The sequence below is a fragment of the Taudactylus pleione genome, unplaced genomic scaffold, assembly GCF_031769625.1.
Source record: "Taudactylus pleione unplaced genomic scaffold, aTauple2 ptg000457l, whole genome shotgun sequence".
Classification (NCBI taxonomy): domain Eukaryota; kingdom Metazoa; phylum Chordata; class Amphibia; order Anura; family Myobatrachidae; genus Taudactylus; species Taudactylus pleione.
The window spans coordinates 3,004,102-3,076,190 of NW_028284859.1; the positions used below are offsets into that span (position 1 = coordinate 3,004,102).

The 72,089-nt window shown below is 44.6% G+C and overlaps 1 protein-coding gene across 1 annotated transcript; it reads right to left on the minus strand.

Moving 5' to 3' along the window:
- Window positions 1–4,887: 4,887 nt before the first annotated feature.
- On the minus strand, window positions 4,888–41,045 carry LOC148504758 (carotenoid-cleaving dioxygenase, mitochondrial-like). The gene is made up of 12 exons (XM_088448532.1): window positions 40,942–41,045; window positions 39,264–39,459; window positions 35,579–35,787; window positions 32,954–33,069; window positions 24,074–24,176; window positions 23,183–23,311; window positions 21,110–21,270; window positions 20,549–20,716; window positions 19,491–19,622; window positions 17,603–17,782; window positions 15,164–15,274; window positions 4,888–5,220 (listed from the first exon to the last, which is right to left on the minus strand). The coding sequence occupies exons 1-12, from the start codon at window positions 40,979–40,981 to the stop codon at window positions 5,101–5,103; spliced, it is 1,665 nt and encodes a 554-aa protein (XP_088304658.1). The 5' UTR covers window positions 40,982–41,045; the 3' UTR covers window positions 4,888–5,100.
- Between the last annotated feature and the right edge of the window lie 31,044 nt (window positions 41,046–72,089).

Consider the following 72,089-nt stretch of genomic DNA (forward strand, 5'->3'; position numbering starts at 1 on the left):
CTGGACACACATCATGGCAAACACATCTCTCTGAGCTCCTGGGCCCAAGCTGACACCTAGACCCGGCGATCTGACGAGGTGTTTCAGCAGTCTCTGACTGGTGGGAGACAGTTCTTGGATCACGCCGGGGAAATTTGCGGACTTGCGTTTTGGTTCCCTACTGCTGCAAACAGATGTGCATTCCTGGAGGGTGGTGACCACTGGTGGATTGGTGGGGCTGATATGCCCTGAAGTGCCCATACTTGATCCGGGGATCAGAGTCTGAATCTGGGCTGCGGAGAGTGACTCTGAAGTTGTGATGTGCCCTGTATTGGACTGACATAGAGTACCTTCACACAAGTAGTCCCTGTCTGGATCCCTGCTTTTACTGCTCAGGTGGACAACAGGCTCTTTGTCTCCCTCCAAATATTGCCACACTGCCTGGGTGTGCAGCTTCCATGTGGCTTCCTTGTCTTATTATTTGATTATGCCTTTGTGAAGTCTCCTGATATGTCTTCTGGATAAATTGACATTGACTTCTCCTATATTTCATTCATGTCCTGATAATCTATCAGCCAGTTGGACCCATTGCTTATTGAACTCACCTGGTTTTCTTACTTTACCCTTGTACTGTTTTTTTTTGCCAGCACTGCCATGTTACTAAAAAAAAAACAGGAGGCGTCTGTCCCTCTGCTTAGTTTTTTTAAGCCTTCCCCAGTCTGCCAATGTGTCAAGGGGGTTTGGAGCATGCCTATCATCTGCCTGATTCTGCGTCACAAGATATGGGAAATGCGGAACCTCTCAGAGTGGGGAAAACAAAGCAGCTTTTCTCTTTCTTCAAGGAGATGACAGTGTAAATTCAGGCTGTATTGTGGACCACTTGTATAAGGACCACTTAGAGACCAAGATGGGCGAGATGGCTAGTTCCAATAATGACCTAATTACTCTTCACAAGTCGCTGCATGCTGAAGTGGTCACACTGCGAGACAAGGTCAGTGATTTGGAGGATAGATCCCACAAGAACAACCTTAATATATGGGGAATCCCTAAATCTGTTCCCTTAGCTGGGCTTCAACATGATGCATCAAACTTTTCCAGAATCTTCTTCCGACCACTCATGACTTGCTTAGTGATTGTATATACAGCATTCTGAAAGCTAAGATTGCACTAGAAGGTGCACCCAAGGGCACGATAATGCGGGTGCACTACTTTCAGAATCAATACTGGGTGGTCTACAGATTTTCAGTTATCTCTTTCAAGTCACTTTAGCTAAACATCAGTCCTTTCACTTTGTCATGGGAGCACTGCAAAAGGGCAACATACCCTATTGGTGAGGCTTTCGGACTAAGTTGATTATTTCTTACAAGTTCATTGCTATTGATACCAAACCTGAGGATGGCACCAAGTTGCTCTCTTCCTGGAACATTCACAATGCTTTACCACCGGTTCGTCCCAGCCCTGTGGTTCAGCAAGACTGTTCCATGATGGGGCTGATTGGATGACTCTGCATTGTTCTATAAAGTTTCTGTTCTACTGTAATTCAAAGTTTTAGTATAAATATGCCCATTAAAGCCTTTTTGTAGCATTTTGGACAGTTTATTCATTTGTTCAGCCTTGAGGACCACCTTGTTCAGCCAGGGGAGTCTTGAGAGCCGCGATTGGGAAATTCTGGTCTAAACCTAACCCCCCCTTAGTGACTAACTCTGGTGGTGCTTAGCTCTAACCCCCCCCCCCTTGGTGGTGCCTTAACCCCCCCACTGGTGGTGCCTAAAAGTTACCTCCCACCCCCGCAGCCTAACCCTAACCCCCCTCCCCTATGGTGGGCACCGGATCATTATATGTGTGGAGACCGCCCGATATGTCGGCCATCGGATCGCATCGCTGGGTACACATTGTGTGTACCCAGCTTTAAGCTATATAACATACAAAACCTATAATACAATTATACAAGGATCTTCGATTATCTACTGGAGCCACCAGTGCTCGTTTCTCCAAATTCAGGGGGAATACAGTTGTGGGAAGCCCCTAATGAAATCAGGGTAACCAGCACTAGGCATTACATGCTTGTAATGGTGGGGTCAAAGAGGGTTCCCACACCATGCCTCCAACCAGCCCCAGGGCCAATAGCACCAGGGCTCTTTCCCATAAACCTAGGGGTTTTGGTAGGGGTGATAGGCGCTTCAAAATAATTAAACAAAACAAATTGTGTGGAGTACCCCACACTTTTAAACCAGCACTGGTTACAGTATCTCAAGAAGTGGGTGGAGTACCCCACACTTTTAAACCAGCACTGGTTACCTCAAGAAGTGGGGTCCCCCTAATTATGCTTTAGAGGAAGTACCCGCAGTGTGGAGGTCCCCTATGTATAATATGTTCTGGAAGATATACACCAAAACAAAGTTGTGTTTATTTATTTATTTATTTTTTACTGTCTATTGCTTTTGATTAATAAATGTAACTTTATTAAAAATACTACACCATGACGATTCTCATTTACCTTTGCATTACAGTGTTTGAAAGCTTCCAATTCCTATGGTAGAGGGGAAAGCTGTGATAAGGAGATTCAACAACAGAAAAGCATGAATGAGCTTTCATTTGGTATGCCGAAATGTCTTCTACTCAAGCACTATGCGCTTTATTATTTCTGGCACTTTAACCCACCTTTCTTCCCGCAATTATATAAGACATAACACTATTATGACTTTATTTAATTTCTCTACCATCACATAATTACCAGGGATTTGTGATGACATCACCCATACTTATTGGTGGATAAAGTGTTCTTGTCAAAACGGCTACATTAGCAGCCATTTGAAATTTGTGTGCAATGGTATGCATTTCGCTTGCGTTGGGGTGTCCAATCACTTTTGTCTACATATTGTATATTACATATACACGTGTGTGGGTGTACATATTGTACACACTATCCTGTTTTTAAGGGACTGCGGCCAGGAGTCCACCATTAGCGGCGCCATGGTCTGGCTGAAGCATCATGGAGCCCTGTGCGTAATACCTTGTAATTTGCAGTGGTGAACGCCATGGATATCCCTTCTCTCTTATGAAAGCATTTGACCTGCATGTTAAAGTGCATTATAAAAAAAAGTTGGAGCAAGTTCAATATCCAAAGATTTAATTTCCCATTCATTCATTCTGCATATACTGTACATCTCAATATGTGTACATCGTCTGCCATCAATGTTGATCGATGCCCATTGCAAACGCTGTTAGGGCCCTATTTATCTTTTTTTTTGTTTTACTAATAAAATGTGAAAAAAGGTGTTTTCATATTATTTTAGTATCAGATAAATGTACTAGAGGGCCGAGGTTTCGCTAAAACTACTCCAAGCCATTTCATTTGCATATTTTTAGTAAACAGATCATATTTCCCATACTTGTAAAGTAAATTGTGAAAAAATACAGAGGAGAAACCCTATAATAATAACACCTCCTAAAGATGGTGTTAAGCAGGGTTTCCCCCAGCCTTTCCTGCCAGCAGAAAGCAGAGGCCCAGTAGGTGTCTGTGATCAGCCTGCGTGTCTGATAGACTACAACATTGATCATAGTTAAAAATAAAAGTTATAATAATAATAATAATTAAAAAAAAAAACACTTACCTGCAACCAGACCAGTGATCGGTGCTCCTTTGGGATTCCAGTCAGCTGGTCTCCGGGATCTTGCTCTGTGACTCCGGTCAGCTGCCCTTAGAGGTCACAGAGCACGATCCCGGAGACCAGCTGACCGGAGTCACAGAGGACCTCACTAGAGCATCAATCACTGGGCACCCGGAGGAAGACTCCTTATCTAGAGTCGAAACGCGTTGGTGATCAGCATAAGGGCTTGGTACCAGAGATTGGAGTGTTTGGTATTTATCTAGGAACACCAGCAGACCCATCTGTCTATCCCATGAGACTTTGGTGGTTTACTGCACATGCTGTTCTGGGTGTCTAGGAAACTACACCCCAACCATACGGTACGAGGCCTCACATGTATATGTTTTGGTGACAGAAATTTTACTGTATTAGTCTGGATACAATTTGTCTATTAAAAACAATATTATGCTATATGGAGCATCTTTTTTGCTCTTTTCCCTGGTGGAACTAAGTTATTGTGAGTGAGAGGATTCTCTGGAGGTCCAGAAGGAATTATCACGATTGTTCATCTTTCTGAAGAAAATTATGAACATCTATATGGACAACTGTTTGGACTGTTAAATGTGATTTTTATTTACATTAAGTGGAGAAAGTTTATATATCCCATAAGAGGGAGCAGGAACATACATTTTGCCTTATGTTTAAGTGTAAGTTTAGCCGTGGTGTCGGTAGGGTTGGTTCGAGGTGGGCGGGTAGCCAGTGGCGCATGCACGGTCACACAGTCCGAGTATTTTTTGCAAAAAAAACCCTCAATACCCTGAAAAGTGTGCAAGAGGATTTGCAGGGACAGAGCTATCTCGCAAGCTTTGTCCTGATTCAGAAACTTTGTTAGTGCCCCAGACGCCGGCTTCTCTCATCGTTCAAGTGACCTTAACTTTGGAATTCCTGATTACACTTTAGCCTGACAATTCTGTTCCACACTGATATCTTATTCCAACATTGACATTTCCAGGGGGCAGTTAGAGGGCCACCACCCGTGGACTCTCTCCAGAGGGCAGTTAGAGGGCCGCCACCCGTGGACTCTCTCCAGAGGGCAGTTAGAGGGCCGCCACCCGTGGACTCCCGGCAACAAATTCCATCCCATCTTGTAGCGTTTTTGGGTGAAACTGAGGGATTAGTTAGACTCCGTGCATTAATGCTGCCAGCGAAAATCCTTGTCTGGCAACATTCAATCCGCCCAGAGTTGTGATACTACAGTAGATGATAGGGACACTAAAGGAGCAAAGATTACACTACATTATAGAGTAGAAAGACTTACACAATACAGTATGTAAAAGTTATTTGTATATTTGAAAAGAAAGTTCTGTTTTTATTTTGGTTTAAAAAAAATAAACGTATATAGTTATTTTATCTCACTGAAATTATAAAAGACAATCACAGTATCAGGTTTATCACATTACTATTGAGTATTATGCAGTTTTAAACATTTTGCGCAGTGTTCAAAATTCATCATATACTCTTGACATCTGCATTAGGTCCTCTGAGGTACAAACATACCATGAAAACCATAAGGCATTTGTACAGGGACTTCAGCTCTTGCGATTTCTGTAAAATCTTTAGCATCCAGGATTACAAGGAAAGTACTTTTATTCTACAAAAAAAAAGAAAACAAAATGAAAAACTTTTTTTTTTATTCACCCAAATGAAAAACAATTTAATTCTAAAGTCATGGATATGAATAATTTTTCTATCGTCTTGTGGTGAAATAATGTGAAGCTTTCTGCTAACAGGAGAAGAACATCCTAAGATACTGTGACATGATCCCTCTCTAATTTACTAAAACTTGAGCCAAGTATATGGTACTGTATTTAGACATTCCTATGTTTCTTGCCTTAAGCTGTGCACTTTAAACAAATGCTAATATAGGGATCATTCCATGGAAGGAAACCAATAGGGCAAAAGCAGTTCATGATCGATCATCTGTTTAAAGCTAGTCAGATCTAGAACCATCGCAGAGATAACATGACATGTTCACATCCATTACAGGAGTCTAACTGTACATTACTACTCTGTGCTGCTACAGGGCCAGGACCGTATCTATAACGGGTACAGGGTGTGCGAGGCACACGAGCCCCTGGATCCAGGGGTGCCCACATTGTACACTCTGCACCCATATTTTTAATACTGACCGCCGACGTGGGACTCCAGAGAGGTAGAAGCTATTTTCCAGGCGTTTTGCACATGTGCAGTAGGGAAATCGCCTGTAAAATGTCTGCCACGCCATTTTCCCGGTGACCTGTACATGCGCAGTAGACTCTGGGCCCTTCTACTATTATCGTATATTTGTAAGGTTCCATAATAAACCAGCGCTTGCATCTGCACATGATCTGATAAGTTATAAAACATTATTCCTGTCCAGTTCAACTACGCACACATAAAGAAAGCGATGAAGACAGGTTTCAAAAAGGTGCTCTTACTCCAGGCATACTGTAAATCTAGAGGTCATTACAATACCGTTACTGTACTACAGGATTCAATGATCCCCATATTAAAAATTTTCGAATTTCCCAGTTGAAGTGATGGGAAGTAATCAAAGGTTTACATGGTCTTACACCAGAGTGTTCTAAGTCTACGCAGTCTGGGTGACTGAAATCTGACATCCTACTGACATAAACCTGAATTATGGAAACCAAAGACAATCCACAAGCACATCAGGGCTAAGGACACAATGTAGTATTTTCCAGGGCTCCCTGCAACCACAGTATGGCATGTTTGGTAGAATGTGGTCACCAAGAGGCTAACAACTGAACACAAAGACTTGGCATGGAAAGTCATGTACTCTCGTAACCTATGCAGATACAGACATGACTCACGTAAGTTGCACCTGTTACGGTACACTAGGACTGCACAATCACTGTTGGATGAAATGTATGGGCTATTTCCTGGCGCCCATACTTATAGGGCAAACCAGGGGGCCTCACGCCATATATACTGTGTTTAACCACTTAACTGACGATTTTTCCATCAAAACCGGTAAGAAATTGCCTGGTCCACAGGAAAGTCCGGGTACTAAAAAAAGATCCGTTCTGCACATGTGTAGAACAAATTTTCTCTTCAAAAACACAGCCAAAGGGTGCAGTCGCACCTTGTCAGCTGAAGTACAGCTGGCTGCATTTGCATCAAAACCGACCACGTCAGTTAAGTGGTTAAAGGGCACACTGTGGCTTGCCAGGAATCATCTCATGCTGAAAAGGGAGAAGATGTATATCCAGGACTGTTGCAGGCTGATCCACAGCCTGCTAAGACAAAATTACGTCAAAGACATTACAACGGGGAAGATGAAGATTAAACCCCTCTCCTTCTCTCATTAAGTGTCCATTTCCAATAAAGCTTGATATTTGGTTAATATGGCTTTACTGTGAGGTTCTGGTTTTGTTGTGGACCCGGGGTGGTTATAGGAGCAGATACTGAAGCAGATTTAAAAATAAACATGGAGTTTTTAATGAGTGGCTTACAGACATGAATGTGGCAAAACAGAAAGTCCGGGTTTAGCACTAAAGTGCACTTGGGAAACTATAGTGATGCAATGGGAGACAGTCCAGGTAGTGACAACAGAAGGCAGTCCAGTATTCCAGGTTTTGTGAAGCGGAAATGAATTGCAGTCTGAAGTGAATGTCCAGAGGAAATGTAAGTGGAGGCAGGGTGCAGGGTAACAGCTGACACAGGTACTCAGGCAAGGGAGAGGCAATGGCAGGAGGCAGGGGATTCCAGCAGGGTAAGGAGCAGGTCAGGTGAAGCAGGCTTAGGCAGAGATCCAACAGGCAGGCGGACAAACTCAGGAACTCTCTCTCACCTTGCGCGGGATTCAATCGGGAAGCCGGCTGACATTATACCAACAGCCGGCTTCCCGACTGTCATATCCTGGCGAGGGTGAAATGACCGGCGTCTAGATGTAGACGCCGCTCATTTCACCGACGCCGGGAGACCGGCGCCCGGCATCCCGATCGAAGGGATGCCGGGCGCCGCGAGCGAACAGCCGTTTCGGAGGGTTAGGTTTAGGGCTCCCGGGGTTGGACTTAGGGTTAGGCACCCCCCCGGGAGGTTAGGCACCCCCCCGGGGGACTTAGGTTTAGGCAGCGGGGAAGAGGTTAGGTTTAGGCACTTAGAGGGGGGAATAGGGTTAGGCAATTTGGGGTGAGGTTAGGGTTAGGCACCCCTAAGGGAGGGGGTTAGGGGGGTAGGTTAGGTTAGTTAATACTTACCTAGGGATGATCAGGATTTCCAGCGATGTCGGGCTGCCGCTGCCGGGATCTGTTCCACTGTCGGCCTGACGCTGCCAGGAATCGAACTGCCGGCCATGCGGCCAGCAGTATTATATACCGATTCCGCTGAGAAACACGTTGCACTGGCAATGAAAGGAAGCTCTGCACTTCCTTAAATATCCAGTGCTGCACTGTGACAGGTCAGAGAGTGAGCATGTGACACGCCAGGATTGGCCGACTAGGTCACATTGCTGAAAGCAAGATGGCGGCGCCCATGCCAGAACGGAAAGGAAGCACCGCCAGGCCTACCCAGCAAAGAGTGACAATATGCCCAAACAGGACCACGCACAGCCAATGTTCCCCACCAGGCGCCAGCACCACCGCCAGACGCCCCCCCGCCACAGCATCCTGACAGGTATCACCCGCCGACCACCATGCCAAGAAACCCTGGTCATGGCAGTACCCCCCCTTATGGGTGGCCTCAGGACACTCAACAGGCTTTTCAGGATGAGCAGTATGAAACTTCCTGACGAGTGCGGGAGCATGGATGTCTCGGGCATCGGTCCAGCAGCGTTCTACCGGGCCGTAACCCCTCCAATCCAGGAGATACTCTAAACGACCCTGCGGACACGGGAATCCAGGACCTGGGAGACTTCAAATTCCATGCCTCTTTCTGTCTGAACATGAGGAGGAACAGGAAGAACCTTGCGGAATTTGTTCAGGATCAGAGGTTTGAGTAGGGAGATGTGGAAGGAGTTTGGGACTTTCAAATATGAAGGTAGCTGAAGGAGATATACCACAGGATTAATTATTTCGATGATGGAGAAGGATCCAATAAAACGTGGAGCAAACTTCATTGAGGGTACTCTGAGCCGTAGGTTCTGGGTAAACAACCAAACCTGATCTCCAACTTGCATGCAGGGCACCTTCCTCCGTTTCTTATCTGCCTGAAGTTTGTAGCGACAGGACGCCTTCTCCAAATCAGCTCGTACCTGAGCCCAATTTGATTCAAACCTCCGTACAGTATTGTCTACAGCTGGAACATCAAAGGCAGGAAGGCTTTGGAATTCGGGGATGGAGACCATATACATTCTGGAATGGAGTTTGATTTGTGGAGGAATGGTATGAAGCATTATGTGATAATTCAGCCCAGGGCAATAACTCAGACCAATTGTCTTGAGAGGAAGACATGAAGATCCTTAGGAAGGTTTCAAGGTCTTGGTTAACACTCTCTGTGGACCCATTACTTTGTGGATGGTAAGCTGTAGAGAAGTTTAATTTTACTTGCAGAACGGAACACAGAGCCCTCCAAAACCTTGCCACGAATTGAGCTCCACGATCAGAGACTATTTCTGTAGGTAGTCCATGGAGACTAAATATATGTTGGACGAACAGAAGAGCCAAATCCGAATCAGTAGGAAGTTTCATCAGGGGAACGTAATGGACCATCTTCGAAAATTGGTCTACTACGACCCAAATGGTAGTATAACCCTGGGAACTTGGCAAATCAGTCACAAAGTCCATGGAGAGATGCGTCCACGGACGCAATGGGATAGGCAGGGGCAACAACTCACCAGCTGGGGCTTGATGCGAGGATTTGTGCTGGGCACATGAGGTACATGACAAGATGAATTCCAAGACATCAGCTTTTATCGATGGCCACCAATAGGCTCTCTTCAAGAGCTCCAGAGTCTTCAGAGTACCAGAATGGCCAGCAAAGCGTGAGGAGTGAGCCCAGGTGAGAAGCTGCTTCCTTAACTCCGGGCCCACAAAGGTTTTCCCAGTAGGAGGTTGCATTTGTATGGTGGCAAAGACTCTTGACTCCAGTACAGGAGTACTGCGCAGAATTTCAGAATTATTGCAGGAGAGAGACTTTGATTAAGCATCTGCTTTTTCATTAGAGAGCTACAAAACGGAAGGTCAGAGTAAACTGGAAGAGAGCAAAGAATATTGCCCACCGGACCAAGCGAGGACTTACACATTGGATATTTTTGAGGAAGAGGAGGTTCCTATGGTCGGTGAAGACAGTAAAGGGAAACTTAGCCCCTTCTAACAGGTATCTCCATTTCCTATAGTGCCAACTTTACTGTCAAGAGCTCTTGTTCTCCTATGGCGTAGTTTTTTTCTGAAGGAGAAAATTTTTTGGAGAAGAATCCACAAGGGTGAACTCTGTTGTCTTTGTAGCGCTGGGATAGGATGGCACCCACTGCCTCAGATGATGCATCGACCCCCAACAAGAAGGGTCTATCCAGATCTGGTTGTCTTAGAACTTGGGCTATAATAAACGCTTGCTTCAACAGCTGGAAGGCTGTCTCTGCCTCAGGTGACTCTAGGGCAGGGTTAGCGCCTTTACGAGTCAGGGCCGTGATGGGAGCCAACAAAGAGCAAAATCCCTTGATAAAACATCTGTAATAGTTGGCAAATCCAAGCAATCTCTGAATGGCTTTCAGAGTTTGAGGTCGGGACCAATCCAGGATTGCCTGAACCTTCTTGGTGTCCATTTCTAGACTGGAACCAGAGATGACATAGCCAAGGAATGGCACACTGGGTACGCTAAAGACACATTTCTCCAGTTTGCAGTAAAGATGATTCTTTCTTAATCGAGATAACACTTCTATCACATGTTTATGATGTTCTTCAGGAGAAGACGAGAAGATAAATATATCGTCCAAGTAGACAACTACTGACATATATAGTAAATCCCCAAAAATTTAATTTACAAATCCTTGAAAGACAGCAGGGGCATTACATAATCCGAAGGGCATCACTAGGTATTCGAAATGACCATCCCTGGTATTAAAAGTGGTTTTCCATTCATCGACTGCGCGGATACAAATGAGATTATAGGCCCCCCGCAAATCTAGTTTTGAGAATATGACGGATCCTTTGACTCTGTCAAATAACACTGTGATTAAAGGAAGTGGGTACCGATTCTTGACAGTTATATCATTAAGACCCAGATAGTCTATACATGGTCTTAGGGCTCCATCCTTCTTAGCAACAAAAAAGAAGCCAGCTCCGGCAGGAGAGGTGGAAGGACAGATGAATCCCCTCTCCAAATTCTCCTGGATGTAGTTGGACATAGCTTTGGTCTCTGGCAAAGATAGAGGATAGGTACGACCACGAGGAGGCATCTTGTCTGGCAATAAAGAATTTTAGAGACTCAGAATGCAATGCTCCAATACGGACCAGTACTGGCAGAGTTTCTTTGGTAACAACTCCATTAGTCAGGGGGCGCCCATCTACAGCGGTCAAGGAAATCGAATGCTTGAGAGAAGAACAAGGAATCCGTAGTTTGTCAACTAGACTGGAAGTCACAAAATTCCCGGCTGCTAGAGAGTCTAACAAAGCAGCAACAAAGACAGGATTCGACTTGAAATCTAAGGCTAGGTTTAATAAAAAATCTTTACAGGTTGGGGACGGACTCATTACTCCTAACTTGATGTCCCCAGGGTCAGTTAGGAACGGGCATTTCCCGATTTAAGGGAACAGGAGGCCACCAGGTGACCCGCATCTCCACAGTATAGGCGGAGGTTTTTTAATATTCTTCTCTGGTGTTCCTCTTTGGAGAGATGGGTGTGATTCACCTGCATAGGCTCTTCATCTGTAGAAGGAGGAGATAGACGGGTAATGGAGGGAGGAGTAAATGACCTTTGCCGATCAGTTCTATGCTTTTCAGCTTGACGTTCTCTGAAGCGTAGATCGATCTTATTACAGAGAGAGATCATATCGTCCAGATTAGTGGGTAGCTCACGGGTGACCAGATCATCCTTCAGTCGATCAGAAAGCCCATGCCAAAAAGCTGAGGTGAGGGCTTCCGTATTCCACTTGAGCTCTGATGCTAAAATCTGAAACTGTACGGCATACTGGCTGACAGGACAGGTTCCTTGTTTCAGTGACATAATACTAGAAAAGGCCGATACGGTACGCCCAGGCTCATCAAAAATCCTCCTGAATGATGACAAAGTTGGTATAGTTATCCAGCAAAGAATCTGAACGCTCCCAGACTGGGGAAGCCCAATCCAAGGCTGAGCCAGACAACAGTGACAGAATGTAGGCCACTTTAGTTCTTGCAGTGGGAAAATTATCAGGCTGTAAGGTGAAATGTATATCACACTGATTCAGGAACCCCCGACACAACTTACCATCAAATTTACTTGGCATAGGAAGGTGTATCTGGGGGGATACCCTGTACCCCGTATTGTCAGACACAGGAGCGGGAGTAACTATTGTTACATTAGGGTAGACAGAGGTTTATAAGTTATCCTGTCGTTTAGTCATATCTTGCAGGAACTGGGCCATTTGGTGCTGCATAGCTTCCAGGTTTTCCAAACTGCCTGCGATGCACCGGAATAAATCCGCTCCGGACTCCTGTCCAGTGGCCGAGTCCATTGGGCCAGTGCAAACCGTGAGGTTCTGGTTTTGTTGAGGACCCTGGGTGGTAATAAGAGCAGACACTGAAGCAGATTTAAAAATAAACTGAGTTTTTAATGAGTGGCTTAACAGACATGAATGTGGCAAAAACAGAAAGTCCGGGTTTAGCACTTAAGTGCACTTGGGAACTGTAGTGATGCAATGGGAAAAAGTCCATGTAGTGACAACAGAAGGCAGTCCAGTATTCCAGGTTTTGTGAAGCTGAAATGAATTGCAGGCTGAAGTGAATGTCCAGAGGAAATGTAAGTGGAGGCAGGGTGCAGTGTAACAGCTGACACAGGTACTCAGGCAAGGGAAAGGCAAGGAGGAGGCAGGGGATTCCAGCAGGGTAAGGAGCAGGTCAGGTAAAGCAGGCTTAGGCAGAGATCCAACAGGCAGACGGACAAGCTCAGGAATTCTCTCTTAGCTTGCACTGGCAATGAAAGGAAGCTCTGCACTCCCTTAAATACCCAGTGCTGCACTGTGACAGGTCAGAAAGTGAGCATGTGACACGCCAGGATTAGCCGACTATGTCACATGGCCGAAGCAAGATGGCGGTGCCCATGCCAGAGCGGAACGGAAGCACCACCAGGCCTACCCAGCACAGAGTGACAATATGCCCAAACAGGACCACGCACAGACAATGCTCCCCACCAGGCACCAGCACCACCGCCAGACGCCCCCTGCCACAGCATCCTGACAGGTATCACCCGCCGACCACCATGCCGAGAAACCCTGGTCGTGACATTTACGTTGATGGGTTATTCTATTTATGCACTCTCCAGAGGTGAATTTAGAGAGGAGGTGGTCTGTGTGCAGTCTCTGTGTGAGGACCCCTCTTGACAGCACACTGTCCAGTAGACTTTGGCACATCCCGGTGAATGCTGTACTGAACATGTGCAAATCCCCGGGAGATTGCTCTGTGAGATTGCGTCCACACCATTTTCCCGTTGATTTCTTTGCGCAGATGGACAGGCAAGAATCATCTCTGGGTAAAGGATGTGCGGTGTGGGCCCTCCTGGAACCAGGGGCCCGTGTGCACTGCACACCCTGCACCCATTAGAAGCAAGCTCATGGAACTCCCCCCATATATTTGCCCATCTTTCAATAAAGCTTCAAGCATGTGACTGACCCTCCCAAACCCTCTCACCTTTTACCCACATCAATAGTTTTTTGACTGTTATATTATTTCAGTGATGAATGAATAGCGCAGTACATGGTGTATAGGGTAGGATGTTTTATGCAATATGCCTAGTATTATGCTATAAAGTATGATTGATTTAGGTTTTACGGTGTATTGTGTTGGCTGCGCTGCAACATCGTACACTTGAATGTAATGTCTTAGGTTTGTTTTCTGGTATATTGTTATGCAAATAAAGTATGCATTATTCAATTAAAACTGCAGAACTGTTGAAAAAAAAAAAAAAAGCATTATACAGTACCTCTGCACCCCATTACAGTGGAGGGTCCTCATACATATTCAGGACAGGGTTCTGAAGGGATCTTATACAGATCAGACAGCTGATAGCTGATAGAAAGTGCAGTAATCTGAGATACAGTGACACTACTGGTCCAGCTCCGATGTATGAATCAAACAGTCTACATGCACCGTGCATTTCATGGAAGCACGTCACACCAAGCCATGAGTTACAGCACGCAGTTTCTGCTCTGTTAGGGAAGTACTTCCCTTCTCACATGACAACTTGCCATAGAGGAGGGAAAGAAAGTACGGTAGACTAATTATTTTAGAACAAACACTGTGGTTATATCAGGTATGTAATATATTATGCAGTTAAGTTCTTGTCCAAAACCTAGAGGTATTTTAGGAGAAAACCTGAAAGATTAATGCTAAGGGGTGGTAACTTGTAATGTGTACACAATAGTGCGTCTGTGGAGATTTTATTACCTCTATGAATACCTGGGTGCAATTCTAGAGTATTGAGGCATCTCATGAGAGCAAAGGGAAGGCAAGCACTGTAATCCGGATAGACCATCTAGGCACTCTGCTGCAAAACCAAATCACTATTCTTGTGTACTTTGTAAATGAGGGCCAGCGTAGGCCAACTTTATGTAAAACATATACAGAACATCAGGTGGCTTATGGATCGGATCACTAACCGACAGTCACAAAACCACAATCACTGTACTATATTTCTGGCAGGGGCTGACTTTTTTTTTCTCATTTGTAATACCGGCAAGGTCTTGTTTTTTTTTACTGGATTTCCAGGTTTCCTTTAGGTATATCCTTGTTATATACCTATGACCTATGTCTCTGGTGTACAATTATTAAAAATAGACAAACACACACCCGCACTAGTCATCAGAACCGTAACTAGGGTGGTGCGACATGTGCCACGGCAGAGCACCACAGGGCAGGGGGCGCTGCTTGGGCCTGTCTAGGTTGTGTTTATAATCATTCTCACTTGTAGCTTCCTCTTCTTTTATCCCCAACATCTCCTGGCCGCCGTTATCTCCTCCCTAGCTGACTCCCCCTCCATCTGGCCACCCAAGCACCTGCAGTCACATCCTATTTTAGTTAGCACACACATTTCAAACTACTGTCCTATCTGGGACCCAAACCTATCACCTCTCATCTGGCAATCGGACACCTTACACATGGAGCTATCTGCCATACAAATTCTGATGGTAGTCCATTAGGCCACACCCCTTTTTGGGGCGCATGTCTTATGTCCCCATTTGAAAAATAGGGGGGGGCCCGAAAGCTCTTTCTGGCCCAGGACACCAAAAAGTCTAGTTACAGCTCTGCTAGTCATATTGTATAATAATCAGCATTATAATGAATATATAAAATGATATGCTTTGGAACTGTATAATAACAAAATGTTCCTGTTTAATATGTTACAAGTGATAAAATCTACATTGAAGTTGGAAGGATACAATGTGTAAATAGAATAGTACCTGATGGGGTGTAAGAACGGCAGAAAGAATCACACCATCGTCCTCCTCAACAGAATTGGGGTACGGCACAAATATAGGCTCCGATGGATAAAACCCTTCTTCTTTCCAAAACTATAATGTTCAATAAACAAAGACATTTACCATGTTCATGGAGACTATGGAGTAACCATGAGATATTTGTACGTGAGCTTACACTAATCTTCGGAAACAAACTAAAATATTCAATAAATATCAAGTTTATTAAACAATAAATATCAAGTTCATTAAACAATAAATATCAAGTTCATTAAACAACTGAACTGTTGTTTAGATACAACATACTCCTATCAAATACTTGTAAAACGGCCAATACTGTACCAATAAAAGGATAACAGTATCCAAAGTTGAGCACTTATTAATACACAGAATATAGGAGGGAAGTATTAGCCGTCCCAGCTTGTTGTTTGGATTGGCAGTTAGGCAGCAGCAGGCAGTCTGTTACCCCATGTCAGTGCTGCTGGGGTGGATATTTCAGCTGAAGTGCTGGTGATATAGGCAAATAAATGCATTTCCTGAGAGACCTTCAGATACTTTAAAGCATTGGTGGGCAATAAAGCAGCCCTCCAGCTGTTGTTGAAGTATACATCCCAGCATGCCTTGCAACAGTTTTAGCATGGCCAAATAGCAAAATGGTGGCAGAGCATGCTGGGATGTGTAGTACACATCTGTATAAGTTATTCTGCCTGGTTATTAAAATAAGGCACTAATAAAAATTAAACTGACGAGTTATTCAGGAACAAATATTTATCCTTAATGCAAAGTGGAGCTGTAGTTAGAACTGATCTGGGTATTCATTAATTATGTATCAGATTATTATGTGTGTGACATTGTAAATTGTTACAAAGTACATTTTTAACTTCCTAAACGACAGTTCTGTATTGGGAACCTATTTATAAACAGTATAATGAATAAAATTCCTTACAGTAACCAAAACTACTAGGAGTAATTAAATTGTCTCGAAAATTCATTTTAAAGCAAATTCAGATCCAGAGGCACTTTAAATTTGCAATTGGAAATAACAAAACATCACAATTAGGAGTATATTTACTAAAGTGCTGGTTTTTAGAAGTGGAGATGTTGCCCATAGCAACCAATCAGATTCTACTTAACATGTATCTAGCACCTTACAGAAGATAATGGCTAGAATCTGATTCTGATTGCTATTGGCAACATCTCCACATCTAAAAACCTGTACTTCAGTAAATATATCCCTTACACTGACATAACACAAACGCTTCTTTTTTTCATTCGCATAGTTGCACCTGATTACCTTTTACATTTACAAAATAGACTCCTGAGGAAGCTGGGTGACTATAGCCCAGCAAAACGCGTCGAGCCTATTTTTTTCTGGAGTCCTGTGACCTATTGGACTTTTGCTGGACCTTATATCTCCCCTTGGAACAAATTGCAGCGTTGGAGGATACCTGGTGGACTTTGCCTCAACCCATAATTTGAACGTTGGATGCCAAACACTATTTTGGAACCACTGGTCCACTGATCGGCAACTTCTTGCTGTTAATATATTCCATATCGGATACAGAGGAGAGAGTCTTACTATACTTCCAAAATAGAAATCAGAGGAACAGATTTGTGCGATATTGTACTTCTTCTATATGGTTTTCTATATGCATTGTGAGAACTTTATGATATTTGCAGAATGCGCATATTTTTAGAGACTGAAGGTTAATTTTAAAACCATCTATCATTTATTTTTATGACTAGTGCTGGTATCTACTTTTTATTTCTTGTGATTATTATTGGAATTGACCACCCCTTTTAGCAGCAGCTTTGTGACAGTGCATCAGAATTTATTAATTTATTCTTAGTGTTTTTTCCATCTGCAGCTGCCATCATTAGGATCGGGACTTGCATCCAATCCATGCTAGCTGCAAAAATATCTCAGACTCAGCTTCATATGCGAGCTCCAAACGAGCGTGGAAGTCTGTCTACACATCCACAGCACTGCCATATCTGTTCCGTGCGATCACATGGTCACCGACCAGACACCCCTATTTCACAGAAAGAGTACAGTACTCCGTCGACTAATAGATCCAGTTGCAGTTTGTCCCCACCAGTGTGCATATGCATGTGCAGCCCGCGACTGCTTTTACAGCACATAAGCAGTTTGCAGATATCCACGAGATCAGTTTACATTTCCACTTGTGTCAAACTAAGAATCAGCCCCAGAGTCTGTATTTCCACCTAACTGGGCAATAACATAAAGAGAAGGACTTTCTGAAAGACCCAAACTGATAGAAATCTGATCTGTTTGCAGGAATCAAACTTTTAGCCGTTGGTGTGCCAAATGATTGGGTTATAATGAAATAACCAGATACGTATTAAAAATAGATTTCCAACCTTAATAAGATGAGGAAGACCCTGTCCTATGGAAACTTTTACCTTTGATTTCTTTGTCTCCACATCCACTTTAATCAGAGAATCGCCAACCAGGTGCTGGAAGCCGCAGCCATAGAAGAAACGATATTTCTTTGTGTTGTATTTTGCATAATTTATTTGTGGAAACTCTATGCCACACAGGTCCAATGTGTGGTCATGGAGGTTTTCATGTGAGCACCACACCTGGATAAAGGACACATCATTTCATTATAATGCACATACAGCAGAGGTTCCCAAACTCGATCATTATAGTTCAGGTTTAAAGGCTATCCATGCTTTAGTACAGGTGACTTAATTAGTACCTCAGTCAATTTGTTTTACCATCTGGGCTCGAGCATGGATATTCTTAAAAACTGGACTGTAATGGCGGAGTTTGGGAACCTCTAATATAAAAGATACATTTACTCATGTACTACAACAGACACAGGCAGTGTAATATCATGTAATAGACATAAAATATTTATGTGCAACAAAATTGTAAACAGGCTGCAGCAGATCATATTGATTTCACATCCAGAAGCAATCACAGAGTTGCTCCTTAACTCATTTGTAATTAGTATGGTATTCCAATATATTAATGGTCTATGCATGAGTCAGAATGTTTGTATGTGTTGTCATTGATACAACCTACAGTATGCCTGTCAATGACATCCCAAGCGACATCCCTCTATACCCTGGAACACAGTACAGTACTTCCGTAAGGTATATTTGGTTTTCCATAAAAAGGCAAAAAATGTGAAGTGCATGATTCTTAGCTGCTCTCAGCCAATCAGAACGTCCTCATTCATTTCTATGGAGAGTGACCGTGAAAGACCCTGCCATCCGCTACGGAACTCTAGAGATAGTTTGTTGGTTAGTTATTTTCCAAAACTGTGGTTGCCACATGGATCAAAGAGGACCTGATACCAGGGTTTTGTAATTAACTGGAAAAAGAGGGGGAGTGTTTATTTATTGAATGTATACAACAGTCGGTGTACATGTACTGTCTTTATTTTAATATTGTTTTTTTTTTTTAACAGGTGGACTACATGTGCCAGTGGGCCTTTAATGTCTGCGTATGCTGGTACTTGTGGTTCCACAAGTGCCATCATGCTGGGGCAGGCTTGCTAAGACTTGTAGGTCAGCTGTTAAAAAACAACATTACTTTACTCATATATGCGGGGAAGAGCCCTGGACTTTCAGCGGGGGGATCCCATGTTTAGGGGAGTCCCCACTTCCCTAGGGATTCCAGCCCTGGGCTGACCAGTGTGGGGCTGGTTAACATTATGCAGGTGGACCCCATGCTGTGTGTCTCCCGTGCTCTAGCATTATCCACCCTGCTGGTTCAGCCTAGTGCGGTTTATTGGAAAATAGGTGGAACCCTACGCCATTTTTTCCCCTATTTTCCAAAACCAGACTAGGCTCAGAGGTCTGTTTCTGTTTTTAATTTCAATTTGTAGTTGGTTTAAATAGTACAGTTAAAACCGAAGGACATTGATGTCAGGGATTCATTGAAGTTGAAACCCGATGGATGGTAAATACATCCATCGGGTTTCAACATGGAACATGTGTTTAGACAGCAACATGCCTTCTATAGCTGTCGGTTAACGTTGGTTTTGGAAAAGAGCAAAAACCGACTGATAATAAATCTACATCTAAATCTCTCTGCATAATTTAAATCTGTCCCCTACCTGCAGTGTTATACTATTTTTTTATGGTGCAAATTTGCTCTTTTTTTGCTTTGCTCCCAACTCAGAATCAGCCCTTTAATTTGATCGTCCTGTTATAGTATTCCTTTTAAATTTAGAGTCTAAAATGTAATTTAATGCAATGTTCAAAAAAAAAAAAAAAGGTTTGATGTCATCTCCCCTACAAAAAGCACAGGGCCTATAAAAGGAGTTGCCCACTGTACCTTTCCATCAGCTATCTTCGCAGCAGTGGCAGATGTGTAGTTTAGAGGTTGAGTGACCACATCTTCTTTAGCCTTAATGTCTAGCGGGAGAACAAACCTCCGTGGATAAGCCTTTGACACTTGTTTGTAGATCTACATAGCACAAACATTTGTCATAACATATTCAGGCATAACTTGTACAAACAGTTCTTGCAAATATTTTTTAAAACTATATTTATATTTTTAAAAATCAACAAAAAAAAAAAAAAAGTTATCTGGATCTGCTGTTAAAGCCTACACATTGACATAACCTTATGATACAGAATAACTCAATGGCATTTACTACAGATGTGTCCTCATACATCTTACCTCGATACGCCATGCAGCAAGAGATGCCTAGCGTGAGTGAGCCCTCAGATCCCGTGCGGCTCTGCATGCGCCTAATGTCTTTTTCGGACGAAAATGCATCTTAGTCGCATGCGATGTGACTAAGGCAGAAAAAGCCGGGCGGCTGCATCGTAGCATCTCCCATACAGATTCAGACATCCGGATCACCTTGGAGACGTTGATGTGCCGTGCAAGGAGCCGGCATTGTGGTGCAAAGGTTTGGGATCCTGCATTCATGCCAACGGGGCAGATGTACCTCTTACAGTAGAAATAAGGTATCAAAGGGAACCAGCTGCATAATGCATCTCGGCTAGAGGGCGGCGTTTTGTTCCTATTCACCCCACTTTATAATTTAGCATTCCCAGCTGTTAAAATTAGTATTGGCACTTGCACCCATTCCATGCAGGGTGCAAAAGATCCATTTGAAACAAGCATCCCATCTCTGCCTGCACACTACGAATGAGCACCAGAGGTTGGCTTACACAGCAAGAAACTCCCATTGGCCACTCAAAAAAGTCTACTTCATCGAAGTAGTGGTCTGTCGATGGACGCACTTGCAAGTTTCCTGAACGTACGTATGCATGGTGACCGTATTCTACAGAGCATGTGCCGTTTGCAGGTATCCGCGCAATCTATCCCACTCAGAATCACTATGCTGTACATTTGGTACGGTCACTATACTCAGTTCTCACCTCATTCAGAGCTTGTCCAGATTTGCGAAGGTTCTGTAGCTCAAATATTCCCATAGCTTCCCCATCATCCTGGCAGAGGAGGTCAAGCACAATGCACCCTTGGTCCTCAAAAGCATTAATTTGATGAAAGGTTGAAAAAGCCTTTGTGTGGAAAGTCACAGGGTGTTTCTAAGAACATACATCAAATATGATGTTATTAAAATCAACTCCTGTAAATAACGACACACCAGATTAAAGAACATGTAAATGAGGATGCCTATTGTTGTCCATGTAAGTTTGAACATTTACCCCTAGCAGAAGCTGGGTAGTCACTGATTTCATACTGCCCTGTGTTTTTCTTGCTGATTTTGGAAACAAGTAGTAACACCCAGTAGTACGGACACCGCTAACTGTATCTACTAGTGACTTATTAGAATGGCAATGCAATGCTCATGCCACACAAAACGATGTGACAATTAGGCTGTGCTTACACAGCCCCTGTAAGTTATGAAATCTGGACTCAGAGACATATACCCCCCTAATGCCTGCACTTGCAGATGCCCATAAAGTGAAGGTATTTACCTCTCCTGAGCGCTTCTCAACCACGTGGAACACAGTGTTTAGCTCGGGCTCCCAGCTCAAGCTTCCCGAAAACGTTTTCCCTCGTATTCGGCTTAACAGCAACTTCATTATATTCAGTCTCAGAGGCTGTTCCACAAACACTACATAATTCTCACTCATTCCTGTGAATAAAATAAAAAAAAACAGATAGAACATACTATAAACGGGAGATTAAAGCTTTAGATTGAACCAAAACATTTTTATCACTTTAAGTTAAAAGAAACCACATTCTAGTGTGTGTGTGGGGGGGGGAGATGTATCACAGCTTATTGGTTTTCAGGGATAAATTAGGGTATAGAAAGAAGGAAAATAAAGTAAGAAAACACATTGGGAGGAGAGAGGGGCAGGTAAACGTGCAGCAACTAACATATGGTTATGCACATCAAGAGTCCACCGCAATCCGCTTTGAAACAGAGAATAAAGTGCAAGAAGCCAGCATTGCGGTACAGGGGTTTAGGAGAATGTAGAGATTTGAAATAATAAATGGCAAACTGGAGACATCAAGGGAACATCCCTTTTACCCCACCCCACAAGTACGAAACCTGTAATAAGGAAAAGGTGTCCTGCGCTCAGGGATGTGCGCCAGTATAGTGGGGAGCTGCTCTAAACTGGAGTCCTCCTTATATAGGTTATGGTAAATAAAAGGGGTGTTTAGAGCGCTGCAACCTGAGTCCGCACTGGGATGACAGCATATAGTACTGTAAGCAAAGACACGTACACTCGGAACTGAGAGTATCGTCACAGCACCGCATCATTAAGCAGACGGAGCGAACAAACAGAAGGAACCAGCCCGCAGCAAGTGAAGCACTGCATGGAAGGTAGGCAGCAATAGGGATAACCAGATAGTACTATATGCTGTCATCCCAGTGCAGCCACATAGTTGGCAAGATCGGAACCCTATCTGTGCTTATGTACTGTACGAAGTGTCCACATTGGAGAAAGCAGCTATATAAACATCTTTTGCAAACTAACCTATTTTTATTTCACAGGTATTGCGCTACACATTTGGTTTTATTTATTTTAACAGACACCTACAAGCACTCTATTACCAGATTTCTACTTATATGTTATGAATTGAGCTGCTTATTTACAACGTTCATTAGGGCGGTTGTTCATACATAATTGTACAAGTGTACCTAAATTGTTATCAACGCAATGAGTTTCCTGAGAAAGACGTTGGCAGTTGCAAAAGAGCAGAGGTCTCAAACTCGATCCTCAGTTTTCCAGGTCACCCAGCAGGTTCACAGGTATATTCATTACTCACCGACACAATTTAAAAGTTCCACTGGTGGAGCTAATTATTTCACTTGTGATTCTGTTAGAAGACCTGGAAAACATGACCTGTTTGGGGTCCTGAGGACAGTGGGTCTGATTCAGAGCCGGACGCTATTTGCGGACGGTCGTTCTGATAAAGGGGGTGGCTATTTAAATGAACCATTCGCTCTTTGCGGTTTGTTGCCGCCTCTATGTCTGAACGAGCAAACAAAACATGCGGTCGTTTTTTGGAAAAATACGCCCCCAGGCCGCTCGCATCCTACGTCATGTCCGCTATTTATTAGATTAATCGAGTACATCGAACAGCGTATGAACTGCTCGCTATTCTTGTGGTTGGTTTTTCCTACCGCAATCTTGCGAGCAGTTCTGACTATAAAATAACCAAGTGACGTGGTCAATGACGCTGCTGTATTAATTATGCACACCCTTAAAACGCCCGTTTTGACCTTTAAGCACGCCTGCGTTCTGAATTCCACTCCCCGTTTTCAAGCACCTTCCCCTGTTACCACCCACATACGCCTCATTCTGTCACTCAAAATAGCAGGCATTCGCTATTTAGCGAACAAACGATTTTCGGCCGCACTGACTGGGTCGCGCATGCGTATTACGATCCGTACGCATGCGCAGTTGTGCGAACATCGCTCGGAACAAACGAGCGGCCGCTTACGAGCGGCTCTGAATGAAGCCCAGAGTTTGAGAACCTGTGTTGTAACATAATGAAACTTGAAGATACTGAAAGTGATGTGTCTCTTTTCTTACCAAAGCTGTGATAATAGGCAGGTTTCATTTTCATCTCTGGCTCTATGGAACATACAACTTGTGCTCCCTCTAGAGACTGCCCGCTATTGGATTTCTGAGTGGGAACTCTTATAATATTGTAGCGTGTGCCTATAAGAAAACATGACATACACTTTAGTACCAGTTAATACTGTATTAGTCATTTTAAAATCACCTCACCCATCATACAGAGCACAGCTAGGAGAAAATACTGATGTAAGTAATTCCTAAAGCTGCATACACACACAACGATTTTGTTACCACCGATTTTATGAACGATTTTCTGTGAGATTATCAGTCAGATTTTTTAAAGTGTAATGGACGATTTTTTTGAAGTACAAACGATTTTTGCATATTCCCGTAATGAAAATCGTTGAGTTGACAAGTCTGACTGAACTACAAACGTGAACGCGCATGAACGATAATCGTTCATCGTTTGACTCAGAAAGTGAACGATTTTTTCAAACGATTATCGTAAAACGATATCGTTTAACGATAATCATTCAAAAAATCATTGTGTATGTATGCAGCTTAAGTCACTTTTAAATGATGAATCCTATAGACCAGTGGTTCTCAAATTCGGTCCTCAGGACCCCAACCGGGTCACATGTTCCAGGTCACCCAGCAGGTGCAAAGGTGTATTAATTACTCACTGACACATTTGAAAAGATCCACAAGTGGAGTTAATTATTTCACTTGCGATTCTGTGAGGAGACCTGGAAAACATGCACTGTTTTGGGTACTGAGGAACAGTTTGAGAACCTGTGCTATAGACAATGCTTCCAGTTTAGTGAAAATGAAAAAGCATATGCTAGTTAAAATATTATATGTGTTTAGTCGTATATATATTTTATTTTTGTGCAAGGTGCTTACCATCTTTTCCATAAGAATTTCCCATATTATACACAGACCCATCAGGGTCATAATGGGGATGCGCTGTGGCACCATTCACAGCAATAAACTTGCTCCAGTCCACCTAGACACAAACCAAACAAAATGTAAAAAAACTTGTGTCAGGACAATTACTTGCCATAAAAACAGACAAATCTCAGGTGCACAACTCCAAATTATTGCAATAAAATTTTGCAATCAACAGAAGTTTTTAGCATAATCTTGGCCAAGGTTATGGGCCTACCCACCATATCCAGGTAACCTCTTTAGGGTAAGTCCCTAACATACTAGGATTCAAATCCAGAGCGCAGGACACCCCCAAACTGGCCCAGCTAAGCCGCCCCAGGGCACCGCCATAGTAAGAAAAGTGCAGTGTAAAAGAAATAGTTAAGAGCAGCCACAGCTGCATATAAAGAATGAAAATAAAAAAGTGAGGTACATGTATAATAAACAAACAATTACTGGCCATGGCAGAGAAAGGACCTGAAAGAAAACCCCCATTATCCTTTGTGACCACTTTAAATATCTTGGTAATCCGGATGCGTTCAGCATACCGGCACCAGCATCCCAACCGCCGGGTAGCCGAAGGTAAGTAGTGCGGGCCGGGGGGGGAGGTTAGGCACTAGTGGGATGGTTAGGGTGCAGAGGTTAGGTTTAGGCACTGGGGAGAGGGTTAGGTAGGTTCAGGCACCACAGACAGAGGGTTAGGGTAGGAGGAGGGTTACCATACCGACCACCAAGTGTCAGTATGTTAACCCTGTTGGGATCCAGGTGTCAGGATTCTGACTGCCTGGGTCCCGACTGTCGGTATTACATACAGATTCCTGGTAATAAATACTATATGCTCACAATAGTTCTATCCTCCACTATATAATATTCAAATATACCTTTTATTAATATCATTAAAATATTTCTATATATATTGTAGCAAGCATAATAATATTAAAATAAAGTGCAAGTGTATAGAAAACAAAAATGTGAATTAAAACTGCTCAGATGCCATGAGTTGTGGGCAAATATATTTAAAGAGACTCTTGAAAAAGAGAATTCTGGAGCACATATCAAGTATCAGAAATGCTCAAAAAGATTGTCAAAAAACGAAAACTTTGACTCCCATACCAAGACATTTCCTAAAATACCACCAAGGCAATTTGGCAAAAGGCCTTTGGAATGATGAGAATCAATATGGGCATCAGAGGTGGTAATGTTGATGACACAGGAGACAAGCAGGGCCGGCGCTACCACCAGGCAAACTTAGGCAGCTGCGTAAGAGCACCACAGCAGGGGGGGGGGGGGGGGTTGCGGGGAGACTAGTACTGGAGGCACTATATAAGGGGCACTGCATAGGGGGACCATTGCCTGGGGCACTATATAAGGGGCACTGCGTAGGTAGGACTACTACTGGTGGCACTATATAAGGGGAACTACTGAGGGCACTGTATAAGGGGCACTGCATAGAGGGGACCACTAATGGGGGCACTGTATAAGTGCTCGTGTAGCTATTCGAGGGTTGGGGGGGGGGGCGCAAGGAAATGCCTAGGGTGCCAAGAAACCTTGCACCGGCCCTGGAGACGAGACTGATCTTTCTAATGAATACGGTATCACCTGGAGGTTACAATGAATATAGTTATACTTGTAACAAGGAAAGATATTCCACCTCGATTTTAAAAGGAAATGGATAGAATGTTGTCATTCTACATGGGAACATGAAATCTCTAGGGAATTTCACACACATAGTACTATCACCATATTCACTACATACTTACCAACTGATATTCTGGTCACAGTATTGTCTATAAGATACATATATTTCTGCACACCCTACACAGAGATGAACTCTCCTTATATGCAATTTACTTATAAATATCACTGAAGAATTCACTGACCAAACAGCTTTCTTTTATTATTTTTCTCTCACTTACCACTTTATTCAATACATACTCAATTTCACTAAATATTATAGTACTGCAATTAGTGTGTCATTTTTTTTATTTATTTTTTTATTCAGAATCCAACTTGCACGTTTAGACATTTAAACACGACACAAATACACAATTTAATACTTAATTATTATTTATTGGTGATAATTGTATTTAAGCCCAATAGAGGGCACAATAATTTATGATATATTACTACACACTATGATTACTGTACATATACAATTTGTATTAGGGAGAGAATTTTATATGTAGATTGGTATGCACGGAGATTGGAGGATGACCAGGAAGTGTTACTATATAAACGGGTCCCGGACGCCAACAGGTTGCCCTGACGAAGAGGACTGCGAATCGAGCGCCGGCTTTCTAAAGCCATGTGCAGGCTCTACTGCTGTATCCTCTAAATAATATAATTATACCGTGCTCAAACTGTGTATCACTTGCCTGACCTGGGAGGGCATATACTGCAGTGACAGTGTGAGGGAGTTATTCATTTGATCATATTGCTCCCACAAGGTGTATTACTTACCTGACCTGGGAGGGTTTATATATGTAAATACACAGTGTGAGAAAGTGGTAAATTCAGATGTATGCAAATATTATAATTATTATCCTTTATTTATATTGCGTCACAAGTGTTCCGCAGCGCCTTACAAAGTACATTAACAAATAAGTTGACCAGCAGCTTACAGTACAATACAATCTAGGACAAGGACATATACTGTACATTGCTACATTTGCGACCATAACACCCAGCTATGCAGCAGAGCGTAAGCAACCAAGTGTTGGGTGCCCGAGTGGGGAGTAATAAGTAGATGAAAGTAAAGTAAGGAGAAGTGCAAGAGGGTAGAGGGCCCTGCTCATGAGAGCTTACATTCTAAAGGGAAGGAGCAGACAGACAAATAGGTGTGACACAGATGGGGTAGACAGGGAGGAAAGAGCAAGTTAGGATGAGAGCTGGAAGGCTTTGATGAAGTAGTGGGTCTTAAGAGCCTGTTTGAAGGATTGTAGAGAGGTGGATAGTCTGATGGGGAGGGAGAGAGTTCCAAAGGTGGGGAGCAGCACGGGCAAATCTTGGGAGGCGGGAGTGGGATGAAATAATCAGTTGGCAAGAGACGTGGCGTGCATTTGTTGAACAAAGTGGACGGAAAAGAGAGTGAAGGGAGATGAGGTCAGAGATGTAAATGGGAGACAAATGGGTGAGGGCTTTGTAAGCAAGTGTGAGAGCCTTGAATAGGGTTCTAAAACGGCAGGGGAGCCAGTGAAGGGCTTGTAGGAGAGGATAGGTAGATGTAGAGTGTTTTGGAGAGGAAGATGAGCCGAGCAGCAGCAATGAGGACAGACTGGAGAGGAGAGAGATGAGAGTTGGGGAGGCCAGATAGGAGGAGGTTACAGTAGTCCAATCTGGAGATGACCAGTGAATGTATGAGGGTTTTAGTAGCATCCTGTGTAAGAAAGGGTCTAATCTTGGAAATACTTTTGAGATGGAAACGACAGGACTGCGAGTGGTCTGAATATGTGGTGTGAAGGAGAGAGAGGAGTCCAGGATAACTCCAAGACAGCGCACTTTGGGGCTAGAGGAGACAGTTGTACCATCAATTGATAAAGAAATAATGGGAGTGAGGGTGGGAAATTTAAATTTAAGAAATCACTGGGACATCCAGAAAGAGACAGCAGAGAGACAGTTGGAGATACGAGTGAGGAGAGAGGGGAAGAAGTCAGGGGAGGAAAGGTAGATCCGAGTATCATCAGTATAGAGATGATAATGGAGGTCAAAAGAGCTGATTAGTTCACCTAGACAGGATGTTTAGAGGGAGAATAGTAAAGGTTCAAGAACAGAACCTTGGGGAACACCTACTGTAACAGGCTGTAGTGGGGAAGAGGAGTCATGAGAGGAGACAGAAGGATCGGTCAGAGAGGTAGGACGACAGCCAGGAGAGGGCAGGGTTACATAGACCAAGGGAGTGAAAGATTTGCAGTAGGAGAGAGTGGTCCACAGTGTCGAAGGCAGGAGAGGTGAAGGAGAATGAGCAGAGAGTAGCGGCCCTTGGATTTGGCAACAAGGAGGTCATTTCTGACTTTTTTTAGGGCAGTTTCCGAGGAGTGGAGCGAATGGAAGCCAGACTGAAAAGGGTCAAGGAGGGAGGGGGAGGAAAGAAAGGTGGTAAGGCGATTGTAAACAATATGCTCAAGGAGTTTGGGAGATGGAACTGTAGTTGGAGAGAGTGTTAGGATCAAGGTAGTTTTTTTTAAGAATGGGGGCGACAAGGGCATGTTTGAAAGCAGGAGGGGCAGTGCCAGATGAGAGGGAGAGATTGAAGAGGTGGGCAAGATGGCAACAGGCACAAGGAGAGAGGTAAAAAGAAGAAGGAGGGATAGGGTCAAGGGGGGAGGACCGACTGACGGCCATGACTTCCTCTCCAGATACAGGGGAGAAGAATGTCAGAGTCAGTAAAGTGGATGGGGAGGGGTGATCCGGGAAAGAAGGAGGTGTAGAGCTAGGGGACTGGGGGGATATGATGTCCTGACATATGGAATTAATTTTAGATTTAAAGTAGGTAGCAAAGTCAAGGGCAGAGAGTGAGGAGGGGAGGAAAGGAGGGGGTGGATAGAGAGGGAGTTGAAGGTGGTGAAGAGTCACTGGGGATTTGATGACTGGGAGGAGATGAGGTTCTTGAAATATGACTGTTTAGAGAGGAAAAGGGCAGCCTATAGGATGAGAGCATAAATTTGAAATGGAGAAAATCTGACAGGAAAGAGAGAGGATAGGGGAGAGAAGCGAGTCAAGCAGGGAAGATAAAGAAATGGCATTGATAGCCTCAATGTTACGCTTAGTGATGGTGGCCTTAGGAGGTAGAGGAGGGGAAGGAGAGAGGTATAGGTTAAAGAGAAGGTGATGGTCAGAGAGGGGGGGATGGGGAGTTGGAATAATCAGAAATATCACAATGGAAGTACATTAATGGCATTTATATGTGGTAGTGTTCCTTTTGACGTGAAAAAGATGGATATTACTATCTATAACACTGGGAAGGATTTCTGAACTGCACAACCTGACTATATATATATGATGGGAGGTGCTACCTGATGAGACTAATTGCAGGCACAGAAACAGACAAATCTCAGGTGCACAACTCCAAATTATTAATAATATATATAAATGCAATAAAATTTTGCAATCAATAGAGGTTTTTAGCATAATCATGGCCAAGGTTATGGGCCTACCCACCATATCCAGGTAACCTCTTTCGGGTAGGTCCCTAACATACTAGGGTTCAAATCCAGAGCGCAGGACCCCTCATTCTGGATTAGCACCCTTCCTTATTGGTTTAAAAGCATGGAGTATGGTAATGTATATGCACACTGTATTAGGCACAATTCTAGGTAAGTCCTACAAGTTATATACTGTAGTGCAACTTTGATTCATTTTTGGGGCGTGGGTCCCCTGGATTGCGTTGGTTGATCTGTCTCAGGGCACCGCATTATAACACATTTTCACCCTTCACCGTGTGTTTAATATATATGTACTTCACTTTTTTATTTTCATTCTTTATATGCAGCTGCTCCTAACTATCTCTTTACACTGCACTTTTCTTACTATGGTGGTGCCCTGGGGCAGCTTGGCTGGGCCAGTTTTGGGGGGTCCTGCGCTCTGGATTTGAACCCTAGTATGTTAGGGACCTACCCGAAAGAGGTTACCTGGATATGGTGGGTAGGCCCATAACCTTGGCCATGATTATGCTAAAAACCTCTATTGATTGCAAAATTTTATTGCATTTATATATATTATTAATAATTTGGAGTTGTGCACCTGAGATTTGTCTGTTTCTGTATCTATAACACTGGCAATGATTTTTGTGTACACACAATACCCTGCCTAAACCCTTGAGGACATTCCCTAATATATAATCAAATTATTTTTTGGATGGTGGCTACATTATAACCATTCATTTTGATAACATTGTCACACAGTGGATGTTACATTACACTGTGTAAATCCCTGGGGGTGTCTGTTACTCCCACCCTCATCAGTTAATAAAGTATAAACTCCCCAATACAATATAAAATATATGAAAGAGACACTTATAGCGGCATTCCTGCACACAGGAATTATTAATCACAATTTCTATCTGTATTCACACTTCTTAGTATTATTTCTCGGTCCTTTTAATTAATGGTATTTTATTATATGTAATAAAAGTTATTTCTCTCTGTGCACCACAGTATACAAATCCTAGTCTTTGAATTTATTTTGCAAATAAATTGTTTGTTAAGTGGTAGCAGCCCCTAGCCTAGTACACATACATTTATTACCTATAGGATGGCAGTAGGGGTAATATAATTTATGCGATATAATCATTATCCTGTGCGGTTAGTTTCTTTTCTTGTACATATATATTTAATCCTCTTCTAATCGTGTTAGAGTGTTATCTTTATTATTCTTATTATTAATATACTATTAATAGTATAAATTCTCCTCAACTGTAATCAATCTCATCTGAAAAAAAGACTAATAGACTTGAGTTTCATACCGTACAGTAATTACTTTCTGATGTATTTTTCTGCTCATTATATTCTTAGAGGTTAATTTTTATTGTGGCATAATTGAGAGCCTTTTGACTTATTCTATCACAGTTTGGTATGAGAATTCCAAGTGTTTGGATCGTAGATTATTGGCTAGGGCGATTAAAGCAGCTAAAAAAATTATTGGTCAATTTTTACCTAGACTAGAAGATATTTATACTAAAAGGTGTGCTTCGAAAGCAAATAAGATTGTTGCCGATTACAACCACCCAAAAAATTGTAGTGGAGTCCCACAGAGCGTGGGGTACCCTGCCATAGCAATAACCAGCCCCAAACTGGTCAGCCCAGGGCTGGTAATCCTCAGAAAGTGGGTACCCCAAAAATAAATGGGATCACCCTTCATGAGGGTCAACCGGCAGCCCATGGCTCTTCCTCACACCTCTGGTGGCAGTGGGTGCGGAGATAATGAGTAAAAATGAGAAATTATCTTGTTCTCTACACAGTGGGGCTAAAGGTAAAAGCAGGTCTGCCCTTGGTACCTGTACCTCCCACTGCAAAAAACATCTATAAAACATCTAAAAAAAACACACACACACACACATATTTATGTCTTTATTACATATATAGGCACACTACATACTCACCTTCTCCTTGGAGGAGTTCAATCCCCTTCTCCAGGTAGAATAGAAAACCTTCTGAAAACAAAAAAAATGGAATTCTCGATCCCTGCGGACCCACTACACTGCAGCACAGTATAGGGCACCGACTGACAGGACCCACGTGGGTTCCTGCACTACACTATAGCCATGATTGGCTAAGAACATTCTGATTCTCAGTCAATCAGCGGGTGCATTCTATTACTACCACTAGAAACAACTGGATGCACCTTACAGATTTATCTTTCTAATCTACAGTAAATGTGGCACATTGAAACTGTGGGGAAAATCACTGGATTCCTAAATTATTAAGATCATACATTCGTCCATATGAGGGGACACTGGTTTTGGTTTAACAGAATTTTCTACACAGTCCAGCTATTCTGGGGCCTTTCAGACCACTATATATATATAACTTGGAATAGACACATTTATCCCTTATATTGTTTTAAGTCCACTATGGACCCCACACTTCCTTACATCCCCCCTTCCCCTCCTCTACATCTACTCACCCACACCGATTCTACTTATAACAGTTGCTCTTTTTTGGTCATATTATATGGATGTTCCATTACACAAATATAAGAACTTTTCTGGGATTGTGAATACAAATGTATACGGAGGTGTCATCATACAATTCAGCTTCAGTCATGCCAAACAGCCCCTCTTGGCGTAACGGAACCCAGGCCTCAGCTGTGCTGAGCGTCTTTCTCACTCAAAATCTGCATATTATTTGCATAAATAAACAAAACCACTTTGCTAGATCACACTGATCAATTTGATAAGCGACATTTGTACACCTGTGTGCGACCGAGTCTGAATGTGTATAGGAAGTGTTACGATGCAGCGACACCGGCTTTTTTTCACGCCAAGTTCCATTGTGCTTTACCTGCAGCTTTTTACGGGTTTAAAGTCACAGCCCTTATGTCCCTAGTAAACTTTGGGGTCAACCCAATTAGCCTCGAAGGGTGCGAGTTGCCGTTGCAACGGCGTTACAACGCCGGCAACGGACCGGCATCTCGCACCCGGCTATGAGCCCAAATTCGTGGAACAAAATTCTGCGAATTCGGGCTGCCATAAAGTGTGCCCATTGCCTAATTGGATCGCCCCCTTTGAGTCTTGGGCTGTATGGCATAAGGGCACTAGGGTGTTGATTCAATTAGCTGCGATGATCTTAACGGTGCGAGTCATCGCGGCAATGGGCACACTTTACAGCAGCCCGGAGTTGTGGAGTTTTGTCCGCAACCCTATAGGGCTGTGAGAAAAATTCTGGGAATTTGGGCTAATAGCGGGCCGCAAAGGGTGCGAGATGCCGGTCCATTACCGACGTTTTAACGCCGTTGCAAAGGCTACTCACACCCTTCGCGGCTAATTGGACTGACACCTATGTGTATGAGGGCACATCTGTATGTTCTATTTATCTATTTACATCTTCATTTGCTCACCTATAAAAATAATAATAATCTCTTAAAAAATGTTCAAGAAAATGTTCTGCTAATAGACTGTGCTTCCCCTAGGTATCTTAAAAATACCATCCTTATCCTAACCAGTTTTTAGATATTATTTAAAGCATAGCGGCCATTATCAGTCCGGCACATCGGTGTTTAGGGTATATAGACCTTTCATTTTGATTGGAAAAATCAGAAATAAAAATCAGAAATAAAATATTATATCATTAACATTTTAGCACAGAAATGTTCAACAAAACATTTCATTCATATTATTTCACATGGTAGATTAATAATGACCTTTTCCAGGGTATTCAAGGTTTCCGGGTCCACTTTAATCATATTATTGGTTTCAGTGCTGACATAATAGTCACCATTATATAGCACATAATTAACACTGCAATTGTCAGTTGATTCTGAAGAGGACAAAGGAAGAAAACTAATAATAATTTACACACGCAATACTATTGTGTCCTTACAAGCATGCTTTAGGTATAATACTAGAAAGACTCAGTACTGTTCTGGTTGCATTGAGTTAAAATGTTATCACACGTTTGTACCACATCAGTATGATGAAGAACAGCATAAGAGCCATTGGTTCTATAGCAAGTGCATCAGTGTTACTCTTTTATATCTTGGACAACACTACAGATGTGTCCTTATAAATCTTTGCTACAGTCACACTAAAAAGCCCCTCGTAGCGCGCCATGTCCTGTGAGACTCTGCTAGCGCCAGGTGTCTTTATTTGCCCAAAATGAATCTGAGCTGCAATGGGATTCGACTACGACGTACCAACAGGCTGTGGACAGTGCTGATTAATCTGATACGTGACACTTGTATATATCTGTGTACGACTGAGTCTCTGAATCTGTATACGAAGTGCTACAATGTGGTGGCCTCAGCTTTTTTCCTTTGTGGTTTATATACAGACTTAGGTACACACAGATATGACACTTGTATATCAAATTAATCAGCACAGTCTGCTGGTGTGACCTAATAGCATCACAATGAGACTTACAGTAGATGCATTCTCAGCAAAAAAAAAAAAAAAGACGCCCGATGCTATAGCAGGGGTGGATGGGACATGGCGGCTCGCTCATGTCAAGCAAGTTGCACTGCATGGCATAAAGAGGCTAGATGTATGAGGACACTTCTGTATAACATTATATACCCCAGAGGGTAACATATGATTAATCTTCCCAGGGATAATTAGCGTGCAAGTATTTGTGTGTGTATAGAACTATACTAATAATATAAAAATGTTGTGTGTGTCCGTTTATTCCAAGTTGGCACAAAAACGGATTTTGTAATGGAAACTCCTAGAATTGCTTCATCGTGATCCGTCAAGTTAAAGATGAGCAATAACAAAAACAAATGTATTGACATCATCAATGTAAGAGATAGGTGTGGCACCATGCTCGTGATCGGAGAGGAGTGGGGGGAGAGGTGCTTTGAATAGGATAGGCTACATGGAATTGGTATGAAATACCGCCGGCCAATTCCCGGCAGCCCGACATCAGCAGAGATCCCGGCAGCGGAAGCCCGACAGCGCTGGAAATCCCGATCGTGGATAGGTAAGTATTGTCTAACCTAACCTAACCCCCCCCTAACCCTAACCCTCCTTTACGAGTGCCTAACCCTAATCCCCCCTCTAAGTGCCTAACCCTAACCACCCCCTTCCCCGCTGCCTAAACCTAAGTCCCCCGGGGGGTGCCTAACCCTAAGACCCTCCCCCGGGGTGCCTTACCCTAACCCTCCCGGGGGGGTGCCTAACCCTAAGTCCCCCTCGGGAGCCCTAAACCTAACCCTCCCCCCCCGCAGTTGTCCGCTCACAGCGCCCGGCATCACTACGATCGGGACGCCGGACGCCGGTCTCCCTCCCGGCATTTCGCCCTTGCCGGGATATGACAGTCGGGAAGCCGGCTGCCGGTATTTAGGCAGTCGGCTTCCCGATTGCATACCGGCTACATAGCAGTCTGTGCACAGGGCACATAGAAACATTGGTGCGAGTGATGGGTGAAGGCGCCAGTGGCGTCACAAGTGGGGGTGCGGGCCGCACCAGGGTGTCACCCGCTGAGGGGTGACACAAAGGTGCAGACTCCCCCTCAATGACAGGAGCCAAGTTCTGCACTGTAGTTTTAAGTACAGCACTCGGCTCCTGACACTGCACCTCCTCCTCCCGGTAAGAAAGAAACATGGCACAACGGGGGTTCGGCCCCTAGCCGTGTGGTCACGCCCCCTGCCAGCGAGAACACGGCCCTTTCTAGGCTGCGCCGAGCACACAGTGTCCCTCGCCGCACCAACTGACACCGCGGGGAGGGACGCCACTGGAAGGCGCTGCTAGTCACGTGGGCCATAAAGCGACAGGGCCCCTATGCAAAGAAATACAACTAGAACAACCTTGTAGAGCTTCAAACATGCACTGAAAACCCACCTGTTCGTCAAAGCATACCCTTCCACCACATAACCGTGTCACCAAGTCTCTGTCCCTCCTGCCTCAGCCATCTCTACCTCGCCTACTTCCTGCACTCAGGTCCCCCTCTACACACTTGCCTCATGTCATCTGTCAGTCTCCCCTCTCCCCTAGATTGTAAGCTCCCAGGAGCAGGGTCCTCCTCCCCACTGTCTCTCAGCCTTCTTCTCTAGCACTTCTACGACAGCCTTCACCTTCCCAGCTGTATTGTGTATGGAGAATTGTGTTGCTATTTGTTACTTGTGCTCTGTTTATAAGTTGGTTACTGTATGGTAATGTAATGTTCTCTGGGTACCCTTTACTGTATGTACGGCGCTGCGGACCTCTTGTGGCGCCCTATAAATAAAATGTAATAATAATAATATTGATTACATGATTTAAAGACAACAGAATGTGTATAGAGACGCTAATTTAGTATCGACAGATCCGGTAATGACATAAACATGACTTACCCATTTTAAACTTAGACTTAAAGCGGTCAAACATAGACTTGCAGGGGTCTGGCATTGCCAGGGTACCAAACTCCGAGACTACGATCCGATTCTCATTCTTATTTTTTGTATAAGACTCACTTTGCAGGAACTTGCTCATGTAGGTGACAGAGCCATTCTGAATATTGAAGCTGTGCATGAGGGCCATGCCATCGAACCAATGATTGTACCTGAAAAGGGAGAAGTCGACATGCACCTTGTTAATATTAAGTTATTATAATATTATTATTATACATTCAACATAAATAAAACACATAAAAGGGGATTTTGAAGTAGAGAAATATGTTTACATGAAAAATATTGAGTTTTTATTTAATGTTCTCAATTGTAAAAAAAAAAAAAAGTGAATTGACTCATTGATTACGTTGAGATTTCTTATGTTACTCTATAAAGTTGGACTCATACACGAAGACTCATTTTGGGAGTCTATACATTGTCATGAATTTAGATGAGTTTTTAAAGGGTCACAGGTCCATATTATGTAAGCGGGATCATCTAGGCGGCACTCACAGGACTTGGTAGCAATAGTAGTAAATAAGGAGACACTACTCCATATACTGTAGTTGATAAATCCATATTAACTACCAATGCTACTAAGACCTGTGTGGGGGGCAGGACAAGGAAGGCTGGCAGGACTAGGAGGAAGACAGGGAAGGCTGGCAGAGCTAGGAGGGAGACAGGGATGGCTGGCAGGGCTAGGGCAAGGATTAAGTAATTAGCAGGGTACCTGTTTTAGAATTTCTTCAACTGGCTGCGTTGGTGCAGCCAGTCAACCAGAATCAGCGCCAACAGAATTTAAAATATTGAGAGAGTGGGGGGCCCGGGGTGCTCTCGTAGTAGAGCTGCATCGACATTTCAGATAAGGCGCGGCCGCGAGCCAGTCACAGCTTGTGGACCAGATTGGCTGCCGGTCCGCGAGCTCAGGCTGGCTCGCGACCGGCACCATAAATGACATGCAGCCTGCATTGTATTTCAATTCTACGTGGCTGCCAGTGCAGCACCGCTGCACACGGGCCCCCCCTCTTTCCTGTCTCCGGGCCCGGTACTCGAGGCCTGCCAGTCCCCCTTAATGGCGGCCCTATGTGCAGGCAGCACACTGATAGTTGCTGCCTGCACATACACTCCCAAAGAGAGCACCGTGCAGACAGCAGCACAGTCTCTCTGGGAGTGGAGGCGTTACCACGTGACATCATGCGGTACTCGCGCAGTGCTCCTCTGAGAGCGCTGTGAAAGGCTGATTTCTTCGGGCAAAGGGGCCCGTCCACGGGCCCCTTGGGTCCCACCGTGCCCTAGGCGAGCACCTAGGATGCATAGTGGGAAATCCGGCCCTGCAATCAGGTACAGGTTTTTCTTATTTTTGGGCTACAGGACATTTAGGGACAATAATTTTTGCCCAGAAGCTTTACTTAAGACAAATAATTTTATTGCAAAAAACGCCATTTCGGGATATACAATTTCAAATACAAGAGGGAAATAAATTCCTGGCAATGCTGGTATTGACAACATCCCTCCTGGTGACAGGCTGGGAGGAGAGGGATCTGATTGTGCCTTGAAAAGAGATAAAGTGGATGGAGATAAAGTACCAACCAATTAGCTCCTGTTACTTTACAGGCTGTGTTTGAAAAAGGAGTTAGAAGCTGATTGGGTGGTACTTAGGGGGAGATTTAGCAAAGCTTGGAGACAGATAAATGGAGAGATATAAAGTACCAATAAGTTCCTAACCAGGGCCGGACTGGCCATCGGGCTCTTCTGGCAAATGCCAGAAGGGCCGATGGCATCAAGGCTAGCTCGAGGAGGGCGAAAGTGCCCCTGTGACTCGTGGCAAGCCCCCTTTGCATCCACCCGCACCTAAGGCGCGCGCACAGTGCGGACTGCCAGGGCTGAACTACAACCCCAGTCCATCCCTGTTTCTTTACTGTCATTTTTCAAACACAGGGCCTCATTTATCAACAAGTTTTATCATTCAGAACGAGTGATAAAGCTCGCTGCGTATGATAATGGTGTTCCAAACAATCAGCTATCATCTGTTTGAGAAATGACAGTTGGGAGCTGATTGGCTTGAGAACCATTCATCATACACAATGAGTTTTCACTTGTTGTTAATGATAAAACTCGTTGATAAATGAGGCCCACAGTCTATAAAATGACAGGCGCCGATTGGTTGGCGTTTTATCCCTCTGCACTTTATTTCTCTCCAAGCTTTGATAATCTCCCCCATAGACTTAAACAAACAAACAAATTTACACACAGGGGATCTAAACCCGAGATCTCCATATTGTGACAAATGAAAAGAGGGGTACTCATTTAATGTTTTAGCTTTCATACGGTAGTATAAAAAAAAAATAAAAAAAAATGGTAGGCCTTATTGGCCTGCAATATTATTCCTATGCATGGATAGCATTTAAACTGAGATGGTGAAAACTTGCAAAAATAAATACATACAGTACATTTTTTTTTATTATTTTCATGTTGCAGATTTTTGTTTCAAAAGACATTTATCTGATGAAAATGGCTATCGACAAGCTGTAGAAATGAGTTAGCTTAAAAAAAAAAAACTTTTCAACCACTATTTCCAGTAAATTCCTGTAAAGGAAAGGAGAGGGGGATGCTACACCAGCTATAGGGGGTTAGGTTAATTGTAAATAGAGAACCAATGATAAAATAGAGGAGGTGAAAAAAATTCATATACTGGGCTAACACCTTAAGGGGCATACACACGTAACGATTTATTGAACGATTTAACTATAATGACGTTGTTATCGTTCAATCGTTCATTAAATCGTTCAGTTTCTGAGTTATAATGATGAGCGATAATCGTTCATGCGCGTTCCCGTTTGTAGTTTATCGTCCATTTCCGATTGACGATTTTCATTAAGGGAAGGAACATTTTTCGTTCTTCGTTGAAAAAAAAATCGTTCATTACACTTCAAAAAATCGTTCACTTTTTCAAAGGAAAAACTGAACGAAAATCGTTACGTGTGTATGCAGCTTTAGTGTTGAGTTTTAGGTGTAAATTTACTAAAGTGAGAGTTTTTAGAAGTGAGTTTTAGAAGAGATGTTGCCCATAGCAACCAATCAGATTCTAGCTATTATCTTCTAGAAGGTGCTAGTTAAATGTTACGTATATCTGATTGGTTGCTATGGGCAACATCCCTTCTAAAACTCACTTCTAAAAACTCTCACTTTAGTAAATTTACCCCTTAGAATCAGCTGCTTTTTTCAGTATTTTCTCTAAAAAAAAATTAAAACATCTATTGTATTACTGTGAAAAGGTGTCCAAGTATATGAGAATTAGAAACGAGAAACAATTTTCTGCTGTGAATTAACTATCGTGTGTGTTGTATTTTTAAAGGAAATTCTACTTGTTTCATACTTCTGATTTTAGAAAAAATAAATGGAATTGAATTGCTTATGTTGGTTTGAATTCTTTATGAGATAAGTCTCCTGTACAAGCGTTCTACCATTTTATCTCCAATAGAGCTGTAGTTTTGCACACTCCCCCTGTTTTCCATATTACATACACTTCTGGAATCATTAGGACCACCTACTATACTCCATCAATGAATGTTTTCCTGTGTGCTGTTTAAAGCTTTAGATACTAATCCGTACATCTCATGGCGCCAACAAACACACACGACCTTCTTACTTGTCGTTGCCAAACTCGAATCTGCCAGGTCCATTCCGCAGCAGACTGCCCCTGATCCATGCTGGGATGGTCCCTGAGACTTTTGTCGGTATAGGCTGTGGAGTTTCTGGCACAGTTTGGAAGAGGGGTGCTATACATTCTACACCTGCCTGGGAGGAAAAGCAGACCCTCTGCCAGACATAGATCTTGTTTAGAACTGAAATTAAAAATGAAACATAAATATCAGATGTGCACAACTGGAGGCCTATGGGCTGCATACAGCCTTCCAACCTCAATGGACTCCAGTGTACTGTACAGGCCCCGATTCAGACGCAGCTGCTATGTGTAAATATGCTAATGCTGCAGGAAGCGTCTTGAGTAAATAGAGGTTTCCTGCCAGCTTCTGTGATACACCGCTGAGTCGGAGGACGCAGCATCTGATCATCTGTGAAAACATCGGCCATCTGAGTAATCTGAGGTTAGGCAGGATGGCCGGTGTTTTCACTCTGCTGGGGCATGGAAATCTGCGTCGGAAGACGCTGACTCGGGCCCTGGAATGCCTTGACAACAGGGTCGGCGCAACCCTTTTTCAAGAACGCTGGTCATCACCGCCCCCATACAGCAGCAGCATGTCAGTCATCCTGACGCTTAGGGGGGACTGAAGCCGCCATCACAGTCAGTGATTGGCACATGTGCAGTACAGATCCCAAGCATGCACTGATCATTAAACATTGGTGTTGTGCATAAACCATCGGGTTAACGTACAACTGTGAATCAGGCCCCTAGTACATTATTTTTTCAACAGTATTCAGCTTGCGATAACAGGATTATGACATGAATGTACTCATGCACATATTTAGATAGCACTGCATTAAAATCTATTAAACTTAAGAATTAACAAAAGCAAAGAACATAGTAGGAAGCAATTATGGGCAGATACTGTGGTATCTAAATATTATGGATTTGCTTGCAGAGAAAATGATTGCAATAAAAGCTTAAGTATATTATTTTGTCTGTCAAGATCATCATATATTTCTCTAAATAAAGATTCAGATTTGCAAAACACAAATTCTGCTGAAGTTTACATAGGCAGCCAGTAGTGTACTGTACAGTACAAGTCCAGCAGAGTCTGAAAGTTATCAATGTGCAAGAGACACTGCAATAATGAACTGTGACCGAGTTTTACAATCAGCATCAGATGAACTTTCTTACAGGGGTCAGCATGTCAACATAGCGTGTTTCCACTGCTCTTACCCTATACCTAGCACTAAAATGTATTATTGACATTGACTGTCGACATGCACAATTAAATTATAACCATGTCGACATCCTTAATAGATACCCTTTACAGGAGCCTCGGTTGCAAGGTACTTTCTAAGTATGGCAGGCAATGAGTTGCATGGACAGGAGAAGTGTATAGTATTAGCCTAGGGTGTGTTACAAGACAGGGGGCACCACATGTGAGGTGATTTGAGACATTTTTAAAAATATGAAATTGCAAACCACCCAGAGCCTCCCGCAGTAACTTGTAGGCATTTTATGATCCACATAAGCCAGGAGGAGCCTGTCCTATAGCCAGCACTAGCTGTATTAGGCTGCGCCCGGACACATTGTATAACAGCAGCGGTGTAATAATAATAATAATAATAATAAGAGTCCGGAAGTAGGGCACAGAGACTCGGTGTGTGACGTCACTCACCTGCCGCCCGCAGCACCCGGCTACTTCTCAACACCCTCATCTTAGACCAGGACCACAATACAGAGGAGGAGCCTAGATGACATTTAGCTCTATTATGCAGAGGCCATTGGGTGGTACAGCCGTCAGTCACTTTCTTCCTCCCGCTGATTGGCGCTTGCATGCACTTATGTATCGCAGCCTCCAGGGTAAAGGGTCAGTCTGACATAAAGTGACAATCACAACAAGAACAGTGACATGGGGAAATAACCCAGTCATGAAACGTATTTTAGATAAGATCAGTGATTTTACTGGTATGCGCAGGAAACTTTTATTGTATATTATATGTTTGTGTGGTAACCTCTGACTGTTAGATATTTAAATCTAATGAAAAAAAAACAGTGAGAAAGAATGATAGGACACAGGATCCAATTCCAGTATGATCCTGGAAAAGCAGGACGTACAGCAGCCCTACTCTCATTCACATGCACTGAAGCCTTCAAATGGAGCACTGAAATGCAAATGGAGGTCTATAGCCACCTATAAGTGTCAAGAAGCAACCCAATTTCAACTCCCAAACACCGACATGCAGAGACCTGAGCATACCTCCCAACATGACCCTCTCCAGGAGGAACACAATGCTCTGGTCCTGGACTTCCCTGGTGATTTATGATTGGTGGAGGCTCCAGAGGTGGGGCTGCAGTACAGTCCAACATTCAAATAGGGGAGTCACACCAACTGCCAGTGAGTCCCAGCCAGTGATATTTGGCAGCGTGTGAAATGACAGTTGGTGTGACTCCCCTATTTGAATTTTGAACTGCGCTGCAGCCCCACCTCTTACCAGGGAAGTCCAGGACCAGAGCATTGTGTCCCTCCTGGAGAGGGTCATGTTGGGAGGTATGTATGAGAAAGACATGGGCATACAGCGCCATAACTAGGACATTGCCGCCACAAAGAGCACAGGAGGCCTTGGGGGGCGAGACCGGCTGCCATCGTAATTTCCATTTGCCGGACACCCGCTGCCCTGTTGTTACTAGCTTTGTGCCCGTCTCCATTCCCTGCTCTCCCTCCCTCTCGCCGGGCAGCGGTGTAGCATATGCGAAGTCACTGGAGCAGAGGGGCAGCGCGTTCTGGGCACCGGGCTCACTGTATCCGGACCTATCGTATTACATGGTGTCCACTTAAAAGTGAGTGGTTTGTTTCCTTGGCCTGGCCCCTCCTCAGGGCCCAGTCTCTTGCTTACATCGCTACAGATCCATCCCTCTCCTTCCTGCTACTCTCCGCCATCTTCTTTCCTCCCCTCTCCACCCTCGGTTCCCCTTTCCTGGCTGCTCCACCCCATTTGTGGCACACACACATACACACACAGGTTCCCCTTTCCTACTCTCTCTCCCCACACACTGCTCCAGATCTCTTTACTGGCCTATGTGCAGAGAGCTGGGGGACTTTTTCATACTGGGGGTGGCTGGAGAGACAGGGGGGCTGTCTGGAACTGGAGAGACAATATTCCGTGCTACCAATATAATAAATATAAATACAAAGAATAATATAAAATAAGTAAATATATAGATGGAATGTAAATATTTATATATATTTATTAGCCACAAAAGAAGTCCATGTGACTATAAGATAAAACACGAGGTATAAAATAAAACAAACAATGAAAGCACCTACTACACATAAACCTAATAATATAATATTGCTATACACTGTGGTCCTATTGCATGTAATAATAAACGCGATCTGTATTCCAAAGCTAATAAGCTTTTTTTCCCCCTACGTAGCTGATTGTAACTTCTTAAACATAACATGTATCTGGTTGTTTAAACAGAAGAAACAGATAATTAACCTATACAGTTGGAAATTAAAATGTAGCTAAAACTCTGTGATCCTTATGCATGCGATAATAAACATAATCTGAGTTTCAGAGATATACAGTTCTCCTTCATACGGAGCTGATTATTGCATCTGAAAACCTGTAGTGTAACTACTTAATTGTGCAGGAGTAGCAAGGATATCTAGGTGTTATCCGGGCTTAGTGGTTATTTATTTTGGACTTGATTTTTTGCCCAGAGACTTAGCTCAACAATATATAATAGGCTGAGCACTGTATACACAGGAGAATCAGCCTGGCAATAAGATATATTACAAGTGTGATATAAACGCTATTAACCTTGTGAACAAATATTTATACAAGGCTGAAGTTTGGTGCAAAACGTTGTGGGACTGAACACTTGAACCTAACAATACCTTTCTATTGTACAGTTTATTAAGTTTAAGTTTTTATTTGTAGTAGGTGCTGTCATTGTTTTATTTTATACCTCATGTTTTATCTTATAGTCACATGGGCTTCTTTTGTGGCTAATACACACATATATATATATATATATACTTTTCATCTATATTTTTATTTTATATCATTCTTTGTATTTATATTATATTGGTAGCGCAGAATATTGTCTCCCTTTGTTTGCTTTCCTAGTATCACAAACATACGCAGAGTTTGTATATTCTGCTGCAACTATATAATTTCTTCTATATATAGAATATGGTTTATTTGGTACAAGCGCCAGAATTAGGTTTTTTTTGCATCGCTCATGGAACTGGAGAGACACTGGGTGACTGGAGAGATAGAAGGAGCTGTGATTGGAGCTGACAAAACACTAGGGGGGGGGGGGGCTGGAGCAAGCCAGAGACACCAGGGGGCTGGCACCATAATCTATTTTGCCATGTGGCATGAACTTACAGGGGACTGAGATGAGGAAGAGACAGGGAAGGGTATATGGGAGAGAGATGGTGGGAGTGGGGGGGTAGCAATGAGAAGGTGGTGGAAGACAGAGGAAAAAAAACATGCAACACCAGACATAATAGCTAGCAACTTGGCAAATAATGGGTCCAAATTACTAGTAAGTCATATTTGCTTTTTTGATCTCGCTACCAAGAGATCACAGAGAGTATGTCCAAGAGGGGATGGGACAATATGATTGTTATCATCATGGCATGAACACATGTTGCGATTCTCCTGGTAGAGTAGGCAAGTATGGTGCAAGTTAGCAAATATGTGATGAGTTGCTTTGGACTTGGGGACATATTTTGCTACTGAACATGCACAAAGAGTCCAGGAATCCTTTACTGCGGACATGCGAACCCGTGTCCTATGCCGTTGCAATTGCGTACAGTATTACTAACACTTGGGGAGTGGTTTGCACTGGGTGTTTCAGGGTGGAGACTGGGAGGTGACCTAAAGTGATCACAAAAAAGAGGCTGTTTCATGGACGTGTTAGGGGAGTGTCACGAGTGTGTCCATTTCCAATAGCGAATGCACTGCTTAAGAGGCCTGTTTAGTTGAATTTGAGGAGAGTAGTTAGAGTAGATCCTAGGCTACCACAACTGTATATATACTAGGGGTGAGCGGGTTCGGATTTCTGAAATCCGAACCCCCCCGAGCCCCCCCGATCCGAGTCCGATCCGAGTCAGGCTCGACTTTTCCCGCCTGACTCGGATCTGAAATCGAGGCAAAACGTCATCATCCCGCCTTCCGAGTCTCGCGGGTTTTGGATCCTATATAAGGTACCCGCGTCAGCGCCATTTTCTCACTCGGCTGTGGACAGTGAAGAGGGAGGGTGGGAGTTAGGGCTGTGTAGTGTAGTGTAGTGCTGCTGTTGTCCACTACTTCAAAGTCCATAGGGGCTGGCTGTGTTGTGCTGTGCTGCTGTTGTTAATAGGGGCTGTGTCCACTACTTCAAAGTCCATAGGGGCTGGCTGGACTGTGTTGTGCAGTCAGTTCTCCATAGGGGCTGTGTCCACTCCAAAGTCCTGTGCAGTGTCCCAGTCCTAAAGGAGTGCTGTAGTGTTGTCCAGGGGGTGCTCTGTCCATCAGGGGTGCTCCCCCCAAGTGCTAAAAAAATAATATATTTTCTGTGTTTGTGAACTGTGTGCGCAGTAGCCGCACGTGCATCAACAAAGTAGTGCCAAGCGTGCGCCTGTGTCATAAGTAAAGGGCCGGCTGGCTTGACCGTTAAAGGGTGCTGTAACCCCAAAAGTACACTCCAGTCCAAACCAAAAAAAAATTATTTTCTGTGTTTGTGAATTGTGTGCGCAGTAGCCGCACGTGCATCAACAAAGTAGTGCCAAGAGTGCGCCTGTGTCATAAGTAAAGGGCCGGCTGGCTTGACCGTTAAAGGGTGCTGTAACCCACAAAGTACACTCCAGTCCAAACCAAAAAAAAAATTATTTTCTGTGTTTAGCCGCACGTATATATCAAATCGATATAACATAAATGGAGGACCAAACTTTCTCCGATAAAAATAAAATAGAGAAAGATCAAGAACCACTTCCTCCTAGTGCTGAAGCTGCTGCCACTAGTCATGACATAGACGATAACATGCCATCAACGTCGTCTGCCAAGGCCGATGCCCAATGTCATAGTAGAGGGCACATACAATCCCAAATGGCAAAGTTCAGGAAAATGACCTTGAAAAAGACATTTAAATCAGCTGAAGAGAAACGTAAACTTGCCAATATGCCATTTACGACACGGAGTGGCAAGGAACGGCTAAGGTCGATCCCTAGTATGTTCATGACTAGTGGTTCAGCTTCACATGACGATGGAAGCCCTCCTCCCACTAAAAAAATCAAAAGAGTTAAGCTGGCAAAAGCACAGCGAAGAACTGTGCTTTCTAAGAAGATATCACAAATCCCCAAGGAGAGTCCAAGTGTGGTGGTGGTTGCGATGCCTGACCTTCCCAGCACTGGACGGGAAGAGGTGGCTCTTTCCACCATTTGCACGCCCCCTGCAAGTGCTGAAAGGAGCACCCACAGTCCACTTGCTGATATGCAAATTGAAGATGTCACTGTTGAAGTACAACAGGATGAGGATACTGGTGTAGCTTGCGCTGAGGAGGAAGTTGGCGAGGAGGATTCTGATGGTGATGTGGTATGTTTAAATCAGGCTCCGGGGGAGACAGTTGTTGTCCGTGGGATGAAAAAGCCCATCACGGTCATGCCTGGGCAGAAGACCAAACATTCCACCTCTTTGGTTTGGCAATATTTCTATCCAAATCCGGACAACAACTGTCTTGCCATATGTACCATATGTAAAGGTGAAATAAGTAGGGGTAGGGACGTCAACCACCTAGGAACATCCTCCCTTATACGGCACCTGCAGCGCGTTCATAAAAAGTTACTGTCAAGTTCAGAAACTTTGGCTAAGACCGTAAGCAGTCCAGGGACACCTAAATCCCGTTGTCCTGTTGTATCCAAGCGCCTGCAAACCACACCGTCAACTCCCTCCTCGTCAATTTCCTCCTTAGTCAGGATCGGAAGTAGTCCTGCAGGCCATGTCACTGGCATGACTGACTCTCCTATCCGGGATTCCTCTGGAGGATCCTGCATTGCTACGCCTACTGCTGCCGCTGCTGTTGTTGCTGCTGCTGGGAGTCGTTCATCATCCCAGAGAGGAAGTAGGAACACCTTTACTAAACAATTGACCCTCCAACAGTCCTTAGCGAGGAGGATGAAGTACGACAGCAGTCATCCTGAATCAAAACGTATAACTGAGGCCTTGACTGCTATGTTGGTGTTAGACGTGCGTCCGGTATCCGCCATTAGTGCAGTGGGATTTAGACAATTGATGGAGGTAGTGTGTCCCAGGTTCCAAATCCCGTCTAGATTCCACTTCACTAGGCAGGCGATACCGAGACTGTACAGAAACGTCAGAAAAAGTGTCCTCAGTGTCCTGAAAAATGCCGTTGTACACAATGTCCACTTAACCACGGACATGTGGACAAGTGGAACAGGGCAGACTAAGGACTATATGACTGTGACAGCCCACTGGGTAGATGTATCACCTTACGCAGCAACAGCAGCAGCGTCACCAGTAGCAGCATCTCAGAAATGCCAGCTCGTTACAAGGCAGGCTACGCTGTGTATCACCGGTTTCAGTAAGAGGCACACCGCCGACAACCTCTTAGAGAAACTGAGGGAAATCATCGCCCAGTGGCTTACCCCACTTAGACTCTCCTGGGGATTTGTGATATCTGACAACGCCACCAATATTGTGCGGGCATTACATCTGGGCAAATTCCAGCACGTCCCATGTTTTGCTCACACAATAAACTTGGTGGTGCAGAATTTTCTGAAAAGCGACAGGGGCGTGCAGGAGACGCTTTGGGTGGCCCGAAAAATTTCTGGCCACTTTCGCCATTCAGCGACTGCGTGCCGAAGACTGGAGCGCCAGCAAACACTCTTGAACCTGCCCCGCCATCACCTGAAGCAAGAGGTTGTGACGTGGTGGAACTCAACCCTCTATATGCTTCAGAGGATGGAGGAGCAGCAAAAGGCCATACAAGCCTATACATCCACCTATGACATAGGCAAAGGAGGGGGTATGCACCTGACTCAAGCGCAGTGGAGAATGATTTCCGTGTTGTGCAAGGTTCTCCAGCCCTTCGAACTTGCCACACGTGAAGTCAGTTCAGACACAGCCAGCTTGAGTCAGGTCATTCCCCTCATCAGGCTTTTGCAGAAGCAGCTGGAGAAAGTGAAGGAGGAGCTAAGACGGAGCGATTCCGCTCGGCATGTGGGACTTGTGGATGAAGCCCTTCATTCGCTTTGCCAGGATTCCAGGGTGGTCAATCTGTTGAAATCAGACCACTACATTTTGGCCACCGTGCTTGATCCTAGGTTTAAAGCCTATGTGGTGTCTCTCTTTCCGGCCGACACAAGCCTGCAGAGATGCAAAGACCTGCTGGTGAACACACTGTCAGCTGAAGCGGAACGTGACACGTCAACGGCTCCTTCTTCATTTTCTCCCGCAACTGGGGCTGCCAGGAAAAAACTTAGGTATCCTAAGCAACCCGCTGGCGGTGATGCAGGGCAGGCAGGACCAAGTTTGGACATCTGGTCCGGACTGAAGGACCTGGCAACAATTTCTGACATGTCTACTGTCACTGCATATGATACTGTCACCATTGACAGAATGGTGGAGGATTACATCGGTGACAGCATCCAAGTAGGCATGTCAGACAGTCCATACCTGTACTGGCAGGAAAAAGAGGCAATTTGGAGGCCCCTGTACAAGCTGGCTCTATTTTACCTGAGTTGCCCCCCCTCCAGTGTGTACTCCGAAAGAGTGTTTAGTGCAGCCGGGAACCTTGTCAGCGAAAGGCGTAGGAGGTTGCTTCCACAGAATGTGGAGAAGATGATGTTCATCAAAATGAATTATCAGCTCTTCCAGGGAGACCAGCCTCCAGAAGGTACAGAGGGACCTGTGGTGGTGGATTCAAGTGGGGACGAGTTAATACTTTGTGAGGATGAGGATGTACACACTGAAGAGGGTGAGGAATCGGTGGATGAGGAGGATGAGGATGACATCTTGCCTCCGTAGAGCCAGTTTGTGCAGGGACACATTAATTGCCAGCTTGTTTTGTGGGGGCCCAAACGAACCAATCATTTCAGCCACAGTTGTGTGGCAGACCCTGGCGCTGAAATGATTGATTTGTTAAAGTGTGCATGTCCTGTTTATACAACATAAGGGTGGGTGGGAGGGCCCAAGGACAATTCCATCTTGCACCTCTTTTTTTTCTTTGCATTATGTACAGTTTGGGGCCTAGTTTTTCTAACTGCCATCCTGTCTGCCACTGCAGTGTCACTCCTAGATGGGTCACGTGTTTGTGCCGCCCACTCGTGTCGCTTAGCATAGTCATCCAGCTACCTCGGTGCAACCTTTTGGACATAAAAACACTATTGTGAGGTGTGAGGTGTTCAGAATAGACTGGAAATTAGTGGAAATTAAGGTTATTGAGGTTAATAATAGCATAGGAGCAGAGAAACCAACAAATTCTGTGATTTTAGCTGTTTTTATGCTTTTTTAAAAAAAAAATACAGATCCAAAACACAAAACCCAGAACCCAAAACACGGAAGGGTGGTTTTGGCAAAACCAATCCAGATCCAAAACACGAAGAAAGATCCAGATCCAAAACCAAAACACAAAACACGAAAAGTGGCCGGTGCACACCCCTAATATATACATGTGCGCCAGACCATTTTTGCTGGATTTGGTTCTAATTCGTCGTCCGGATTTGGATTTCCCAAACGGCAGGGACTGGATTTGGATTTTTTACAAAAATGTACAAAAAAAAGCTAAAATCACATTAATTGAGCTTTTTTTTCCCTAGAGTATTATTAACCTCAATAACATTAATTTCCAGTCATTTACAGTCAATTCAGACCACCTCACAGCTTATAACATTGTTTTCACCATAGTTGGCCAAAGGTTGCAGTGAGCTGACTGGTTACTAAGCGACAGAGCAGCGGCACAGACACCACGGAGTCACGTGCTTGTATACACAGAGGGATAAGGAGCTCATTCAGACCCGCTCGCTAAGATGCATACTCTCGCTGCTGGCGATGGTATGCATTGTGCGCATGTGCAGGCCTTAGCGAAAGTACACAATGCATTCACTCGCTGCGCATAGACAGCCCAGCAGAGTGAGTGACAGGGGAAGCCGTTTATAGGTGGTAACAGGGGCAGGCCATTAAAAAAGGGGGAGTGGAGGTGCAAACGCAGGCGTGCCTGAGCATCTCAACAGCGTTTTAGAGGTGTGCATAATTAAAAGCCAGCATCATAGTACACATCACCTGGCTTGTTTTTACACTGAAGTGCTCGCAGTGCTTGCGGCAGGGTATAGTCAACCTCAAGCGCTGCGAAAGCATCCGATGTTACCCGATGTACCGATGGTTGCATACACTTCCTGGATATGACATGCACAAGTGGGCATCTTAAAACAGGCTGGTGGGTGTCTGCATACACTATGTGATAATTTTCTAAGAAATACTGGGTGTGGTAATGCATTGCTGTGCGGTAGCACTGCCTACACAATTTGCATACACAGCATGCGAGCAATGGCATCTAGCGAGCAGCTCTGGCCCCGCACCCAACACGGACCCATTGCCCAGCCACACCCCCCCACTGTTTGCAGGCATTCAGCTCCCTCCCGGAAGGAGGGAGCTGAATGTCGGCAAGTATGGAATCAGGCCCTAAGGCCCATGGAGTCACGGTGCTTGTATACACAGTGGGCTTATGCCCAGTCACGGAGCTTGTATACACAGTGGGCTTATGCCCAGTCACGGAGCTTGTATACACACAGTGGGCTAATGCCCAGTCACGGAGCTTGTATACACAGTGGGCTTATGCCCAGTCACGGATCGTGTATACACACAGTGGGCTAATGCCCAGTCACGGAGCTTGTATACACAGTGGGCTTATGCCCAGTCACGGAGCTTGTATACACACAGTGGGCTAATGCCCAGTCACGGAGCTTGTATACACAGTGGGCTTATGCCCAGTCACGGAGCGTGTATACACACAGTGGGCTAATGCCCAGTCACGGAGCTTGTATACACAGTGGGCTTATGCCCAGTCACGGAGCTTGTATACACACAGTGGGCTAATGCCCAGTCACGGAGCTTGTATACACAGTGGGCTTATGCCCAGTAACGGAGCTTGTATACACACAGTGGGCTTATGCCCAGTCACGGAGCTCGTATACACAGAGTGGGCTTATGCCCTTGAAAGTAACTGATGTCCAGTGGCAAGTTCACTGAAGTGAACTCGTCCTCTCTCTCAGCAGAATTTCGCCGAGTCACGGGTGCCACTCCTTTTACAGAGGCCGAACGTCACCCGAGTGATGTTCGGCCTCGAGGTGAAATGCGAATCAGGTGGGAACACCCGCACTTGCGTTCGGGCAGACTCGGATTCCACCTGTTCAGAGCGGTTCGGATTCATCAGAATCCGAACGGCTCATATCTCTCTATCTATAATCTATCTATCTATCTATCTATCTATCTATCTATCTATGTATACACAGTATATATATATATATATATATTTTGTGATAGGATCACTGGTAAAGTGGTCTGTGGCAGGTACATTTGTCCCAGATTCCTGTCTTATGTGTTCTAAACCCCCAGGAGAAAGTCTGCAGTGTAGCAGGCTTGAGTCTCGGCTTTTTGAAAAGCCGGTTTGGGATCTGGGGGTTGTGGGTGAGAGGAGAGGGAGGGCTCCACCCACGGCCACTCCAGGTTTTGGTTCTCGCAGCCTGGTAACAGGCTTGTTAGGGTTTCCACCTGAGAGTGGCCAATATAAGCCTAGTGTGTTTAGGGCTGAGTGTCTCACCTGGGAGAGCAGGCAGGGAGTTTGCTCAGAGACACTTGAAAACCTAACTGTGAGTGTTGTGCTGTGCCTTTGTTGCTGGTGAGGGCATTAGGCCCTGCCAGGTTCTGGTAGTGAGGGAACCACCTGTGAAGTTAGTGCCCCGACAGGGCTAGGATTTATGTTTATGTTTTCTTTATGTTATTTCTCACACTGTACAATAAAGATTGGCGCCGACCAGCTTGTACTTGCATCCAGACTGGTGTGCTGCTTCCCTGCTGCTGTGTGTGTGTGTAAGGAAGGAGACCTCGACCCAGGAGAGGGACCCCTAATCTGACTGTCACAATATGGTGGAGAATGCGGGCAACCAAAAAAGCACTGAAGTCGCAGCAAGAGGAAAACTTTCCGTTTAAAAATTAAAGGGACAGACACCCAATTTGTGAGTGTGGAAATAACGCTGTGTCCTTGGAGTCCCATAGAGGAGGCGTTAGCCAATGCTCAGAGAGGCAAGGTTCAGCTTCCAACCTACACCCCAGGACAAAATGGAGGACATTATTAAGGCCTTGCTCCAAGCTACAGCAGCTCAGCAGGAGACTAACAGACTTCAACAGGTCGCCATTGAGGAAACCCGCCAGGCCTTAGCGGAAAACAGCCAGGCCATAAGAGAGGTGGTACAGCACCTGGTCGCCCGGCCCAGAGAGGTTACTACTGGTCCTCCCACCCCCACTCACTCCGTACGAGCCAGTCACTTCCTCCAAAAGATGACTTCGGGCGATGATGTGGAGGCCTATCTCACCACGTTTGAAAGAATGGCCGAAAGGGAGAGTTGGCCCAAGGAGCAGTGGGCAAGTCTGGTGGCACCTTTTTTGTCTGGGGAGCCACAAAAGGCCTATTTCGACTTATGCCTGGCTGATGCCAAGGACTATAAAAAACTAAAACAGGAGATCCTAACTCACTTGGGAGTCACCACCTTTGTTCGTGCCCAATGGGTCCACCGCTGGGAGTTCCATAGGGACAAGCCTCCACGTTCACAGATGCATGACCTCGTCCATCTGTCCTCAAAATGGCTACAGCCCGAGATGCTGACGGGACCACAGATCGTGGAAAGGGTCGTGATGGACCGGTACCTGCGATCATTACCTGTGACTCTGCGCAAGTGGGTGAGCCATGCAGACCCTAATTCCGCGGACCAGTTGGTCGAGCTGGTGGAGAGGTACGTGGCGGCTGAGGAGCTGATGAGTATGCCCCACCAAGCCCCGATGGTGCACCGGCGAACTCCCACAGACACTGGTAAGACTGTTCCAGGGGAGAAGGGTGCTGGGCAGTGGAATGTACCTAAGACTGAGGGTGTAGAACCTGGAGACAGGCCTGCCAGGCCAGGAAGGTTCTTGCCCCATAAACGACTAGACATTAATATGACTCAGTGTTTCCGATGTGGTGGCTTCGGCCATATTGCCGCTAATTGTTCACTTACAACTGAACCTATGCAATGTGATACTGCTCATGTCTACCGCAGGGGGTCTTTCTTTGCACGGACAGCCTGTATGGCTGACCGGCAGGCTGAGACTGATAAGCACATGTGTGTACTCACTGTAGATGGCAACCGAGTAGAGGCACTGTTAGACTCTGGTAGCTTGGTGACACTTATAAAAGCTGAGCTGGTGAACCCCTTGAGGCGTAAGGGGAAAACTGTTGTGTGACCTGCATACATGGGGATACTCGATATTATGTTACGGCCGAGGTGAACATCGAGACACCATGTGGCTCTGCTATAGTTTCTGTGGGTTTGGTGCATGGTCTGGTGTACGATGCAATATTGGGGAGAGACTTTGCTCACTTCTGGAAGTTGTGGGAAAGCCGTTTTGTTCCAGAGGTGAACAACCCCGATCCATTTGAGAAGGTTGTCGATGTAGTGGAGGAGGGAGTTTCTTCTGAGTCAGAGTTATTCCCTTTTTCTACTATGGTTGGCGAACTAGAGAATGCGGAGCATGACGGTGGTCCGCCAACTGATGTGCCTCCCATTGAGGTGGGAAGTGTTGTTGGGCCAGGTGATCGTCTGCCTGATTTAGAGGTCAGAAGAGAGGTCTTTGCCGTGGAGCAGTTGAATGACCCTACTTTCGTAAAAGCCAGGGAGAATGTAAAAGTAGTTGATGGTAAACCCGTAGACCCTGATAGTCCTTTGTCCTATCCCCATATGGCAATGTGTCAGGATTTGTTATATCAGGTGACTAAGAAGGTGGAAGATATTGTGGAACAACTAATAGTTCCCAAAGCCTACAGAAGAACAGTGTTGGATCTGGCCCATGGTCATATAACGGCAGGCCATCTAGGGGTAGAGAAAACCACTGAGCGAATAATGCAGAGGTTTTTCTGGCCCGGGCTTCATAAAGAGGTGTCTGACTTTTGCGCATCCTGCCCTGAGTGTCAGTATCATGCTCCCAGGCCACATTTTAAGGGTCCACTAGTTCCATTGCCTATTATAGAGGTGCCGTTTGAAAGAATAGCGATGGATTTGGTTGGACCCTTAATGAAGTCTGCCAGGGGACACCAGTATATTCTGGTCATAATGGATTATGCTACCAGGTACCCGGAAGCGATCCCGTTGCGCAATACGTCAACCAAGACCATTGCCAGAGAGCTAGTTCATGTCTTTAGCAGGCTGGGTATACCCAAGGAGATACTAACTGACCAGGGTACACCGTTTATGTCAAAAGTCATGAAAGATTTATGCCGCCTGTTCAAAATTGAACAGTTAAGAACTTCGGTTTATCACCCCCAAACCGATGGGCTGGTCGAGAGGTTTAACAAGACGTTAAAACACATGCTTAGGAAAGTGGTCGACAAGGATGGTAGGGATTGGGATTACTTATTGCCGTATTTATTGTTGGCCATAAGAGAGGTTCCCCAGTCCTCCACCGGGTTTTCACCCTTCGACTTGTTGCATGGGAGACACCCAAGGGGGTTACTAGACATTGCCAAAGAGACATGGGAGGGGCAGTCTAGTCCTTACAAAACGGTGATTGAGTATGTTTCTCAAATGCAGGAGAGAATTGCTGCGGTAGTGCCAATAGTGAGAGAGCACCTGGAACAGGCTCAACAGGCACAGCAGAGGGTATACAACCGCAATGCCCGGTTACGCAGCTTTGCTCCTGGGGACAGAGTGTTAGTGTTGGTTCCCACTGTGGAAAATAAACGTTTGGCTAAATGGCAAGGGCCCTTTGAAATCTTAAAAAGAGTGGGACAGGTCAATTACAAAGTTTACCAGCCGGGGAAAAGAAAGCCGGAACAGATATACCATATAAATCTGTTAAAGCCCTGGAAAGATGGAACGGTACTGTCAGCCGTCCGAGCCCCTCCAGTAAATCCAGGGCCCTTAGTTCCCGAAGTGACAGTGGCAATAACCCTGTCGGCAATTCAACAACAAGAGGTCAAGGAGTTTCTGATCAGAAATAGGGTGCTGTTCTCTGACGTACCTGGGAAAACCTCGGTCATTAAACATGACATAATAACTTTAACACAGGGGTTAAAGTTAATCTAAAGCCCTATAGGTTACCGGAAGCACAAAGAGAATCGGTGTCGAAAGAAATTAAAAATATGCTAGTTAGGGGTTATTGAAGAATCACATAGTGAATGGTCAAGTCTCATTGTGTTGATTCCAAAGCCCGACTGGAGTGTGCGTTTCTGCAATGACTTCCGAAAGTTGAACAGTGTTTCAAAATTCGATGCCTACCCGATGCCAAGAGTGGATGAACTGATTGAGAGACTAGGGACGGCAAGGTATTTAACCACTCTTGACCTAACCAAAGGGTATTGGCAAGTACTGTTAACCGAGAGCGCCAAACAAAAGACAGCTTTTTCAGTGCCAGAGGGCTTGTTTCAGTACAAGATGTTGCCCTTCGGGCTACATGGGGCACCTGCTACCTTCCAAAGAATGATGGACAGGATTCTAAGGCCCCATAGACGGTATGCGGCTGCTTATCTGGATGACGTGGTCATTCATAGTCCTGATTGGCAGTCTCACTTACCCAGGGTACAAGCAGTGTTGGACTCCATCTATAAGGCAGGTTTGACAGCCAACCCAAAAAAGTGTTGTCTAGGCATGGAGGAAGTAAAATATCTGGGATACACCATTGGCAGAGGCCTGATAAAGCCTCAGCTCAATAAAGTTGATGCCATACAAAACTGGCCACGGCCTCTGAATAAGAAGCAGGTGAGAGCCTTCTTGGGAATTACGGGGTACTACAGGAGGTTTATACCCAACTTTGCCACCATGGCAGTCCCACTGACTGACCTGACCAAAGGCAAACAAAAAGTCATGGTAGAATGGAGTCCTGAGGCAGAGAAAGCTTTTCAGGAGTTGAAAGTAGCGTTGTGTTCCCAACCAGTCCTGATGACTCCTAATTTTGAAAGGGAATTCATAGTACAAACCGATGCATCAGAAGTAGGTATAGGAGCGGTCCTGTCCCAGAACAAGGAGGGTGAGGAACACCCTATTTTCTATCTTAGCAGAAAGTTGAATGTACATGAGAGAAACTATGCCACAGTGGAGAAGGAGGCATTGGCCATAAAGTGGGCGTTAGAGGCTCTCAGGTACTACTTGGTTGGTAGAAAGTTCAAATTGATCACTGACCATGCCCCTTTGAAGTGGATGTCCGAAAATAAGGACAGTAATGCGAGAATTACGAAATGGTTCTTGGCGTTACAAACTTTTAAATTTCCAGGAAGCCAGCTGGCCAATGCTGACGCGTTGTCACGCGTTCATTGGGGGCTTCAGTTGTTCCGCCCCACAGGTCGAAACAAAGGGGGGGGATATGTGATAGGATCACTGGTAAAGTGGTCTGTTGCAGGTACATTTGTCCCAGATTCCTGTCTTATGTGTTCTAAACCCCCAGGAGAAAGTCTGCAGTGTAGCAGGCTTGAGTCTCAGCTTTTTGAAAAGCCGGTTTGGGACCTGGGGGTTGTGGGTGAGAGGAGAGGGAGGGCTCCACCCACGGCCACTCCAGGTTTTGGTTCTCGCAGCCTGGTAACAGGCTTGTTAGGGTTTCCACCTGAGAGTGGCCAATATAAGCCTAGCGTGTTTAGGGCTGATTGTCTCACCTGGGAGAGCAGGCAGGGAGTTTGCTCAGAGACACTTGAAAACCTAACTGTGAGTGTTGTGCTGTGCCTTTGTTGCTGGTGAGGGCATTAGGCCCTGCCAGGTTCTGGTAGTGAGGGAACCACCTGTGAAGTTAGTGCCCCGACAGGGCTAGGATTTATGTTTATGTTTTCTTTATGTTATTTCTGACACTGTACAATAAAGACTGGCGCCGACCAGCTTGTACTCGCATCCAGACTGGTGTGCTGCTTCCCTGCTGCTGTGTGTGTGTGTGTGTGTGTGTGTGTGTAAGGAAGGAGACCTCTACCCAGGAGAGGGACCCCTAATCTGACTGTGTCACAATATATATATATATATACACACACAGTGTATATATAATATATATATACATATATACACACAGTGTGTGTATATATATATATATATATATCTATATATATATCAAATATATAGGAAGGGGCGCTAATAATGATTTATAGTCTGTAAGTGATGACTGATCTCAGTCTATTCTTTTTAGTGATTCAATCTTTTAGTAGAGGGAGATATGATGATGACCCAGAAGTCTGTTGTCTTCTCTGAGACTGTATGATCCACGTTGTAACCTTTCTCTGGAAGGAATTTTTTCGTGGATGACCTTTTACTAGAAATAAACCCTCGCACCAAGGGAAGAACACCCAAAATATAATAAGTCAACAGTTCATGTGGACATGAATATATTTATTCCAGGATAAAATCTTTTTTGATAAAAAAATCTTTACAAGATATTTTTCATGACAAAAACAATAAAACTCAGAATAATGAAGCGCAACATTTGTTTTACAAGTGTCTTTTAAAAAAGGTTTCCCCACCTTTGCATTCTTTGATTCACAAATTGTGGGGACCCAAAACAAACGTGCTCAAAACTGTACCTAACGCATTTCGCCCTAGTAAGGGCTTCCTCAGGGGTGCTCAATACTGCTGTTAGGACAGAATTTACAGGTTCAGGTATCTATCTGGTGTATTTGGTTCTATAGATATACCATCAAAAATAAGTGTCACTTTGGCCAAAAAAATTTTTGCATTGTATAGACTTTTAAGGTTTGGATCCCAGAATATTTGAGGTCTGGATCCCAGAATATTTCCATCTACTGGTTTGGTGAGGCATTATGCCTATGTGTTAAAACTACCCCTGAGGAAGCCCTTACTAGGGCAAAACGCGTTGGTACAGTTTTGAGCACGTTTGTTTTGGTGTAAGAAAAAAACCCAGAAAGACACATAACCTGCACCCAGTCACAGTATTTCAAGATCACATGTCCCCAACTCTCCGGCAGCAGTACCTCCGTCTGTCCTGTATCACCTCCTCAAGGTGCTGTGAGGAGGTGATACAGGACAGACGGAGGTACTGCTGCCGGAGAGTTGGGGACATGTGCATGAACCAGTGGAGTTTCCGGGACTTGCATTGATGTGATACATCTCATGCTCATTGGGGTATTTTACTCCTCCTCCATCTGGTAATTACATACCTTTGTCCGTTTGGATACCCTGCCTAAAGAATGCTGCTATTTTAAATGTTGTGTCTCTTGTTATAATATTAAAAACTGTGCTTCACTATATGCACTTTTTTTTTTCTTTCCCTTTTTTTTCCTTACTCCCATGGGGAGTTTTATAAGGTCTTCTGTTGGAAAAGATCACCTTCTATGTGTGGTATATTGATCCTAAAAGTGGAGATCTTGAAATACTGTGACTGGGCGCAGGTTATGTGTCTTTCTGGGTTTTTTTCTTACAACAATATATTTGGTGGAGGTGTAGGGGTACTCCCACTTGAAATTCACTGACCAGCTGCATAAAGTCCCTACTGCGCACGGGTCCACATTTCATATCCAGTTTTGCACGTTTGTTTTGGGTCCCCACAATTTGTGAATCAAAGAATGCAAAGGTGGGGAAACCTTTTTTAAAGAATACTTGTAAAATAAATGCTGCGCTTCATTATTCTGAGTTTTATTGTTTTTGTTATGAAACTGTTGGCTTATTATATTTTGGGTGTTCTTCCCTAGGTGCGAGGGTTTATTTCTAGTAAAAGGTCATCCACAAAAAAATTCCTTCCAGAGAAAGGTTACAACGTGGATCATACAGTCTCAGAAAAGACAACAAGACTTCTGGGTCATCATCGTATCTCGCTCTACTAAAAGATTTAATCACTAAAAAGAATACACTGAGATAATTCATCATTTACAGACTATAAATCATTATTAGCGCCCCTTCCTATATATTTGGTGTGTTTTTTCTAATCCTTCTAACAGGGGATTTTGTGAAGGGAGCAGCTTGTGAACTTATTAAGTACTGGTATTTATCTTATATATATTTTATATTTGAAGCACAAGTTGAAGGCATTGGCCCTCATTCAGAGCCGCTCGCTATTTGCGGTCATTCGTTTTCTAAAAAGGGGTGGCTATTCAAATGAACCGTTCGCACTTTGCGGTCTGTTCACGCCTCTAAGTCTGAACGAGCGAGCAAAACATGCGAACGTAAATTTGAAAAATACGCCCCTGGCCTGCTCGCACCATACGTCATGTCCGCTATTTATTTGATTAATCGAGTACATCGACCAGCGTATGAACTGCTCGCTATTCTTGTGGTTGGTTTTTTCAACCACTATTTTGCGAGCAGTTCTGAGTTAAAAAAAACCAAGTGACGTGGTCAATGATGCTGCTGGATTAATTATGCACACCCTTAAAACGCCCGTTTTGACCTTTAAGCACGCCTGCGATCGGATTTCCACTCCCCGTTTTCAAGCACCTTCCCCTGTTACCACCCACATACGCCTCATTCTGTCACTCAAATTAGCAGGCATTCGCTATTTTGCGAGCACATGAATTTCGGCCGCACTGACTGGTTCGCGCATGCGTATAACGATCCGTACGCATGCGCAGTTGGGCAAACATCGCTCGGAGCGAACGACCTGCCGCTTACGAATGGCTCTGAATCAGGCCCATTGTCTTTGTGTGATATATATATAATATATATATATATATATATTAGAGATGAGCGGTTCGGATTCTGTGGAATCCGAACCGCTTCGAACATTGGGGATCCGAGTCCACCCGAACCCTGTTCGGGTGTTCACCGCCTGACTCGGATCCCCGTTCGGGGCCGAACGGCAGCCGCCTGATGTCGGATTCTCACTAGAGAATCCGACATCAGGTCTCCTATTGTGTAGGGCAGAGCGCTGTGATAGCGCTCTGCCCTACACAGACACAGACACACAGCCGCCAGCGGCAGCTGTGTGTTTGTTACAGCAGCCAATGAGAGTCACACAGACTCTCATTGGCTGCTGCACGGAGGTAGCCGGCTGGAGCTCACACATGAGCTCCGTCTTCCGGCTCCCTCCTCAGCGTGTGACAGAGCGGACGGCGCGGGAGCGGGGATACAGGTAAGTTTTTATTTTTTTATTTGTGCAAGGGCCGGGGGCACTACTGGGGGGGTCTGCTACTGGGGGGGGGCTATACTACTGGGGGGGCCATACTACAGAGGGGCCTGCTACTGGGCCGGGGGCTATACTACTGGGGGGGTCTGCACTACTGGGGGGGGTCTGCTACTGGGGGGGGCTATACTACTGGGGGGCCATACTACAGAGGGGCCTGCTACTGGGGGGGGCTATACTACTGGGGGGGGGTCTGCTACTGGGGGGGGCATACTACTGGGGGGGATCTGCACTACTGGGGGGGGGTCTGCTACTGGGGGGGGCTATACTACTGGGGGGGGCCATACTACAGAGGGGCCTGCTACTGGGGGGGGCTATACTACTGGGGGGGGTCTGCACTACTGGGGGGTGTTCTGCTACTGGGGGGGCCATACTACAGAGGGGCCTGCTACTGGGGGGGGCTATACTACTGGGGGGGTCTGCTACTGGGGGGGCCATACTACTGAGGGGCCTGCTACTGGGGGGGCCATACTACTGGGGGGGCTTACTACTACTGGGGGGGGGGCTGCTACTGGGGCAGCCTACTACAGGGGGGGCCATACTACAGGGGGGGCCATACTACAGGGGGGCCCATACTACAGGGGGGGCTACTACTGGGGCAGCCTACTACTGGGGGAGGCCTGCTACTGGGGCAGCCTACTACTAGGGGGGCCATACTACTGGGGGGGCATACTACTGGGTGGCATGCTAATGGGGGGCATACTACTGGGGGGCCTGCTAATGGGGGGCATACTACTGGATGGCCTGCTAATGGGGGGCATACTACTGGGGGGGCCTGCTAATGGGGGGCATACTACTGGGGGGCATTCTACTGGGGGCACTGCATAGTGGACCCTACTACTAAGGGGACTGCATAGGGGGCACCACTGCTGGGGGACATTGTGTAAGGGACACCGCTACTGTGGGCATTGTGTAAAAGGGTCACTACTGTGGGCATTGTGTAAAAGGGGCACTACTGTGTGTCGTAACATAAATAAGAGACACTACTTTATGGTGTAATGTGAATCAGGCCCTATGTGCGGTGTAATGCTAATAAGATTGTGCACTGTGACTCCTAGGGCCGTAGCACACTTTGTAAACAAGTACTGTGACTCTGCTGGCCGTACCCCACTGGGTGGGTGCACTACTTTTCATTTCTGCCACTGCTGTGTGGCAATGTGTCATAGATGTGCTTTATACTGTGGTGTCTGTGTCGTTGTGCCGCTGCTTTGTCGCTTAGTATCCAGTCAGCTCACTGCAACCTTTGGCCAATAATGTTGAAAACAATATTATAAGCTGTGATATGGTCTAAATTGACTGGAAATTAATGTTATTGAGGTTAATAATACTCTAGGAAGAAAAAAAAGACCAATTTATGTGATTTTAGCTTTTTTTGTCAATTTTTGTAAAAAAATCCAAATCCAAATCCAAAGCCAGTCACCGCAGTTTGGCAAATCCAAATCCAAAGCCGGACGACGAATTAGAACCAAATCCAAATCCAAATCCGGCAAAAATGGTCCGGCGCACATCTCTAATATATATATATAATTAGAAACAAATGAGGTACCGGCGCCAACTTAAGTGAAAATGTAAAACTAAAAACGATGTGGATGGATTTGTGCAAGATTATGAGTGCTACGTTCTCCCTATATATCAAGGGTGTCAGCTGGATCAAATAGAATGGAGCATTTGGAATTGCACCCTAAAACTTGCCGCAGTTTTCCAAAAAATTTTGCATGTGTGAACTTTGCGCACAAATATGCTTATCATGCAATCCTATTGTCAAAGTTTTTTGCATGTGCGAATTCTCTATAGACAAAAACCAGCGAAATGTTTTCACCATCTCAGAGCAGGTGAACAGTTGTGCAAAATCCCTATTTTTGGCTAAAAATGTGGGGACTTGGTCCAGAACCCCTTGGACACCCTCCCTAATGACAAATTATGCAAAATAATTTTGTAATTAGGTTCATTTGGGCAATAATGATGTCATTTTTAGGGTGAAAAAATGTAAAGTGTTGGAAAATGGATTTAAAGTAGTGGGTCTGGTATTTTGGGGGGCTGTATGAATGGGACATGTGTTTTAAGCATAGCAGGAGGCTGCACCATTTTAATGGACCCCTAATTTAACTTCAGCATTTATTTTGCCCAAATATAATAGCTTTTTATAATGTTTCCACTATTATACAAATATGCATATAACATTTGACACACTTTTATTAGGGCCACTAATACACTTCTAAATTTATTTCCTGTGTCAGCCATTTTGTGTAATGAAATTTGTGAAAAATAACTATAATGAAAGACATCACCTACAGTACCAAAGAAACAAATTGGCTGCACTCATTCAATCACACTTGTGTAAACCTTATTATGTGTTGCTGTAAATAAATTAAGGCAACATGGAATGAGCTCACCCGATTCAGCTTTTGTTAGTTGTGTCTCTCTATATTCTCTTGTTATGCTGATTGGTGTGACAGTCTGTGATCTGCAGATCAGAGACACCAGACTATGGATTGCTGTGTAATCCCGGTGGCTGTGGCATGTACCTTTGTTTCTCCAAAGGTGTATCTGTCACTGGATGAAAAACTTTTTCCCCCTCTCACCGCGGGAGGTCCCATTGGTGAAGCTCCGCTCCGTGTCAGGCAATGTATCTCTGGCTGTCGGAGCCGCCGGCCGGCTTGTCTGGGGACCCGCTTGTTGACAGGTGCTTGCGGTCACGATTTGGTGCCACAGGTTCAGGTATAGTTGCTCAACTCTCTTTAAGTTTGGCAACAGTTCAGGAACAATCAGGTAATGCACTGTTACAGCCCCAGTCGCCTTTACCTAGCAGCCATGGAGTCGCTACTCTTATTTACAGCAACACATATTAAGATTGTTGCATCAGCCACATTATTGCCAAAGAAACAGTGTAATCTTTATTTAAAGGACACAGGGCCTGATTCAGACCCGCTCGCGAGCGCTGAGCGCTCGCAAGCGGGTTGATGGTGCCCTAGTGCGCATGCGCACGACGGAGGGAGCTCCGTCATGCGCATGCGCAAGACCCGAATAACGACGGGGTAGCCGTCGTTATGGGTCTCGCACCAAAGGGGGCGTGTTGTCGATGGTGAGTTACAGCACGCCCCCTTTGTTGGGCGTGCCGGGGGCGTGGCTGCCAGATGGAGGCGTTCCCATGGGAACGCCTTCCGTCTGGGTCCGGCCCCACTGACATCACTAGTGATGTCAGTGGGAGTGATTTTGGCTCTGAAAGAGCCAAAATCACTCCAGGGCTTGTGGCAACGAGACCCTACCGCAGGGTCTTGTCGCAAACCTGATGGTCGCGATGGTCTTGACCATCGCGACCATCATCATGGACGCTCGCATAAGCTGTGGGTGGTAACCCACAAGTATGCGAGCGTCCGTAGGGCCGCTCTAATAAAAGGTAGGAGGGCCATGATTCAGAGCGAGCGCTCTGGTCAGAGCGTCCGGCTCTGAATCAGGCCCACAGTTCTGATCTCTAGCCTGGTTACAATTTAATCAGGAAAACTGACTATACCCATTGACTTTATTTTGCACATTACATTTTATTTTAAATTCAATGTCTTGTATATGTATGAATGTTTTCTAATTCTTTTATTGTACGAGATACATATGTTCAAATTAGGTCCTGATTATTATTTTTATACATATATTTATTTATGAAAACTATTTTATACTTTATACCAAGATACGGTTTATAATATTTACACAAGTGTGATTGAATGAGCGCAGCCAATTTGTTTCTTTAGTTTTTGAAGTAATCACACAAATTCTTCTTCTTGGCAGCAGTCTCTTCTCACCCTAATAGATCATTTAGGAAGCGCTACTTTCTTCAGTTTTTTTGTATCTTGACCTACAGTACCAGCCTTGTTTGACAAACTGAGACTGATATAATATATAGTACAATAACCACCTCACAGCACCTCCACCAGCCCTTTCACTGTCCACCTCACAGCATCACATACTGCACAGTCACATATTATCCATGGTCACACAAAGCCCAGGTGCCTGCACCTACCTTATACATAACTTCTCACCTACCTTATACATAACTTCTCACCTACCTTATACATAACTTCTCACCTACCTTATACATAACTTCACACCTACCTTATACATAACTTCTCACCTACCTTATACATAACTTCTCACCTACCTTATACATAATTATTATTCTGTCCACGTTTTCTGCTGTTTGTTGTTAGAATCAACATTACTCGCAGTGTACAAAGGCAGAACCACAGTAATGCTGGGTACACACTATGTAGTATATTGATCGTACAACTGATGAACGATATATCATTAAGAGTGGCAGCTCGTGTGTGCACACAATATATCTGTGAATTGTGTCATTTACAGATATATTGTGTTGGCTGTGCAGCATGGCATATGTAATATATCTTACATATATATTGTGCGCTTCTGCTGGTGTTTACGGACAACCCACTGACCGACTGTACTCTGGCAGCAGGAACCACTGACACTGACATCACAACTGGGCAGGCAAATTTAAATGGCTGCTCATTTGTGATGTCTGCTCAGACAGATCGTGCGGCCAATTGTTAAGTGTGGTTAGTGGTGCTTACCATAATCGGCCGCTCAGTCTGTGGTTCCATTGCACGGTGTTGCAGCCGATGTCTTTTGTAAAAAAACATTTACCGCTGACATCTCAGATCCGCCACTTGCGGCAGAAAAGTCAGCATTGGATGAACATCTGAAACATCGGTCCCACCATCGGACTTCTGAGCTACCCTATGGTTGCTCAGTATACCCATCGTAAGTAAGATGCCTGGGCTAGTGACACTGCGACTGAAGACACAGTCGCGGGCTGCCACATGCACCCGAAATGGTCACAACACACGTTACCTCTCCCAAACGGTCGATGTCTGTCAATCATCCTATGTCCTAATCCACACTGCATCCACCATTGCAGGACCATCGCATCACATGCGCAGTGCGGCTTAGACGCATGCACAGTAGAAGAAACAATATCCAGTTGCGGCCGAGTCTAAACTGCTTACGTCTGAATCAGGCCCCAATTTCTTACATTATATCAATCTAATCTCATGTGACAAACACACAACATGAAGACACCATGTGATCCAGGGCCAGATGTACTAAGCTCTGAAAAGTGATAAACTAGAGAGTGATAAACCACCAGCCAATCATCTCCCAACTGTCATTTTTGAAACACAGCCTGTAACATGACAGTTGGGAGCTGAGTGGCTTATGGTTTATCACTCTCCAGTTTATCACTTTTTAGAGCTTAGTACATCTCCCAAAGTGAGAACGTCCATGGTGATTCCACAACAAGAAAGAAGGTAATATGAGCTGTGTGCTGATGAACAAATGCTCATCACTACTGACCATGAAGGAGGTGCCAGTGCCACACAATAAGGAACAGTGAAGTCTGGAGAACCCAGGTTTGTGCGAAATCAAAGAGTCTAATGGTTAAAAGAGGTATGTGCACTATTGAGAATGGATAGATAAAAATATTGAGTGAATAGATATAAAAACAAAATATTTAATAACAACAATATAGAATGTGACAGGTATGAACAACATGTGTCAAATAGATTGTTAGGAAAGGTTACAAGCATAAATACATACATAAAGTGACAATAGGTCACGTAGTATGCAAATCCTGACCAACGTATAGTAGCAGAATCTGCTTCTCTTGCAATGAAAATATTTTAAAAAATGATGATGATAATATACACAAATAGGTATAAACAATGTCTCTTGATGTAGCTATAAAAGGGTGGTTTTGCACTGAATGAGGGGGGGGGGTTGGTCCAATCCTATTTCTCCCTTCACAATATCAGTGCTCCATGATAAAATTCATATTGGTGAAGAAAATATAATTTGATTGAGTCTAATGAGGTAGTGAAATAATATCGCTGAGTAGTCAATGGAAAAGCTCCGTGGCTTATAAGGTTCGCAGTGGTGATGTGATCAATAGTGGATGATACAATTTCTTATATATGGGTGCGCGCACCTCCTACCTTAACCTGGACTGTCTTGCTTGCAGTTTTCACCGAATTTGAGAAGGGCTTGATGCAGTAGCCGCCTCGTTGAGTTCCTTGTATGTAGTGGCATAAAGAGGAGATCCGTGTTAAAAGACTTCCTTTGTGGCGCCAGTGATTCAAGCGGCAGGTCCTGATCCCACTGGGTGAGCTCTTACCACGGGTCCGTGTTTCCTGCTGCTGCTCTGATGTTCTGATGTTAGCTGGCGCTTGTCAGTGTGAGAGTCTGTAGTTGGTTTAGACATCTAAGCGGTGTGACCTACGCGTTTCTCCCAGGTGGGCTTCGTCAGGGACAGTGTTTGTCTTGCTATTTGCAAAATGCTTCCAATAAAGGCTACCTTAATTGCACCTCATTTAGAACATCGTTGTAACTTTAATTGACTCATAGAGATTTGCTGTACTGTCTCAAAAAATGTATTTAATTTTAAATAACTAATAGAGACCTAACATGCTGTCTCTAAACAAATCTTTTTCATTGGCAGCAGTAATTGCAGTTCTGACATTGATAGATTTTAGAATGTAATCATTTAGGGAAGATATGAACATAAGAATGGGTATAGTAGTTAAAAGTAGGTCTTAATACAGAGAGCTACACACAGAATAAAATAAATTGAATAAAATCAAACATAAGAACTAACAAAGTGGTGAAGAGTTAGAAATTGCTGAAAATAAAGTAAAATAAAATAAAAATAGAGATATAAGAAATAAAAATATATAAGACAATATATGTAAATGTTCATTGTAATATAAAAGTTCGGCAGAATTGATGTTTTATTGGGATGGTAAAACCTGGATCTTGTGTATGTGTCTTAATATGGGAATATCCTACATGGTTGTCCTGCAAGAATTGTGTTGAATACGGAGTCTCGGCATCCTGTATAATTGAATAAAATCTCTAGACTGTTTCAAAAGGATTGTATTCTCTGTTTTTAATGGTCAATTCTTGTTGGTTGGGTTATCCATTCTGATATGCTTGTATGAAAAAAATCCAATCTCACCTATCTCAGAGAGGTAATTGCTGAATACTATTATAAAACCATTTAGATCATCTTGTTAGTACATTTTTTAAATAGGGACATGAGATAGTGCACCTGAAAAAGAGCGCATGGGGAAGGGCCAGGGTAAGAGATAGGGGAGGCCAGGAGATACTGGGGATAAAAGAAGAGGAAGCTACAAGTGAGAATGATAATAAACAGGAACAATGACAGGCCCAAACAGTGCCCCCTGCCCTGCGGTGCCCTGTGCCATGGCACAGGTCGCACCACCCTAGTTACGACCCTGCAAGCAACATCAAATACATACAGTTACCATGTTTACACTCTTCTTTTCTCTATTATTATAATTTTGTGTCCAGTTATTTATATAGCACATATTCTGCAGCTTTTTCCAGAAAAAATGTCAGTCATTTACATCAGTCCCTGCCCTAGTGGAGCTTACACTCTAAAACCTCATTCAGACCCGGTCGCAAGTGCTGAGCGCTCGCAACCGGGTCGATGTTAAGGCCCCGATCACGCGCAGCAGCCGCACTGCACGTGCGCAAGCCCCGGAGCGAGAGAGAATTTCTCTCGCTCCGGAGCTCACTACAAAAGGGACGGCTGTCGATGGTGATCAACAGCTTGACCTGTTTTGTAGGTGGGTCAGGGGGGGGTGGCTACACAAATGGAGGCGTTCCCAAGCGAACGCCTGCCGTTTTGTGGGCGGCCGCACTGACAGCAGTGATGTCAGTGGGGAGCTTCCTGCCCGATCAGAGCAGGAAGCTCCCTGGGGCTTGCGGTTGCCGAGACCCAACCTTAGGGTCTCATCGCAAGCCCCGATGGTCGCGATGGTCTTGACCATCGCGACCATCACCCTGGTCGGTCGCTAAGCTGTGGGTGGTAACCCACAGCTTAGCCAGCGACCAGGAGGCCGAACTTAAAAAAAAGAAGCGGCTGCCCTCATTCAGAACGAGCGGTCTCTTCTTGCGACCGCCTCTGAATGAGGGCCTATGTTCCCTACCACATATACACACACAGACACACTAATGTAAATTTTTTTTGTCAGGAGTCAATTAACCTACCAATATATGTTTGGATAGTTAGAGGAAACTGGAGTACATGGAGGAAACTTAAGCAAGCACAGAGAGAACATACAGGGGTAAATGTACTAAGCCTTGGAGAGAGATAAAGTACCAACCAATCAGCTCCTGGCTCATTTTTCAAACAGCCTGTAAACTGAAATTTAGGAGCTGATTGGTTGGTACATTATCTATCTCCATGGCTTAGTACATCTCCCCCGCAAACTCTACTCTACTGTAATCTAGATATTCCTGTTGTTTACATTTACCCTTCTCTTATATATTGGGGCACTCTGTACAACAATTCGTATAGTTCATTTTCTACACTATTCCCTTTTTTTTACTGCAAGTTCATGTAAATCCAGTTATAACTGATGTATACAATGTATATGTATGATAGCTGTAACTCAGCAGCATTGGTTGCTATGGTTGCTGTGACATCATACATCTATCCTGTGACATCACAGGGCTTCATCCTGTAACATTCTATCTCCAGTTGCTGCAGTTTCCAGTTACTGGCCAGGAAGGGGGAAGGTAAGTCCTACATAGCAGGGTATGATGGAGGGGGGTAAGAAGAGTGCGGCCTATTAGGGTGAAAGGCAGGACAAGATAGAACAGGGAATATATCTACAAGGTCATTTAATTAGGAAAAGTACAGGGAGGAATGACACATTTAGGCATAAAAATGTATAATGTAATGCAGGTTGAGTCTCCCATATCCAAAATGCTTGGGACCAGGGGTATTTTGGAATATTTGCATACCATATTGAAATGTCTTAGAAATAGGGCCCAAATCTAAACACAGAATGCATTTATGTTTCATATACACCTTATACTCACAGCCTGCAGGTAATTTTATACAATATTTTCAATAATTTGTTGCTCAAATAAAGTTGTGTAAATACATGAAATTAATTTATGCTTCAAGTTCATATACACCTTATACACACAGCCCGCAGGTAATTTTTATACTTTATTTTTAATAATTGTTTGCCTTAAACAAAGTTTGTGTACTTTGAATGTTTGAACCATCAAAAAGCAAAGATTTCACTATCTCAGTCATGGTAAAAATATTCCGTTTTTTGGAATATTCCATATTTCGGAATATTTGGATGTGGGAGATTCAACCTGTATTAGAGAAATTACACATACAGTACAGTGGCTGGAAGAACAGGGACTTGGGTTATGGAAGAGGAAAAGACAGGAGAACTGTCCATGTGAGACAGTAACAGAGGACGGTGCAGAGTGAGGAGGGCAGGCAGAGGGATCATTACTAATACAATGGGCTGTGAGGACGGACAGGATGATGGAGTGAGAGACAGTAACAGAGGACGGTGTAGCGTGAGGAGGGCTGGCAGACGGATCATTAGTGATACAATGGGCTGTGTGGAGGGACAGGATGATGGAGTGAGAGATAGACAGGGGCAGATAAATTCATTTGTTTAAGATAAATGTGCTCAGCATGTGATAACAATGACTGTACATATAGCAGTTTAAGAGTGTATTTATCAACTTAGCCCGATTGCAATGATTAAGCTTATTTTATTTGTCACTACATGCTCTGTCCTCCCATCCCCAATATTTGTCCCCACCTACCCCCCAATTGTCACATATGACCCCCATTAGTTCAAACTGCTCATCTCTAAAGCTTTGTGAACACTTGGCACTATATCGGCCGTTCAATCAAATGGCCGATATATCGCAAGCATGTTGGTGGGTGTGTACCATGGATATGTTTGTGAATGATGTTGTTCACATACATATCACATTGGCTCTGCAGCACAGGAGATGGCCTATATATCTGCAGATATGTCTGCCGATCGCCCATACACTTGCTGCAGGGACTCTGCGGTGAGTGACAGTTCAACTGGGCGGGCAAATGTAAATGTCCGTCCAGTTGTGACATCAGGCCTGACACAGATTGGGCGGACGATTGGTAAGTGTATATGTTTTTACCAATCATCAGATAGGTCGGCGGGTTGACCTAGTGTGTAACCAGCATAACTTAAAGGATAGTTAGCTCTATCATCATGACTTTAACCTTTCGCAATGTGGGTTTTACATGGTACTAACATGGTCTTAATACTAGAGAAGATAAAACCTGGAGCAGATAACTTGGGTCTCTATGAGGTAGGAGCTCGGTTTTGGATGAAAGAGTCAATAAAACGGATTAATGGCAAATTGATAAAATTGAAAGTCCCAACAAAATGTAGTAGTACAATTATACATATCATATGTTTAACCAAGAAATTCTGATGGCAGGATGGCAGACGACTGGAGGGAACTTCAGAACGCAGGATCTGCAGTGTGTCATTTCCCACATGTAGGATGTCAGACACTTCTGGAGCAGTGGCGTAGTCAGGACAGCAGAAAACTGGAGGGAGCTGCAGAACAAAGGAAGGCAGGATCGGCAGTGTTTCTTTTCCCACATGTAGGCCATTGGAGGCTTCTAAGGCAGTTGCGAAGTCAGGGCTGCAGATGACTGCAGGGAGCCATGGAAAAGAAGAAGGCAGGATCTGCAGTGTGTTGTTTTTCCACATGTAGGATGTCGGATGTTTTAGGAGCAGTTTTGTAGTCAGGATAGCAGATGACTGGGGGGAGCCACAGACTGTAGGAAGGCAGGATCTGCAGTGTGTTGTTTTCCCACATGTAGGATGTTGGACGCTTCAGAAACAGCAGCATAGCCAGGACGGCAGATGACTGGAGGGAGCCGCGGAAAAGAAGAAGGCAGGATCTGCATTGTCTTTTCCCACATGTAGGATGTCAGATGGCCGATGACTGGAGGGAACCGCGGAACGGAGGAAGGCAGGATCTGCATTGTGTTGTTTTCCTACTAGTAGGATGTCAGACGCTTTTGGAGTGATGGTATAGTGAGGACGGCAGAAAACTGGATGGAGTTGCGGATAGGAGGAAGGCAGGATCTGCATTGTGTTGTCTTCCTACTAGTAGGATGTCAGACGCTTTTGGAGTGATGGTATAGTGAGGACGGCAGAAAACTGGATGGAGTTGCGGATAGGAGGAAGGCAGGATCTGCATTGTCTTTTCCCACATGTAGGACGTCGGATGGCAGATGACTGGATGGAGTTGCGGAACAGAGGAAGGCAGGATCTGCAGTGTGTTGTTTTCCCACATGTAGGATGTTGGATGCTTCAGGAGCAGTGGCATAGTCAGGACGTCAGACAACGGGAGGCAGCTGCGGAACAGAGGAAGGCAGAATCTGCCTTGTCTTTTCCCACATGTAGGACGTTGGACAGCTTTAGGAGCAGTGGCGTAGCCAGGACAGCAGATGACTGGAGGGAACCGAGGAACAGTGGAAGGCAGGATCTGCAGTGTGTTGTTTTCCCATATGTAGGATGTCGGATGCTTCAGGAGCAGTGGCATAGTCAGGATGGCAGACGACTGGAGGGAGCCGCAGAATGGATGAAGGCAGGAAATGCATTGTCGTTTCCCACATATAGGATGTCAGATGGCAGATGACTGGATGGAACGGAGGAAGGCAGAATCTGCAGTGTGTTGTTTTCCCACATATAGGACTTTGGGTGCTTCAGGAGCAGTGGCATAGTCAGAGCGGCAGATGACTGGGGGAGCCATGGAGAGGAGGAAGGCAGGATCTGCAGTGTGTTGTTTTCCCACTAGTAGGATGTCAGACGCTTTTGGAGTGGTGGTCTAGTGAGGACGGCAGAAAACTGGATGGAGTTGCGGATAGGAGGAAGGCAGGATCTGCATTGTGTTGTTTTCCCACATGTAGGATGTCGAATGCTTCAGGAGCAGTGGCGTAGTCAGAAAGGCAGATAACTGGAGGGAGCCATGGAGCGGAGGAAGGCAGTATCTGCATTGTCTTTACTTACATGTAGGACAACAGACACTTCCGAAGTGGTAGTTTAGTTAGGATTTTAGCCACTTCTGGAGCAGTGTCACAGTGTGGATGCAGATGGCCAGAGGGAGCCACGGAGTGGAGGCAGGCAGGACTGGAGGATAGCATGTATGAGGTGAGTTAACGTACTTTTGTATGAGTGTATGCATGTGTGAGTGTGTGTGGGGGGGGTGTGTGTGGAGAGTGGACAATACAAAACAAGCAGATGGGGACCAGCTCGGTATAGGTCATACAGATGTGGGTGTGGGGGCATAATACAAAAAGAGAGAACTGGGGAAATGTACACTGCAGGACATACAGATGAGGGGAGGGGAAGTGCACAATATAGGACATAGGACATGGTGGTAATATAGAACATAGATCAAACAAGAAATGTGGAGAAAGAACAATACGTGACATAGATTTTTTGGGTTGGGGATATAGAACATAATACAGATCAAAGAGGTAAGGTGGGGAAAGCACAATGCAGGATATACAGATCAGGGGGAGAACAATACAGATTGGGGGCACAATATT

Bases quoted from the DNA above. Each gene is read 5' to 3' on its own strand.
- LOC148504758 (XM_088448532.1), bottom strand. From the start codon at position 40,981: ATGAGGGTGTTGAGAAGTAGCCGGGTGCTGCGGGCGGCAG. The intron at 33,070-35,578 runs GTAAGTCATGTT...TGTCCTCTTCAG, and splicing joins TAAGTCTAAGTTTAAAATGG to AATCAACTGACAATTGCAGT. The intron at 24,177-32,953 runs GTCATTATTAAT...GTTTGTGTCTAG, and splicing joins CCTTGAATACCCTGGAAAAG to GTGGACTGGAGCAAGTTTAT.